Genomic DNA, 69,862 nt, shown 5'->3' on the forward strand with positions numbered 1-69,862 from the left:
GAGGAGGAAACCTGTGCAATAGTTATGACAGGGATTTAAAAAGGTGGAGTTCATTTCACTTGTTTACAAACATGTTTAAAAATAGATTATTAGAAAAATATATAAATCAAGAATGAAAAGAGCAAAAATAATAATACTGAAACTCTTGGTTGTTTTGCTTTGATTATTTTAATGAAATTTAATTTAATCGATTTACTTATCTAAGGTGGAAAGGTTTTTTATTTTGTTTTGTTTGTTTGCTTTGTTTTACTCTTTGCTTCGAGCCCTGTGTACATGAGCTGCATGCTAGAAGATCTTTTGTTAAAGCGTAATAAGCACATGATTCAGCCAATACCTTTTGATCAGCTTTGTCTCGTGCTTTCTCGCTTTGTGGTAGATCTTTATTCTGTATTCACTGAGATGCTAATCAATAAATCAATATTCAACTCAACATGGTGACGGAGACAAGGGATCACAGGAAGGCAAAAGAAATATCACTGAAACAAGACAGAGAGGGAGATGGTGAGGGTGGAAGAAATGATGAAACACGTGAAATCAAAGCAGGAACTAAAACTAACATAATGAATAAAGCAAAAAAACCAGGAATCCCAAAACATAACAAACTTCAAGAACAATAAAAGACAAACTCAAACACCAAGAACCCAAATCCTCGTTGGAAGTTGTTAAATCTGAAAGAATTATTTTGAAGCACAGATTGAACAGGTTGAGTCCATGCACGAATGTCAGCTACAACAATGGGAAAAATGTTGACACTGGTAGAAAACAAGCTACTGCATTAAGACTAACAGCCAAGCTAGATATAGTTCAAGCCTGTTACAGATGGTGCACTAATCAACAGACAGACAGAAAAAACTCACAGCTGCTGAGCTCTGCATCACTTTGAACACATGCTGCAACATGCAGCTACATCTTGAGGAAGATGAAGGTCAAGTTACATCAATGCACACAGCATATTGAGCATCAGACAGACAAAGCATGTGGGTTTGTTAGTTGGTTGAGACCAGAATCGGAGCTCAAAGAGTGAATAAAATTGCACTAACGCTCCTCCAAAATGGCCAGAAAGGCTTTGGCTACTATGCTAATTGCTAATTCGTTGCAATCTTCACCTTTTCACAGCTTTTACCTGAAAGCTGCTCATAAGAACAGCAATCGCTACATCAGAAATCATCAAAGCTACACACAGCTTCCTGAGGCTGTAGAGCTGTATAGAGCAGCACCTGCTATTAGACGAACTGTTCATAAAAACTTATAGACTAATGCAGTGTTGAATGGTGGCCATAGCATCGGCTATGTGGTGTAGGATAAGCTGCAGATTTAAAGCAGTAGTGTTTCTTTGTGAATTTAGTTGCATAGGCATGTTGCTAATTTCCAAATTGAGCATCAGAATGGTAAAAAAAAAAATGCTTTAAGTAAGATAAGTAAGAGCTACACCAGCAGAAGACCACATCAGGGCTACACCTGTCAGCTAAAAACAGGAAGCAATTCACACTGGCTTACCAAAACGTGACCATGGAAGATTGGAAAACCATTACCTGCTCGGATGAGTCTCAATTTCTGCTGCAGCATTTTGGTGTCAGCATCAGAATTTGGTGTAAACAGCATGAAAACATGGCGCCATCCTGCCTTGTGCCAGTGGCTCTGCTGCAGGTGGTGTACTGGTGTGGGGAATGTTTTCTTGCTGCAATTTTTTGCCCTTTAGTACCAACTAAGCATCATTTAAACACTACAGTCTACCTCAGGATCGCTCCTGACCTTGTCCACCCTGTATGACCATACTGTACTCATCCTCTGATGGCTGTTTCAAGCAGGATATGTCAGGAGCATGTCACAAAGCTCAAATCATCTCACGCTGGTTTCACAAACATGGCAATGAGTTCACTGCACTCAAATAACCTCCACTCTCAGCAGATCTCAATCCAATAGAGCACCTTTGTGATGTGGCGAAGCAGGATATTCACATTATGGATGTGCAGCTAACAAATGTCAGAAACTGGGTGATGCTGTCATGTATGGACCAAAATCTCTTTTCAGCCCCTTATTGAATCAGGGAGTCCAACCCGGTACTAGTAAGGTGTACCTACTGACGTGGCTGACTGAATTTTGTGCTTTCTTTATAGTAAATAAAAACATTTCCTTCAAATGTTGATACAAATCGATGCATCAAAATTGACCAAAATTCAGGAAATGAAATGTCTGATACTCACAGGTTCCTGGGAGAAGTCTTTCAGATCCCTCACATGTAAACACTTCTGGTCATGTGTCTCAAGTATGAAATCTGCCCGGTGTGCTTAACTCCTGTCCCAAAAGAAAACTCCAATTTTGCTCCATCTTTCACTCTCCTCACTGAGTCTTGAATGAAGAGCTTGTGTAAAGCTATTTTCCCCAAAAGGAAGTGAGCGCTCCTTAACTGTTGCTGAGAGATGAATCAGTTATGCCACATAAATAAATAAATAAATAAATAAATAAATAAATAAATAAATAAATAAATATGTGCAAAATTGTTTGCGTGGGTGTAGCTACTTGTGCCACTCATTAAAACACATAGAGGTGGAGACTGATTGATCAAATGGATACTAATAGCAGAATAATTTGTTGGTGTTAACAGCGTTTTTTCAAAGAGTTCTGGTGAGCTGAAGAATCCTGTATTGAAAATGAAAGAAAATTGAAGTCATAGGACATTCAGAGCAGAACCAGTTGAGTTTTACCCAGCGGGTGGGTCCAAACCCACATGTGGGGCTGATGCGCAATTGTGTGTTTGTCACAGATCAAGTCAAAGGATGGATTCTCGTCAGAAGCTGCACTGATCATGATTATAAACCCATCATAATACTGTGGCACTCACCCGCAGAGTCACACAAACAAACCATGAATACATCTAGCCCCGAAAATCAAATTGCACTGGGACAAGGCGACACGAATCATAAAGAGGACACAAAACACGATTATGATCTGGTTCAGGGAAATATAACCGTGTCAGTTGGAGTTGTGATTTGGTTTGGCGTCTTGTGCTCAGCCTGTAAAATAAAGACACATCCTGTCTTTTCCTACGCTCGCACCATTTTTCTTCCTTTGGGTTCATCGAGCTGACATTTCAAAGGCACACTGTGTCATACATGGCTTTGCCACATTTTACCATAAACGTGTGGGGTAAATGAAACAGAAGCTAACCAATCAGCACACCCATCCTTCACAGTTTGGGTCAGTTGGTTTTAGATTAGATGAAGTTTACTCACAGTCAACAGCTCATGAGTCAGACAGAGGGGTGGGAAAAAATCTGGCCTGCAGGATGTGTTCGGTTTAATACGAGGCTGCTGGAGGAAGCGGGGAGGAGCGAGCACAGGGCGTTTATAAGAGCAAGCACGGACCTCGCCTCAAGACCAGAGCACAAAGTGCAGAAACATAACCACGCGTGGACGGGTTGAATTCTGTTGGCTCCTGTATGCGTCCGAATCAGGGAGACTCTTCTTGACTATTTGCAGCCACTTCTATATTTTATTATTGTTGTTATTACTTTGGCATCCTTAGGTAGCCATGGAGACGCTGAAGTTTGTAGTAGTGATGCTGGTGGTCGTGCTGGTGCAGGTTTGCAGCGCGCTGGGGACTCCGCTCTCCGGGGAAGAAAACGACGGAGAAATGTGGACGGTGGAGGACTGGCAGGTACAACCCCCACCCCGACCCCTCAAAGAAAAGAAAAGGGAGAGGAAGAGAGACGCAGATTTGAGGGTTGCATCCCCATATTACGGAGCTTTGTAGAGAAAAAGATATTTTCTTATCAGAATCAAGTCTAAATTTGTTTAAGCTGTATAAATATTACAAAACAAACTTCTCTCTCTTTCTCTTCTTCTGCAGTTTCTTTGACTAACTTGCTTTTCAGCACCACAGACAGAGACCGAAAGTCCAACAGAGGCTGGAGGATCATCGCCTTATTTGTTAGAGCCAATCATCTAAAATCATCAGCAGCCGATATTAAAAAATAGTTCTGGTAATAGTTCTCTGTCGAATGTGCCTGCAGCTACAAATCCTCAGAGAAATGTGAACATGACAACCGAGCGTGTCCGCCAAACTGGTAATTAGATGGTAAATGGGCTCGTTCACGCTTTTCCACTCTAACCGAGCAATTCAGTGCTTCACACACACACACACACACACACACACACACACACACACACACACACACACACACACACACACACACACACACCTGGTCTATCTGACCTGGTCTATCTCCTCGTAAACATGCTAATTTCCTTTATTCATACATTTCACTTAAAGCCAAAAACTGAAGTACAGACAGTGAAGTGTGTTCAGTGACGTCAGACGCGTCACCGCTGGAATAGTTGAAAGCGAGGAGAACTCGTCCAGGGCAGAGACGTGTTCGTGCTGACTGCAAACTTTAGACTTTTGGAAATAAATTCACGCGTGATGCTGTGCTTTATATCTACGTGAGTGTGGCGAGCCTCAGTCTTCTGTTGTTGTGTGTGCAATTTTCTGGGACACATCTGCAGATCCGCTGAATCACATGCCTCCGAAATAAGAAAATCTGCGGTGGTTTATTTGCGATTTGACGCGTAGAAATGAAGGCCTAGCAGGCACAGATGGCGTGTTTATTACCATATTTAACAGCTGGAGTCTCAGCTAATGTCTCTGCTTCTGTGGCAAAGCATTTCAAAGCCATGTTCACGAGCAATTCTTACAGCTAAGATGTGTCATTCGGAAACATTTTAGAAGTCTGAGAAGTAGATGTGTTACAGGGTTATGAAGTCTCCACGACTACAAATAGTGTTTTGTGTGTTTGGTGTGGTATATCTATAGTATGTGGTGACCTTTAGTCCAGATGCTGGTGAAGAATTTTGTAACAGACTTTTATGAGACACAAAGAACGAGTGTATGCAGAGCTTAATACTCCCATTTCTGCTTACTTCCACAATCTGACTAGATCCTAGTATTTATATCAGCAATAACTTATTGTACTATATGTACGTGTGTGTGTGTGTGTGTGTGTGTGTGTGTGTGTGTGTGTGTGTGTGTGTGTGTGTGTGTGTGTGTGTGTAAGCAGGGTTACCCAGTGGAGAGAGGAATAACCATTCGTCTGGCAGATCTCATCAAGCGGTCCAAAGCGCAGCAGTTCCACGGTCTGATGGGAAGAAGCTCAGGTGAGCAAATAAACCAGCTCATAATTGTACTGCATGGTTTAGAGTTGATGATGTGCTCCACAGTCCTTTTTGCTTCCTGTAATACCCGAGACTTCTTTATCTCTTGCTTGTTTCAGGTGTATCCCACGCTGTGAGACTGGGCAGGAAAAGTGAGTAAGACAGATTAGAGTTCAACTTTTCTTTATTGTTTTATTTTGGTAGCGAGCCTAAAAATCTTTGTGTTCCTCTTTCTCTGTGTGTTGGTTTGTTTTTACAGGAAATAAAGGGGAGATGTTTGTTGGACTCATGGGCAGAAGGAGTTTAGGAGGAGGTAAATGTCCGGCTACAGCCACGTCTATTTGTATATAATGTTTGCTTTGCATAACTCTTTAGATAGAGAAGCGGCTCTGTTATCATGTTTGAATCTGCCATTTAAAAAGTGATTTTCAAGCTTGATTATAATCAAATCTAAATGTTCATTCTAATATTTGTTTTTGCTGTTTTCTTTCTGTTTTACAGACATGGAGGAAGAATTTAAATCGGACTCTTACTGAAGACAAAAAAAGAAAAGAAACCAAACTCCATTTCAGTTATAACGTCTTATTCAGCCATCCGTTGTTGACCAACAGGACACTGAGTATGATGCACTTTGACCGACACGGTCCAAACACCTGTTACAATGAGCTGAAATAAATGCTTTTAAAAATCGCTAACTTCACTCCCGTCGATCTGATGAACTGCACTGCTGTATGTTGTAGCTGATGATATCTTGCCACATTTAAACTTAATGCATATGTAAGTCTCGTGTCTTTTCAAAGGGTTCGCTCAGTTTGTGCCAGATTCATTAAAGATGATTTCATTAGCTAAGTGTGCTTTCTTTCTCTGTCATGCATTACTTGCAGAATATCATTCTCTCGTGTTCATGACCCCTACTGGTCCACTAATTCTTAATTTACGTTTTAATAATTAGAAATAAGCAAAAAAGATGTTTGGTGTTAATTGTTATTACCTATTGTTATTTAAACTCACTAAAATAAAAGTGGAATAGAAACCCTGAGTATACGAGGGCATTTTTAAGTGTATTTACAGGGAAACACACTAATATTCAGCTCTGCTTTAGGCTACATTTGCTTATCTAATAAGTAAATTAATTCATTAATTAATAAATATTTAGAATTTGCAACCGAAATAAACATTTGGTAACAGATGTTTTATTTAAAACACTGACAGGCACATTCTTTTCCCCTGCATCGGCCCTCTGTAAAGATATTACAATTAATAAATCACATGTTACATCTTTGCATCTAACTAACATGAAAGCGTGACCAGGAAAAAGAGCAGATCAAAGATCAAAGGTCTCCTATCATCTCCCTCATGTGTGGAATTAGCAAGTGTTACAACTCTGAGTCAGTTCTGCTCTTTAAACATTTTGAGGCACCACAGAGATCTGTTCTTGATCCAGTTATTTAATCTAATAATAATGACATTGTTATTCCAAACCAACACTTTATGTTCAACCTTCTTTTAAACTGATGATACAATAATATATGCTAGAAAGAGCCTGCAGGCCCTGATTTATCTTAATCCCCTCAATCTCTCTTTGGCAGCTCAAAATCAGCATAAATGCAGAAAGGATCTTAAAATAATCTTTTTGAAAACCTTTACATCCTGTGCAAATAAAATAAATGGATCTTATAAATATATTTTTTAATAGCGTGTGAAAAACGTACATTTGAGATTCATGTTCAACGAGGGGCTCAAACACTGCACCGTACAGAAATGTTGTCTTTCATTTTCCAGCTGCAGTATTATTGTGCAGTCAGTCTCCATAACTGTCCTGGCCTATGAAGAGATTCATGCAGCCCAAACAACACTCCATCACTTAAACCCCGTATGTCATCATGCTTCTTTGAGCTCTGAAGGAAAAGCTTGGATGGATTCCCTTAAACAATTAACAGCCCTCGTGTGGTATTCCTTTGTAAAGCCTCCAAACCACACATCTCTCATTTAAGTGTTGTAACAACAATTAACAATAAATTGACATTTTAATTTCAGATGCTCTCCAATGAAACCACCTGTTGGGTAGAACTGGTTTCAGCAGCACTATTCAAACGGAATAAACTCAAACCACAGACCTACATTCTCTTTGTAGCTCTTTAAGTTTTATGATCTGATGTTTGTTGGAATTTTGCAATTTTTTTTAAATTAAGTGTATTTTGTGCAGTTTTGTTATTTTTTTCTGCCAATTGTGTTCTTGTGGATGTGGGATATCTTGATTTTCAGTCTCCAGTGTGGACAAAACTCGATCTTCTTCAAAGCCGACATGACCGCAGTAGTGCCAGGATTTATTTAGTCAGATTAGACATGCAGTAGATACTTGCTATTGCTGAAATGCCCCTTTAAGCGATCAGTGGCATTGCATATTTAGTTATTTAAACAGGCACGACACATAGAAATATTCTTTTGTCTATAAGTTCCTTATTAGCTGAGCAAACTGACCGAGCCTAAACAATCCTTAAACCTTTAAGGATGCTGTTCGGGACACAGTCAACACATGAGGCGAAATCTGTTTGTTTCACCATTTGTCTTTATTGAAGAGGAAGGCAAAGAGGAGAAGCAGGTACAAAAGCACAACTGAGCTACACAGCAATGTCACGCTACTTTTGTGTCACTTCTTTGTGTGAGTAGTTTAAATAGGTAGCACTACAACAACAGCTTTCTGGTGACCTATGAAAGGCAAAGGAATGCATCTTTGTTTCTCCAGGGAGTCGTGATAGCATATGGGTGCGTTAGTAACCAGCAAAATGCTCTAAAACTGTCCATCTATAGCTGCCATTGGCACCAGGGGGAGGAATGAAGAGGTGATTGGAAAATAGACACAAGCACAACAACGTCATGACAGGTTTCTTGAAAACAAGGACCCTACACACACGGGTAAATTTGATTTTTTTTCTAAAGTTCAAAACACTCCAGTTATTTACAGATTTAATGGGCTGTATTCAGCATTATAATTAGGTCCATTTTCTGCTCAGGTAAGAAGGAAAAGAGTACACCCTTAATGATGGGATTTCTTCTTGTAAGACTCTTAAATATCAGCATAATGGAGGCCTGAAAAAAGGAACCCATCCTCTATAATATTTTCTCTGATACCAAAGCCTTTTGCTTACCAGTCATCTCAGCCAAAAAAGACCTCGAGAGCACAAGTATCCCAATCATGTATGGAACACTGTAGCCAGGAGTGTTTGAGGATGCTTTTTATTCATTGGAGATTCATTTAAAGGCAAAAAAAAAGAGAGGAGAAAATGGTAAGTAAGCGCACTTTGCTGTTAATGCACATGAGTTAAAAAAAACAACAACAACCTACCAACAAGTAAATTCAGGCTGCAGCACATTTGTGAGTGATTTATTGAGAGCTCATGCTAAAAGGATAAATGGAGTGTCTGTTAGCACTGTTGCCCTGTGCTGTACGACCCAATGACAGTGCATTTAACCACATTAACCACCGGATAACACAAATATGTATTAATATGTCAAATGCAGATAACCCGTACACAGAAACGATCAGTATATAAAACAGGACAAAAAGACATTGATTTTTTTAAACTAATGAACTTTAAAGGCAACAGTTGTTTCAACACAAGAAGAAATGTAACTTTAAGCCGCAGTCGGGAAAAGAAAATGGCTCAAGTGTGACACAAAAGCTACAGGAAAAAATATAAAAATAAAAAAGATAATGGTTGATTCAATGTGACATTGTTGGCAACACACCTCTAATTTCACAGCCAGCTGCTGTCTAAACTTATGCACAATGTTTCTGACTCTTACCAAGTGTTAGACGGCACGATTGAAACCACCCCCGTGTCTGTTTGGTAAAAAACAAACAAAAAACTACTAGTAGTATTTTTACAACTGCTAGCTTGTTTCGCTTTTAGTGCCTGCAGCCACTCAGTGTTTAAATATGTATTTCCTTCAGTTACCTAAACTGAGGATTGTTAGGATGTATGTGAATCCTCTGTTGGACCAAGCAGATGTTTAGTCTGAACAAAAAGGGAATTTCCTGTTTTAAAGTCGGTTATTTGCTCGAGCCAGAACGGCTATTTCCCAGTTTCCAGTCTAAGATAAGCGAACAGCTTCATATTTACCGAACAGACGCGAGAGAGATATCGATCACAGATCAATGTTCACAGATCCACATTTGATAATAACAGCCAGCTACTCCTTTACCAAAACATTAAATGCTGATTAAAATTCTTCAACATGTTGATCCAGATCAATAAATGTAGAGATTGTCAATAGAATTAAAATAATATTTTAATCAATCATATAGAACAAATTAAAAAAATTTAAAGTGCTGCCAACCATGCTTATTGAGCTTACACAACAAGGCTGCCCTTTTCTAACAGCTCACAGCATCAACTATGGTGGTAATAGGTAGTGACAATGTGCACAGTGACATGTTTTGACTCAATCACGTCACTTTTGATAACATGGAATAAATCTCTGAAATGTAAATGACTCATCGCCTTTGTTGGTGGGGAAATGCTCTGGATTGTTCTTCCTGTACTTCCCAGTTTGTAGACACATTCAAAAGCACGTACAATTTTTTTTTAGATTTTTTAAAATATTTGATTCACCAGGAAATCAGTTCCCTAGAAAGGAGAGATTCCTCTACGCTTGTTTACGCTCTATGTAGTTAATGTGGTTTTTTTAAGAATATAAATAGGCTATTTAAAAAAAAAAATCTATAAAAAACCCCAAAACACTTGCTGGGCAGTAACATCTACATTATTTTCACGTTAATACACACACAAAAACTAAAAAACAACAACAAAAAACCCCAAACACAACAAAACAAGAAGCTTAATGCGCCATTTTAGCTTTTTATACAGTGGTAAAACCTCAGAGGTAGAAAAAGTATGAAAATCATTGAGAACTTTAACAAAACCAAACAAAGCACACAAGAGCTCCCAAACTCTATAAACTGATAAAAAATGAAACTGCAGACACAACTGAGAGAAAAGTCTTAAAACATGAGTTACAAAAACAAACGGAAAACACACAAAAACACACATCGTGGGTAGGTTCCTCCTTGGTGACGGTACAAACGTGGCCCAGTGGCAGCTATAGCTTTTTGCTAACCAAGAGATGGATGAGACGGGGTTAAATGCTGGACACAATGTGAGGCTGTTGCATGAGAAGCTCTGTTACTGATCGGCTCTGGGTTCAAACAGCCACAAGGCCGTAAGGTAAAACACCTGACCTAAAACCATATTAGCTTTTCAATACTGCATCTAGTTGATAAAATGGATTAAGTTAAGTTAGATCAAATCACTTTTCACTACTTTTCACCTGTGTATGTGTCAAATATGTGAACACTAATTTACATAGTGTTGTTTGCTCACTGTGGTTTGATACTTTTGGACATTTTCTTTCTTTAGATTTCATCACTCGTCCCAGAGGAATGATCAACCTTATTTCTTCTTCAGTTTGTTTGAAAACTCTCCATTTAATCATGTGGATGGCAGTATTACATGCAAGCCCAGACATGGTCCTGTTTAATCACAACCAGCTGGTCTGTGTCTGCAAAAACACGTTTACACGAGTCAAAGTGTTGCCGACCTGCATTTTGTCTCAATGACAGACTGAAATGCACTGCAGATTTGATACCACATGCCACTGATTGGATTAGCAAGCGGGCCTGGTGCGCCGTGCTAATTAAGTGTCTGGGAGAAGGTGCGCTAACGATGCACGATTACCTTCACTTTGCAGAGAACAAATGAGGTCAAGAAGCTATCAGCGGCCATGCTACGTATACACACGTCAAAAGAACCTAAAGATGAATAGTGGCTGTGGTCAGTGTATAATAAAACCTGTCTGTTCTATTGTGTAAAATGTATAACTGCATTTGTGAAAATGTTAAAGAATTACATAAAACTCAAAGCCCATTTCATCAGAACAATCCAACATTCAATATTGTATTGATTAACATTCTCATGTTATCCCCCACTTTAAAAAATAATTTATAACAAAAGCTAATCAAAAGCTAATTAGCTAAACTCAACATCAATAGTTTATAGCTAGCTAGTTAGCTTATAAAATACTGTTTAATCAAGAAATATTCATCAGTTTTATTGAATATCTGTGTTATTTTTGCCATTTTTCCCAAAATGCCCATTTTCAGGAAAGTCTTAACCAGCTAACTTTAGTAGTGGTTTTTGCTAGCTTATAAAATACTATACAGGGGAGTGTAGCTATTTTGGCTGCCATGAGATAAGGGTCGTTCTACATCCTGAACAGGGAAATAAATATTTAAAATTGTGACTGAATATCGTTCCTATTTTTCACCATATTATTTTTTAAATGCCCACTTTTGGCCCAAACAAACCAGCTAACTTTAAGCAGCTGTTGTTGCTAGCTTTAGCATAGCGCATGTAATACGCAAAAAATGAAAAGACAGCGACAACCCCGGTGTTGCTTTGTCGTAAAAATGTCTACCCCTATCAAAAGAGTAATAAAACAAGATTTGAATCATTAATTAATTATTTAACTTGTCAGTATCCCGCCACAAATAAAGCAAATTTATATTTCCTTTTTATAAATGTGTTAAGTACTGTATTGGATGTTGTATGTTAGGACCTGTTCTGTAATCTGTCTTTATTTCACTGCTTATTGCTCGAGATACATCTAAATGTAGTTTTCCCGCTCACAGAAATTAAACATTGCTTTTCATTAGCCCTCTTCCTTTACATATTTTATTTATGTAGCTTTCCTTTCAAAAGGACGTCGTTCCTGATCGCTTGCTATTAAACACCTGGCAACTCAGGGTTTTTACTAACACACAGTTAAGTGTCTGAGAAGTCATTCCCAGACTCATATGGATTTTCCTTATTTTTCTAATTCAAATTTTAGGGAAATCTCCAAACAATTCTTTTAACAGGAATCCTACCTGTGGACTAACGTTGTGGTTACTTGAACCCAGAGTAGCAACTGTCCATGTCTGTGACTGCGCTGTAGCTGCTGAAAGCGTTTCGTACAATAGTGAGTGAGGGTTTAGACTCAGCGTCTGTGAGCATGCCCGTGTACAGAGGAGGATCTGTGCGTGACTGTGTGTTTTTGGAGTGTGTGTATTGGTAGCTCCTCTACGTCCCTTTGGGTGGGGTCCATTTTAAGGCTGTGGGGTCAATGGTCTTGCTGTTACCACGTTTGGTCTCCTTGGCCTTCCAGTCATCAATAAGGTCCTTTAAAGGAAGAAGGAAACACCCCGCAAAGGAACCCTGGTTATTAGAATCATAAACAACAACCAGCTGCTAATTGGGAGAGAGTGGCTAATCTACTAAACAGAGACAACGGCATGGCTGTGTTTCATACCTGTCTCTTTAAAACCAGGTGCTTCCCCTTCCAATATTTAAGCATCTGGAGGGACTGCAGTGTGCTGACTATATCCACCGGGTTCACTGCAGTTTCCTGGCTGATCTCTGTGAACATAAAAGTGAGAGAAACTGAGGATGAATCATCAGCAGCTTTCAAATCATTTCCCTGCATTCATTACACCCATAAAAAACATCTTTAAAAAATTCATATTTAAAAGTTTTTTTTCATTAAAATATTCCCTTCAGGTCTTCAGAAAGCTCAGATGTAACTTTACTATCTGTGGCACAGGGACACACAGAGCAGCAGAGTGGAGTGACTGAGAAGAGTCACTGTCATCACTCTGTGCGAGCTGGAGACATTTTCCTAGATTCAAAATAACAAGAAGACATTCTGAGTTCAAAAGAAAAAATACAAATAAAAGAGGACAAAAAGATGCTCAGAAGTGAAGGAACAGTGTTATCACTGAACCATTCACTGTTTAGTCACATTCTTCTTTATTCTGCGTGTCAAACAGATTGCACTGAAGGACGCTCGCGGTGAAGAAAAGTAACTCCTATCAAATACTGGCGTGTCAGTGCTTCCAACCTCCAATTAGATACACCTATGGTAGCTAGCATTTTCAAGATCCTATGTCACGTCCTTCTCAACTTTTTGCATTGACAACAGTTTCATAAAAACTTGACCTCTGACCCCTGACCTTGAGGATGAGGTCACTGAGATTCAAAGCCGTCTGAGATTTTTAGGGATACACCTAAGATATCGAACATCGTTCTCGAGTTACTGCATTCACAAACTTGGGTGTCTGTGAATATAAAACCCCACCAGCCTGTTACAGCAGAGGGGTAACAACGAAACACAATATTGGATATTGAAGTGAAATTATTGAAAACTTTAGAATACACAACGTGATGATTATAGTGCTGTTAAATGATGATGTCAATCCCATCAAATGCAAAGGATGCATAAGCACCATGAAACAATACAAGTGTAAGCAAGTAAACAGAGGTGTGAATAACTTCAAATATTCCAAAATCCTCCATATAAAGAAGGAAATACAAGCAGCATGTGAGCTGGACTGCAACATGAAGACAAGGAAAATGAATGTGTCGTGTGTTTGAGGCCGGTGTCACTCAAAGCACTGCTGTGCCTTAATGCCTTACACAGATGTGAGCGTGTGGCTGCACTGTTTGTTTTTAATCACAGAAGCAGAAATGAGCAGCGCAAACAAACGCGATGCACCATGGGAGCAGGGCGTTCCTCGCTTCCTCCGAGTCACCGCTTCTTTGGCAGAAAACCACAGGGGAAGCCTCGCGTGCGCCCGCCTTCATTTATCACCAGTACATTGACTCGATATGGCTGCAGTGCTCTCTGACCCATTCACAAAAGTGGCCACGCTTGAATGTGTGCACACACACACACACACACACACACACACACACACACACACACACACACACACACACACACACACACACACACACACACACACACACACACACACACACACACACACACACGGTCTCAGGAGCTGTTCTTGTGTCTTACACTGTATTTTATAAGCTTTTTGACCAGCAGCCATTGTTGTGGCCATTTTTGTTGAATGTTTATAAAATGCAATTTGTATTCATTTTTGTTTTCTCTTTAAAGGTGTAAGAATATTCTGACCTGGTTTTGTTATGTAAATTTGTAATTAATTTTATTGGAGAAGCTTTTGGAAAGTGATTGGTTTATTAGCTTATGGACCCTCCCATTAATCAAGAGATTAAGAGCACCCCGGATGGGTGTGGTAAAGGTTTTTCGTTTTTTGTTTGCCAAATGTCAGATGGGAAGACGGGAGGGTTAGAAAATGATTTTTTGAACACTTTTGAAGTTGTTAAAGCAAATTAAATTAGCTTTCGTTTAATTTTAAGTTTAAAGAAGTTATTTGGTTGATTTTTGTTTATAATTTTGCACGAAATAAACCACATATGATTTTTAAACAATGGAGTCAGAAGTGCGTTCTAAAACAAACCTCCCGTTGCCACCCACGGCCTTTTCTTGGACTTTTTTGGTGTTTGGAAAGTAAAAGGCCGCGACATTTAAGTCAAAAAATCATTTTGTCTCGCTTGGATGTCAACTTGGAAGATGGAAAAGCTTGCAAGATTGGACTTGGAAGACTGGATCTTCGCAGAATGGACTGAAAAAGAAATGACGCAAAGTTCGTGAGTAAATGCGAAACTTTGTTTGGATCAACCGAGATGCTAAGCTGCAACATGAAACATTTGTATTAAACAATTATCTTTTGGACCCTGTGAAACGAATTTTCTGGTTAAAATGGAGGAACAAGAAAGAGAGCTTTTTAATTTAATTAAAAAACGCAGAGCGAAGCTTGGCGTTCTGACAAGAAAACGAAATGACGTTAATGCTCTCATTGATGCTGGAGAATCAAAAGCCTCCATAGATGAACACATGAGAACATTTAATGATTATTTGGGAGAGTTTATGGACTTACAGACTTCAGTTCAAAAATTGCTGAACGATGATGAAAAGGAAACGGATCACAGCGATTGGTATGAACCTAAGCTGATCAGTTTTAAAGACTTTCTGCATGAAATTGACACTTGGATAAATGCAGACCCTGATCCACAAAAGGATGAATTTGCAGCCTCTAATGTTGAATCAAAGGTAGCATCTCATGACAGTGACATTGCGCCGCATGATAGTGTCTCACAAGTAGCGCAAGAAGCGAGCGACATGATTTCTGAACGAGTTGCTAAACCTGTCAGCAAGGGCTCTAGTAAAGCGCCCAGTAATGTTACTGCAGCCTTAAGTTTAAGGAGTAAAAGCTCGCGTGCGGCTTCAATGGCGCTGATGGAAGCTGAAGTGGAAAGAGCCGCTTTAAAAGCGGAGGTGGACGCACTGCAAGAAAAACATGCGCTCGAACTGGAAGAAGTTCAATTAAAAGCAAGAAAAGAAGCATTGGCTCTAAGAACTAAGTTGGTAAAGGCTGATGCAAAAAGGCAAATTCTCACCTCTGCTCAGGATCGGCAGAGCCTTGCATCCAGGGCTGAGGTTGAATCAGAAGGCGGGATTACAGCGCCTTCTGGAACATCTACTGAGTTCATACCTACTGCTACAGCTCAAAAGGCTCCAAGAACAAAGAAAGCCCCTTTAGTTCATTCTCCTTTGCCAATGCCCCTAGAGACACATGCACCTGCTAAGGTCAAACCAGAAGGGGAAAGCCCAAGGCCAATCTCTTCACAGGTTGATGTTCACAGCAGTGCCCTAATAGAGATTATGACAAAGCAAAATGAAATTACTCAGATGCTTGTAAACCAACAGAGGTTGTCACTGCTTCCAGCTATAGACATTCCTGTTTTTGGTGGTGATCCTTTGCGTTTTAGATCCTTTCTTAAGGCTTTTGAGCAAGGAATAGAAACTAAAACTGATAACATGCAGGATAGGCTTTATTATTTAGAACAGTTTACTACAGGACAGCCCAGAATTTTAGTGAGAAGTTGCATGCACATGAGTCCACAGACAGCTTATGTTGAGGCAAAAAGGCAGCTTGAGTGGAACTTTGGTAACAGAGCAAAGATAACATCTGCATTTATAGACAAGGCTCTTAACTGGTCAGTTTTAAAGTCTGATGATGCTTCAGCATTACGTGCTTACACATTCTTTCTAAGAAGCTGCTTCAACACAATGGATGAAGCTGGGTTTCTTGATGAGCTGGAAAATTCAACCAATATGAGGATTCTTGTTTCAAAGTTGCCTTTTAGACTTCGTGATAAATGGCGACTAATAATCGTTGGTATAACAGAAAAGTGCGATCGCAGAGCAGGGTTTAAAGATCTTCTTGATTTTCTTGAAAAGCAAACAAGAGCTGCATTAGATCCTGTTTTTGGAGAAAGTCAAAACACAAAAGAAAAGATGGCTTCAAAACCATCAAAGACACTGCTTAAAACTAAAAGCAGTAGCTTTGCTACTTCTGTAGCTGTAGTTTCAGAACAGATCAATGACAAACACAAACCGGAACGGATTCAGATAAGCCATGAAGTTAAAGGGTTAAATCAAACTCGATGCTTGTTTTGTGACCAAACTCATTTTTTGGACGTATGTGACTCATTCAAACTAAAAGCCAACAAAGAAAAGGTGACATTCCTTAAAAGTAAAGGTTTATGCTTTGGTTGCTTAAAGAGAGGCCACATGAGTAAAGCTTGTCCACATCGTTTGACGTGCCATACCTGTAACAAAAATCACCCTACTGTTCTTCACATAGACTCAAATGAACGGCAGTGGCAAGCAGCTAAAGCTGAATGTAAAGAATCATCAGTCTCAAATGCTCTTGTTTCTTTGAACTTTGGTAGCCATACTGGGGCCGGGTCTAATGAATGTGCCTTGTCAGTTGTTCCAGTAAAAGTGAAATTGGAAAATGGGACGAAGGTTGTGGAGACGTACGCCTTTCTTGATCCCGGCAGCTCTGCAACTTTTTGCACTGAGGCATTGATGATGCAGTTAAATGCATCTGGAAAAAAAGTGGAAATCATGTTAAAGACTATGGGTCAGGAAAGGCCAGTAAGTAGCTATAAACTTTTTGGTATGGAAGTAGCTGCTTTGAAACAGAATGAGTATTTGAGGTTGCCTGATGTGTACACTCAAAAGTTTATTCCTGTCACTAAAGAAAATATCCCTAAAGAAGAAAACTTAAGAAAATGGCCTTACTTAAAGGAGGTTAAGTTGACACCGATAAATGCTGGCATTGGGCTGCTTATTGGTGTAAATTCTCCCAAAGCGCTGGAACCTTGGAGAATCATTAACAGTGAGGGTAATGGACCCTATGCTGTGCTAACTCGTCTCGGTTGGGTTGTCAATGGGCCACTCAATCAGGGTAGTGAAAAGGATGAGCATGATGCTAGTTTTGTTCAGGTAAACCGCATTTCTATAAGTAGTTTAGAGGAAATGCTGGTTACGCAGTATAATCAAGATTTTGTGGAGAACCAGTGTAATGAGCGTGCAGAAATGTCTGTAGAAGATAAACAGTTCATGAACATAATGTCAGAGTCAGCTGTACTTAAGGATGGCCATTATTACTTGAAATTACCCTTTCGTAAACCTGAAGTAAGAATGCCAAACAACAAGCAGGTGGCTCAGCAGAGGGCGCAATATCTGCTAAAACGGTTTCAGAAGGATCAGTTATTCTTTGAAGAATACAAAGAATTCATGCACAATGTTAGTATGGAGGGACATTCAGAAATCATACCACAAGAACAGTTGAAGAATGAGGAAGGAAAGGTGTGGTATATACCTCATCATGGGGTCTACCACCCCCGCAAGAAAACACTGCGTGTTGTGTATGATTGTGCTTCAACATTTTCTGGAACATCACTGAACAAAGAGCTATTACAAGGCCCAGATCTGACTAGCACTTTATTAGGTGTGCTGATTCGCTTTCGGCAGGGTCCAATAGCACTTATGACAGACATTAAAGGGATGTTTCATCAGGTCAGAGTAGCTGAGGAACACGTAAACTTTTTACGTTTTCTCTGGTGGCCCGATGGTGACATCACAAAACAGCTGGTGGAACATAGAATGCTAGTCCACATTTTTGGTGCAGTATCCTCCCCCAGCTGTGCCACCTATGCACTACTAAAGACTGCTGATGACAACCAACATCTGTACCCAGAGGAGGTTATACAATCAATCAGGCATAGTTTTTATGTAGATGACTGTCTTAAATCTGCTCAGTCTGTTGAGCAGGCCATCTCACTTTATCAGCAGCTTACTGAAGTGTGTGCCAAGGGGGGATTTAAGCTCAATAAGTGGGTATGTAGTGATCGCTCTGTCCTCTGTCAGATCCCGGAGGAAAATAGAGCCACAGGTGTAAAGATGCTGGACCTTAGTCGGGATCAGCTACCCACAGAAAGAGCTCTCGGTGTGCAATGGGATATTGAACGTGATGTTTTCACATTCAGTATTGTGAACAAGAACAAACCACTTACAAGACGTGGTATTCTGTCCAATGTCAGCTCCATTTACGACCCTTTGGGTTTCTTAGCTCCAGTCATTCTGCCTGCAAAACAAATTCTGCAACATCTATGTAAACTGAGGTTTGGCTGGGATGAGACAATACCAGCAGAAATGGCACAAACTTGGCAAAAATGGGTTGAGGATTTAGTTCTTCTTAACAAGTTTAGTATTAGTAGATGTGTCACACCCAAAGGATTTGGGGAGATAAAAAATGCACAGCTGCATCACTTTTGTGATGCCAGTGAAACTGGGTATGGTGCTGTATCATATCTTAGGCTATCTAATAGCAAGCAGGAAGTGTGTGTTTCCTTTACTATTGGTAAAGCAAGGGTGGTGCCGTTAAAACAAGTCACCATCCCACGTCTTGAGCTGGCTGCTGCAGTTTTAGCTGTGCGCTTGGACAAAATGCTATCAGTTGAACTCAATCTTAATCTGAGTGAGTCAGTCTTTTGGTCTGACAGCACAACTGTGCTACAGTACATTGCAAACACAACCACACGGTTCAAAACGTATGTAGCTAATAGAGTTTCCAAAATTCATGCTTTGACAAAAGTTGAGCAGTGGAGATACATCAGTTCAAAGCTGAATCCAGCTGATGCAGCCTCTCGAGGAATGACAGTTGGCTGTTTCCTGAAATCGTCCACCTGGATCAGTGGTCCAGAATTTCTCAGTAAACCTGTTGGTCACTGGCCTGTAGGCATGAATTGTGTATCTGTCCATTTGGAAGCTGACCCAGAAATAAAAGGGGAGGGCCTGATGTGTGCAGCTGTGCTGAAAGAAGATGTGTGTCCCACTACTAAGCTGCTGTTGTACTTCTCCAGCTGGGCAAAATTAAAAAGGTGTGTGGCATGGATCCTGAAAGTAAAAGAAAGACTTAAACTGCAAACAAGGAAAAGACAGAAGTTGCTGGGCACGCACTGTGGAAGTCAAATATGTGTTAAGCAAGATGATAAATGGAACACTCTGCTCAAAACTGAGGATTTGTCCAAGGCTGAGGAAGCTATAGTGAGCTTTGTGCAGAGAAAACGTTTTGCTGATGAAATGACTGCCCTAAACTCTGGCACTGTAAGGAAGTCAAGTCATCTGTATAAGCTTGATCCTGTAGTTGCTAATGGTGTCTTGAGAGTGGGTGGAAGACTGAGCAAAGCGGATTTACCTGAGGAAACAAAACATCCTGCAATTTTGCCAAAAGAAAGCCATGTTTCAAAGCTTATTCTTCAACATATTCACGAAAAGATTGGTCACAGAGGAAGAAATCACATGCTTTCAACCCTTCGCCGTCAATACTGGATCCCTCATGCTAATTCAGCAGCTAGAAAAATAATCAAAGATTGCATAGTGTGTCAAAAACAACGGCAAAAGCCAGGTGAGCAGAAAATGTCTGATCTTCCTATTGACAGAATCTCAGCTGATCTTCCACCATTTACTTATGTTGGTGTTGATTATTTTGGACCAATAGAAGTAAAGAGAGGCAGGGGTCTTGTTAAGAGATATGGAGTTCTCTTCACATGCCTAACCTGTCGTGCAGTCCACCTTGAGGTGGCACATACTCTTGATACAGGCTCCTGTATTAATGCCATCAGGAGATTCATCTGCCGCAGAGGACAGGTCAAAGAAATCCGGTCAGACAATGGAACCAACTTTGTCAGCTCAAATCGTGAGTTAAAACAAGCTATGTTAGAGCTAAACCAAAGTAAAATCCAAAAAGGTTTAGCACAGGATGGCATAAAGTGGACCTTTAACCCGCCCTATGGGGCCCATCATGGTGGAGTATGGGAGCGCTTGGTGCAAGAAATAAAGAGAATATTATGCTCTATCACAAACCAGCAAGTACTAGATGATGAAACCTTGCATACAGTTTTTTGTGAAGTGGAGGCTATACTGAATGACCGCCCAATCACACCTTCATCTGATGATCCTAATGATGTAGAAGCTCTTACTCCAAATCACTTGCTCCAGTTAAAAGGCAAACCTGTGCTGCCACCAGGTTTATTTAAAAAAGAGGATCTGTATCTGCGAAGACGATGGAAACAAGCCCAGTATATTGCGGATCTATTCTGGAAAAGGTGGGTGAAAGAATACCTTCCTATGTTGCAGGAACGACAGAAATGGAACAAGATTCATAGGAACTTTTGCATTGGTGATGTTGTGCTTGTTGTTGATGGAGCTGCACCAAGAAATTCTTGGCCCATTGGCTGCATCACTGAAACCATGGCCGATGCACACGGAGTAGTTCGCCGTGTTAGAGTTAAGACACGAACAAATGAGCTGGAGAGGCCAATCAACAAAATATGTCTCCTGGTGGAGGCCATCTAGAGGAAACAATGAATGTTTGCCTCCAACTGAGCCAAGTTCTGGAACCTCTGGCTCTACATTTACACTGACACTCACTTTGCTCTACACTCCATTATGCAACATACACCTTTTTTGAATACACACAAAGCAAACACATGAACATCAGAGACTTGAAGTCATAGAACATTGACCTTTCCTTTTTGTTTGTTTTTTAAGAAGACCTATACGGATGGACTACTGAAGAAAATTATTGGTATTGCATTTTGTGATGGCCACTTAGAAAGAATTAATTCATGTTACACAAGAATTAGGGGCCGGAATGTTGTGGCCATTTTTGTTGAATGTTTATAAAATGCAATTTGTATTCATTTTTGTTTTCTCTTTAAAGGTGTAAGAATATTCTGACCTGGTTTTGTTATGTAAATTTGTAATTAATTTTATTGGAGAAGCTTTTGGAAAGTGATTGGTTTATTAGCTTATGGACCCTCCCATTAATCAAGAGATTAAGAGCACCCCGGATGGGTGTGGTAAAGGTTTTTCGTTTTTTGTTTGCCAAATGTCAGATGGGAAGACGGGAGGGTTAGAAAATGATTTTTTGAACACTTTTGAAGTTGTTAAAGCAAATTAAATTAGCTTTCGTTTAATTTTAAGTTTAAAGAAGTTATTTGGTTGATTTTTGTTTATAATTTTGCACGAAATAAACCACATATGATTTTTAAACAATGGAGTCAGAAGTGCGTTCTAAAACAAACCTCCCGTTGCCACCCACGGCCTTTTCTTGGACTTTTTTGGTGTTTGGAAAGTAAAAGGCCGCGACAGCCATAGTCAAACAGAATCAACTAGAAGTCAGATATTTGTCTTTCTCCATCCAGCATTTTGAACTTTCTGACCTTTGATGGAAATCTCCTTGCCCTGAAAGTTGTTCAGGTAGCGCAGCAGCACCTCCTTCCAGTAACTTCGGTAGCTGATTAGTCCCAGGTCCGACAGGGGCCGCTCAGGTGAGCCCACCTTCTCCTCTACTTTGGACAACAGGTAACCTGGCAGGACAAACCGAGAGAGCAGTGCTTTGGATGGCTACACTTAGGAGCGACCTGAAGCTCCTACACCTGCTGTTACTGTGTAGCGCTGTGCAGAATCTCTGGCCAGTGTGTGAGCTCGTTTACATTTAAGTGGGTACTCACTGAAGTCTATGAGCATCTTGCCGTAACCCTGCCTCATGTACTGCGGCATGGTGAGGATGCAGGATACGTTGTAGTTCAGGAAGGAGTTTTTCTCCTATGGGAGGAGAATGAACGCATGAAGGTAACAGGCTGAATCAAAGCTCATAGCAGGACTATGGAGGCTGCAGCAGTATGAAAATGCATTATCTCTGATCTGATTGCTTTGGCCCAACATCACAGAGCAGCTGACATTACAACCTGTGTGAAACTTCATCAGAAACACGGTTTTAAATTCAGCTCGCACTTCGTAGTAAAGACATTTGTGATTTGTTGTAGTCATTCTCTGCAAACTCTGTTAACACTCCCTATTTTCAAGAAGAGTTCAGTCATGTAAAATACTCTGGAGTTACCTTGGAGAAGTATCCGACAAGGTGGCACCCTGTGTTGTCAGCTTCAGTCATAACATAGAAAAGGAACGGTTCCACATCATAATACAGAGTCTTGTGGTCCAGGAAGAGTTTCGCCAGCAGACACAGATTCTGACAGTAAATCTGCAGAAAGCACAACGTGAAGAAGTCGCACAGCAAAAGTGTGTGAAGTTTTAGCCAGTCAAACAATCCTGCACTGACTTTCGTGACTTCACGTTACCCATCAGGTATAAATACATTAAGAGTCTTCCACACCTCAGCCACACAGCCTGCCTTCCTCCACAGGGAGGAAATACTTGTTAAGGCCTTTCTGTCACACCGGATGTGTAAATGTGCAAATGTTTGGTGTGTTAAAAAAATCTATCGCAGCCGTTCACCTCGACTGCGCTTTTTTGCAGGTAATTATTTGGATGGATTCATTGGATGAACCCAGAATCTCAGTTTCTTCCTTTGAATCATCAGGATTCGCTCATTAGACATTTTCTGTGTTACGAATTCTAAATTCTCACAGTGCACTCGGTGTGTAACGGCCTTTAGATTTGAAATATTAAGATCTTGTTAACAAATTTAGCCTAAAGTTCAAGTACATTAAATCGAAATGTAACTGCCATTATCACTGCCTGCAGACTTGCTGTGAGGGTTAGATAGAATATTTGGCAGAGCAAGTTTAGAGGTCAGTATTTGGTGGGAAAATCCTCCCACTGAGACTCTCTCACCTTATTCTTCTTTCCATCCACCTCAAAGACAGAGATGTTCCCCTTCCTGTAAATCTCGTCACCTGGAGGGTGTTTCCACACACACTTGGCCTTAACAAAAAAGACAAATGTGAAGAAATCGAGACAAAAAGTAACTTTTGTTCAGATCTTCAACTGGTGCAAAATTCTAAAAATACACTAAAAATAATAAATAAAAAATAATTTAAAAAAGTATTTTTTCAGTGTTTGCCAATTGTTTTTTTAATTTTATCTTTTGTGTTTATTTCAGTTGTAGCTGCTCTGTCCCCCCCCATATTCAGGCTTTAATATTTAATCACTAACACTGCCCTGCTGTGGCTGTGCAGTTCATCTGTCTGACAGTCAGGCTCCAAACACCTGACTTCAGCCAAGCACCCAGTTTGGAAAAATGTTCTCGTCAGCCTTGTCACTTAAATACAGAAAAAGTCTGAACGTCTCAGAAAGGCCAAAGTTACACACTTTATCTAAACGGTGTAGGAATAATATTATAGAGCACCTGAGGCACTGAGACAGTCTAAGACAATAGCCCAGGCTCACTTTGATACCTCTGTGTCACTGACTGGCACCTTATACTTTCTAATCAATCAGATACTTTGACTGAGATAAACTGAAGCTCAACACTTTGAGGAATCATTTGCATATTTCCCCCGTTTACTGATTACAGAATTAAAGCATAAAAACAACTTTAAGTATGACAGGAGAAGCCAAACTGCAGTGCACAAAAACAGCGGGACCTACAGCACCGTGCCAAATCTCAGACCACCTCATGTCTTTGTAATTTGCAGGAAAATTGGAAATGGGTGCAGGAATTTAAAGCAGTATCTGCCAACATACACGTGTACAGTATGCAAGACAAAATCAGAGTTTGTGCAGTTTTTACAAACTTGGCATTTTATTACTCGACTTTTCTTCACGTAGTCTTCAGCAATAGTTCTCCAGGCTTCTTAAAGGACATGCAAAAGTCCTCTTTAGATGTCGGCTGCCTTTTGTTCTGTTCTCTTGCTTCAGTAACACTGAAGTCCAGCCTCTGGACAGGACCAGCCCACGAGTGATCAGGTATGTTTTTACTGCTTTGGCAGTGTGTTTAAGAACATCTAAAGCTGTTGGCTGAGAAATGAAGACCTGGACTGAAAAGCAATGAAAAAGCAAAGACTGAACAATATTCTGAAAGCCCGGAGAATTACTGCTTAAAACCAGTTTTTAAAAAATGAGCCAATGTTTGTGATAACAAAGTCAGTGTATGAGCCAACAGCTCAGCCTGCTTCAAACACTAGCAGTGTTGAATGCGTAGTCCTAACATGGTCCATCTCAGTCATGCTGTTCTGCCTTTCAGCACAGAAGCCCCACCCACCTGCTGTTGAAACCTTGTGTTTGTGAGTGATAGCCAATCAGTGGAGAGTTGGGGGAGAAGTTATCAAGCTACTGTAGGCGACTCCAACAATGCTAATCTGGTAGGAGTCTGCTGCGATCTATCTTATCTTAATGTAATGATGATAATAATAATAACAATGATGATAATGATGATAGTGGTGAGCCTCACCATGTGCCTGCGTAGAATGGTCTGACTCTTCATGTACTTGAGGCAGAACTCGCACATGTAAAGCCTCCCCAGGCGGGCGTACTCCTCTGGGTATGGAGAGTGGTACCAGGTGTCCAGCTCGTAACGTCCAAACACAATGGTCTTTATCATGTTGCTGCCCTCCGACACCTGGCCAGCCAGACGGAGCTTCTCCTGCACAACCAGGACAGGAAGGGACAGGAAGACAAGGTACAGAGAGGACAAGAAGACAGGGCAGGCGTGCAGAGAAAGAGAGAAAAACAAATCTCAATTATTTGTCGAAGAGGATCGGGCGAATCAAAGGTCACTCTCAGGGAAACCTCAGTGGAGGAAAAACAAAAGAAAACGATGCAGGAAGAAAATTTAAAGGAAGAACTAAAAAGAAAAGAATTCGAATAAAAAAGGTATGAAGCAAATTCTTTAGAAAATACTTGAGTGTAAATGTTGTTCATGAGGAAGTGAATCAACAAACAAGCTACTGTTAATATAATATAAAAATCATAGTCAGCAAGAAAAATGATCAGATAACTGTTAAAGTTGCAAGCAAAGAGTAAAAACACGCATATGTGATGTCAATTCTACCTTAGATGCTTTCAAGATGACTTTGTTTTGAAATTGAAAAGCTAGTCATTCATTTACCTCTGTAAAGAAATGTATCGCCAGAGCAACGCAGTTAAAAGACCAAAATACTTCCAAAATCCTATGTGATAGTTCAAGTATGTCTGTTTGAGAATAACGATGCTTGAATGGGCCACAAAGTGACAGAACAGAAGGGGAAAAACCCAACACGGAATGACAGGAAGTGATTTCCCAAACTACCAAAAATATCTCAGACGCCTCCTGCAGCTGCAGGGGAGGGTCTGCAGACTGCAACAGAGAAGAAGAGCGATAAGGCCAAAAATAAAGGGAAGAAGACAAAGTGCAAGGGGGGAGATGAAGATGAGTTTTCTCTCTTACAAGGTCGTCCGAGGCACGTGCCTGCGCTTTCCTGAACAGCTCGAGGTCATAGTCACTGGTGATGTTCTCCAGCAGAGGCTCGCGGCTCGTTCCGTGGCTCTGACGGTGGTCCTGGTGGTGAGCGGGGACCAGAGAAGACGGTACAATCAAATGATATGTGATATATTACACACACTGACTCTTATCTAATCCACTTACCATGTACTTTTCCTTCTGCTCCTTATTGAGGCCAGTGTTCCTCTTCCTCCTCAGCTCTGTCACCTTCTCTTTGTAGCGCAGCTGACGCTCTGTAGGGGCCTGAGAGGACACAAAACACACTTATATATACACTCACACAAAGGTGATGCTCATAATAAACATGCCCCAACTTTTAAATAATAAACTCACAGAATGTCTATGAGTCAAAAGCTCAGAAGTCATCGATATAAAAAAGAATATTGTCCTCATAAATAAACACTGATTTGTGTGTAATTATGTCTTCTGACAAACTGATGCTTTCTCATGAACTTAAAATGAATCCCTTAAAAATACGCAGGAGCAGTGGTCGTGTTCATGGTCGACCACCATGTTGGCCCGCCCTTTTGAATGCAGCCAAAAACATAATCACACTTTCCCTCCGATAAACAGTTTGCTTATGGTATGAGAGTTTATTCACTGACATAATAACGAGATAATAAAATGTTATTTCCACAGACTAAAATGAGCTAACAGCAGCTAACAGAGGCAAAAACAACAGTGCTTACTGACAAAAATGTTTAGGATATCAACACCACCAGCTCATCGACTTGCTTTCATAAGGTTTACAGCCATGGACACCCGGCACACTGACTCGTGAAGCAAACAGCATTTAACATGTGGAGTAAAATGAACGGTGGGCAGGTCTTTGTCCTGCAGAGACCACCGTAGCTAGAACTATATACTAAAACTGGGAGGCGTAAGAAAACAGAATTCAGTTGACTGCAATCTGCAACCTCCTGACATCTGCTGGTGAGATTTTACACACTGTAACTTTAAAGGGCGAGAAGCTTAACTGCTTCTTTCAGATAATGAACTAAGTGGCTGCACCAAGGTGCAGCGTGAGACAAATAAGTGCTATTTGGAAATGTTAATCACGCACAGTTCCACTAGTAGACTCCATGAATATAATAAAAGGATTTAAATAACATAATAAGACCCTAAAATGGACACTTGATCGCTTTCTGAACACAAAACTTTCTAAAAATCTCATTTTTTTCTCATCTGCACTGACGTCCCACAGGATGTATAACCGACCTGGCATTATGCTGGCTGCATGTAACCGCGTTTGGCTGATCAGCCTTCAGCCAGGAGAAATAACGACATATTGTTAACCATGTGATCTAATATGCAAACAGTAGTTTAGCCCTTTAAAAACCCATTCATTGGGTCATATCTCAAGTTCAGTCTAAAGTACCAGATAAATGATTATAAGTCATTCATTACATTAAATAAGTGTAATTAATCTGATGTGTAGTAACTAACTTCAAAAACAGCTCCTCAATATAAATGATCATTCAACACTTCACATATCATCCAAGCACAATCAATAATTATATTATAATTATCTAAAATTATAATTTTACAAATGTGTTCCAGAAACCAAACAGTTTTCACAGAGCAGAGACAAATACAAATAACCGGGAAGGTAAAACAAACGTATGTGCTTAAAGTATAAATCCTTAACCAAGTGTCTTTATTAATGCAGCGGTCATAAACATAACCAGGGAAATGTCATTTGGCCTTCCGTGCGTCCACAGAGAGGAGGTAACCAAGTGTAAGCGTAATCATTCGTTAGTGCATGTGACCTGGGTTTACTCAGGATCAGAGGGAAGCCAGTGCAGAGAATAAACAAGCGTAACAGATCAGTCACATTGCTGCTACTCTTACAGATACAGTCAGGCAGCGAGGGGTCCTACCAGTTACCAGCAGCAGCTCTTCATCACTTTGCCTCTGACCCTGCTATTCTGACAAATCGCAGCATGATGGGAGGTGTTGCTGCTTTAAGAGTGATGTTGTGCTGTCTTGTGGGTGGGTGAGGGGGGATTCCCTCCCATACACACAGACAGCATTGTGTAACAATCCACTGCATCTAAATTCTTAGGCTGAGTTCAGCTGACAAAGGGAATTACTTAACAGAAGCATGTGCACGAACTGGTGGACTTGTTTACGTTTTATTTGTTTACTTGCGTGCGTGCCGTCCACGCGTTACCTGGTTTCTCGTGGAGTGTCTGTTCTCGTCCTGACGGTGCGACAGCGTCCTTTCCTCGGCCTGTTTGTCGCGTGTTGATGCCTTGCCCTGACAAAACATCAACACCGTCTGCCACCAAAATCTCACAACTGACCCCGCAGCAGGAACATCACAGCACGTAGCATCATAGTTTCACACTCACTTCTTATCCTGAATTCCCCGTTGATGTATCGTCATGTTTATTTGTGTTTGTGTGTGCGTGTACCTTGCATTCATCGGCAGAAAGGTTGTGGTAGAGAGGGCATCCTGATATGGAGAAATGTCTCTCGTGCCTCCCTGTGAGATGACCTGAGAGAGACCGAAGGAAGAAGTGGAAGGGGTGGAATGGGAAGAGGATGAGGAGATGCTCTGAAGAGGAAGCGATGCTGTGAAGTATGTGTCAGTCTGTCACTCACCCAGAGAGTTGCAGCCAGGTGTGGGACACTTCATGTTGAAGTTGTAGCTCTCGTGGAAACGCCGTCGTTTGGGCCGGTGGGAAAGGTCGTGGGCGGCGGCCTCTTTGAGCGACAGCTCTTTGGCTAACCTCTCGTCTTCCTCTTGTGAAACTACAATGTCGTTGCTAGAAGACACGAGGTCATTGCTCGGGCTGGAAACTTCAATGTCCGACTCTGATGACGGGGCGTTGCCTGTTGGTGTGCGAGGAGGGGTCTCGTCACGATCCGCCCCTTGTTTGATGTCTACTGAATCAAATGTGACAACGAAGACATGTCAAATGTCAAACAGACATTCTTACAAAAGTCCCATCATTTTTGCGTGCCACCAACTTTCAACTGTCTTATATCTCATGGGAGGCCTCTGTTAACTTTTGTCACCACATACACAGCTAGCTAACACCCTGCGACGACGAAGAAAAATCTAATATCAAGGAACATATTAGTGCACCAGTGTCTGAGCTCACAGACCCCAGCGGCTCAATTGAAGCAGGCACATCAACACTTTTCTTTTTCTGTTTTTCACTCATGTAGGGCGAGTCAACATGTCAGTCCAACTCTGTGTCTACAGAGCGGACGCAGTAGAAGTAGCATGAAAGCACCAGCAGCAGCTCAAGTGATTTCTGTCCAGTGAGACGGCGAGACGGTGCTTAGACAAAGGGTTAAATGATATGCTAGCTACATGTTGGAAACACTCAGAACTTAACACACAGTCACTACAGTAAATGGTAAATGGCCTGTATTTGTATAGCACTTTTACTAGTCCCAAAGCGCTTTGCACATCCAGTCATCCACCCATTCACACACACATCCACACACTGGTGATGGCAGCTACATTGTAGCCACAGCCACCCTGGGGCGCACTGACAGAGGCGAGGCTGCCGGACACTGGCGCCACCGGGCCCTCTGACCACCACCAGTAGGCAACGGGTGAAGTGTCTTGCCCAAGGACACAACGACCGAGACTGTCCAAGCTCGAACCGGCAACCTTCCGATTACAAGGCGACCTCCCAACTCTTGAGCCACGATTCTGTTTTCATGGATGCCTGGATGTTAAACTTAATTGTTACACCTGGTAAAGCAGCAACGCTGATCATTTTATTAAAGATGAAAGAATTTAGACAGTTTTTTACTCTCAGTGATGACGCAGAGTTTGTTTGTGGGACCTGAACAGACGGAGTTTAGGACCCAGACAACCAGTCACAGCAGATGGCCCCGCCCCTCCCTGAGCCTGGTTCTGTCGGAGGTTTCTTCCTGTTAAAAGGGAGTTTTTCCTTCCCACTGTCACCAAAGTGCTTGCTCATAGGGGGTCATATGATTGTTGAGCTTTTCTCTGTATGTATGAAGCGCCTTGAGGCGACTTTTGTTGTGATTTGGCGCTATATAAATAAAATTGAATTGAATTGAATAGATTACTCCACGAGGCTCCAGACTACGATAGCTGTAATTCTCCGACAATCCATCAAGCGGTGCAGCTTCATACCTTACCAAAGTCGTACTAAAACATTTTTGACAGATGTTTGAGTGCCGTGTAGCACATGAAATTGGTTCATGGTCAGTAAGCACAATCAGAATTCATATATGAGGCGCACTGTCGATTTTTGGAGAAAATTAAAGGCTTTTAAGTGCACCGGAAAATACAATATACAGAAGAAACGAATGCATCACGATATATATAGTTAAAGCACAGGCTTCAAATTATACGGCGATATGGATTTTAGGCCATATCACCCAGCCCTAATTTCAGCATACTTTATTAATCCCTAAGGAAATTATGTGTTATAATTTACAATCATAGCATTATACAATCAAAATTTAAGCTCATGTATCAAATAGCTTTTAATTTTTTATGCTTCACTGGTTTTTCTTCATCACAGTGAATCAGAATTTGTCATTTCAAACAGATACAAAAAATGTCCAGCCCTCCTGCAATGTCCCATATTTGAGCAAATATTAATAAAAACTTCAAGTTGCAAAAAACAATTTGTGATGATTTCTGTATAGTTCAGTTTTCTATGTAGCTCAGTTACACAATACTGTAAGATAAAGCATGTGGGATACGTTTTAACATAAAACTCCCTGATTTCATTCAACTTTCATGTTGGATTGAGCAAATACAACAAATTGTACCAGTAGAACAACGTGCTGGAGTTTCTAGATGGTGCTCTGATTATAACACAGAAAAAAAACGAGTTAAATATGTCTATATTTTTTCATTTTTAAGACCTGGGTCACTAAATCATCCATTTTAAGAACATTTTCTGCTCCACCACCACTGATTTGCACGTTTGAATGTGCAGTATATAACAATTGATAAATGAAGCTAAAACGAACAGCCTAATAACCTTCTGCAAACCAAACCTTTCTACAGGTACAATAAAGTAACCCGAACCTGCAGATGATCATATCCTGCATCCGCTGAAGTTAGATAACAGTTCCTGGTGTCTATGAAGTAATTCATTCATCTCAGTGACAAAACACAAGCCCAGGATATCTACTGATAGCAGGAACACACCGTGATCACAGACAAGCCTCGTGACATCAGCTGAATGGCATCACGATGTCAGATGGACTCCGCTGCACATTCATGTTCGTCTTTCTTTTCTTTTGCCCTCTTGCTTTTCTAACACTCTCGTTCTCCACCTGTCCTGTTTCTTTCTCTCCCTGAACCCCTCCTTCCCGTTTTTTCCTCACTGCAAATTCATCCTCTAACTAAAGTGGAGCTTGGCAATGACCAAGCTCAACTTTTAATAAGAAAAAATGTTTAGAGCATGTTTAGAGCATTTGACAGTTCTGAATTCTAGTACTGTACCAATCTTACCGTGAGCCTCTGTGTCAGAGCCGGACGACCTGCTCTGCCGTAGTGGGTATTTTTTGGCTGTGGTGTTTGCCGCCCCCTGCTGGCTGCGTGTGACCCTGCGCCCAGAGGAGAAGACTGATGCTGCAACAGCTGTCGGCGCTGACTCTACGGCTGAGTCCAGAGCTTCATCAGAACCCACAGTTACAGGAGAGCTGCAGTTATCTACAGAAGAGAGGGGAAGTCAGTCAAACGTGTTTTATTTACTGCAGTAAAATAACTTAAGAGGCCTTTCAGGGGATTACTCAACCAACTCATTAATCAACAGAAGAGTAATCACCAGTTACTTTATAATGTACTTTTCAAGCATTAAAATGAAAGGTTCTGCCAAACCATGAAAAAATTATCAGCATATGAAATCTGCTGCTGTTGGAGCCCTGAGTGGACTCTGCTCCTCTTCCAAGAAGGAACTTGACTGAAATGCCCGATTTCGTTAACTGTGCAAGTAGTTTGTCAGTAACTGAATCCAAACGAAAAAGTTAAAAGAAAAGAAAAGATGCAAACGGCCTCAGTGGCTATGAAGAGACTGATCCCATCACAAAACAGAAGCAGTGAACCTTTGAATCCACTTTGTTTTTGCAGATAAATAGCCTCTTTGCTGTTTCTGTCTGTCTGTCTGTGTGTGTGTGTGTGTGTGTGTGTGTGTGTGTGTGTGTGTGTGTGTGTGTGTGTGTGTGTGTGTGTGTGTGTGTGTGTTTCCTTGACAAAAAGCAGAGGAAACAGTGTCAGTCTCTGTTTTAAATCTCCTCTGATAGCCAGAGCAAAACGAGGTCACCCAGGGGTGTGTGTGTGTGTGTGTGTGTGTGTGTGTGTGTGTGTGTGTGTGTGTGTGTGTGTGTGTGTGTGTGTGTGTGTGTGTGTGTGTGTGTGTGTGTGTGTGTGTGTGTGTGTGTGTGTGAGAGAGAGAGATGAGGGAGATCAGTCTGTCTAAAGCCATTCATCCTCTATGGCTGCCCATATACAATAGCTATGTCTAAACCAGTGTAGTGAGGAGGCTGGACTCTGAATGAATGCATCTTTAATTTATATTACTTATAGAGACAGAATTACACAGCATGTAGGCATGCTTGGATTCTTATGCTTCCAGAACACCCAAAAGCTACACAGTAACCTAAACAATGTGAAAAGGATAGATGTACACCTTTATGTCAACAAGTTATGTTTTTTCCATTTCATGCAATTTTTATTTTGGTCAGTTTTTTTGTGCAAACCTTTGGCTCAAAATTTGACTGAAGTGATCTCTCTTCTAATTTGTATTTCTGTCCAAATGTGAATGTTTACCTTGTGAACTTCGGCTGAGTCGCAGAGACGCGCGAGTCAGGCGTGTGCTGCTGCGTCTGTGCACAATCTCAGCAGCTTCAGCATGCTCGACATCAGCGGAGAAGTCCGAGTCCTCCGTCCCGTCCGAGCTGCTGCCAGCGGTCCTCTGGGAAAGCAGCAGTTAGAAGTTAGAAGCAATCTGTTAGAAGCAACAACTATGGACGACCAACACAACCGCGTGTGACAAAGTTACTTTTTTTCCCTCTTTACCAGAGGATAATCCAACAAAGATCCCATTCTGGGGGGAGGAGCGTCACCCCCTTCAAATCTCCTCCGGCACTTCACCCCCTCTTCCCACCAAGGACTTGTAAATACTTCAGATAAGCCTAATACCAGTATCACCACGGGAGGTCCGGACAGCTAATCTATTGTACCAAGCACAACCTATAACAACTGGGTTTGTTTAGAAGTCCAGCACCTAACGATTCAGGATAATTTGTTCAAATCAGCACACCTCCAGGTTAGCTAATAAGCATAATGAATGTAATGTTGTTTTATTCTGACGATTCACACTAGACTAATTAAGCAGTGAGGGCTGTCAATCACTGCACAAACTGATCCCTGTCATCTCGGTCTAGCCTAAAAAACAAAACAAACACAAAAAGTATGAAAACAGGATCAAACAATGTGCACATTTCTCTGTTTAATTCATTACAAACATTATTATTGTCACAGTATTTATTTAGTTACTTTTCTAATCTGTCCTTACTTATGTTAAATGAAATGTAGAAACAGTGACTACTTTGTTACATTCACTTCCCATTCTTTTGCTAACTATTTATGAAAACAAATGAACAGTTACAGACTTTGATAAAAATGGAGAGGTAGATCCAGGCCAATGTGGTTATCCTGCTTTATGGACGTTAGCGTAACAGCAATAAAATAATAGTAATAACATGTTATTAGGCTAACTAATTGTCTTTTAATATTAATGTAAATTTATAACAATGTAAGTTACTTTTTAAAATCCACACAGCCAAAAAGAAACCCAAAGATCAAACACAACATCAGTACAGCACGGGCTATTACCGCAAACTATGTTTGACAACTTCATAACAAGATGCTGCGCGCACAATTTACATACGACCAATTAAATTAAAAAGGAGGCGGGCGTTAGAGAATGCGAACCAATGAACGCGACGCTTGTCAGGCGTCCGTCCAATCACAGCTGTTGTTTTGGTGCGGGCGCCCGTTCCTCCTCGCACCCCAAGAACTGCCTATTGCTTTTTCATCAGTAAGCTAAAGCTGCTGCTGTTACCTACGTTAAAGTGTGCTCGGGATTCCCACTGTACTAAGCAGCCGTTACAAATTTGAACAAAGTTACCAGCATGTTTAAAACTCTTATTTGGGTACTAGAAAGAAGCGACGGTTCAAAAACAACAACATATTCTTGCAACTCAGCAATATGAGCCTGAGCTAGCTTAGCCATATAGCAACCGCAGATCGACAGCTCACTTATGCGATTCTATAAGCACTGATATTCTATGAATGCTACAAGCCGTTCACTTTGTCTTGTAGGAACGTTTTTTAGCTTGCAGCCCCCTTAAGTTTGTTTCCCACACAGTTTGTTTGCTTTTACCTCTATGTCGGCTAACATTAGCTATGACGTTATGTTGTTGTTTATCTGCATTAACGGTTGAGTCTGCCTCACCTTTCTCCGGGGCATTTTTCAAAGATCTGCCGTAACGCCTCTGGCGGATTATTATCCCGTGCTGTGGCAATTTATGGCAGCCTTTTGAAACTGTAACAACGAAAAAATAACCACCAGCTGACATGAGCCAACCCAGCTGAAAAAAAGCGCATAAAATTCTCCGCACTTCCTAGTGAGGACAGCGCAAACTCGCTCTTTTTGGGCGGTACAGTGACAAAATGACTCCGGGGAGAAACATACACCGTCAAATCACGTTACTATGGTGCATTAAGATTTTTGCAGCCATATTTGAATGCGCTCAATTGGGTATTTGGGATTGCTTTAAACTGTACAGCATCGTAAAAAGTAATAGTCATAATAAAAGCAATAAATAAATAAATGTAAAACAATTAGCCGTTTAAAGTAATGGCTGCGCTAGTCACAACTAATAACGTTCTTATAGACGTGGACCACTAAACGCACCAAAACACGTTGCGTCTTTAAACCAAATTTGTATTGTTGCTATGAATCTTTTAACTGGAGGAAGTCTTCAAAACGGCAGACAACACAATTACACATGTACTTAAAAAAGTGATTTAAGTTTAAAATTTAACACCATAACCTCCTAAGATGTGATGAGTCATTTTTAAAGCGAATTGCCCCTTATTTATTATCGTTGATTTTCATTTTTTAATCATTCAAAATCACTTTTTGTTTTAAAATTAAATTATTATTATTTTATTTAGCTACATGACAGACTGGACATGTGACCGAATGTTTCCGTGTGTGTGTGTGTGTGTGTGTGTGTGTGTGTGTGTGTTTTAAACTTTACGTACGTTGGTAAATAGACTTCGGTGAACAGGGTTTACACAGGGGTTAAATCTAAACTTTAAAATTTACATGTTTTTCAAGTATCTTTATAACTCTTTGATATTGTAACCAATCCGGTCCTTTTTGTCCACTTAAAATATGTTTACAGAACTATTGTGATATTGTTTGTAATATTTGCTGTCCTCTTGGGCAGATTAACCTTAAAAAAACATTTTTAATGCCAACAAGATTTTCTTAACTGGATAAATAAAGGATATATAAAAGTCACTGCCAAAAACTGATTGCAGCTTCTGCCTTGTTACAATAATGTTGTTTGTGGCTCAAGATGACTTGATATCAGTCATGGCGGATACATTTGACATATGTTTCACATATTATAGACCAACAAGTTATATATCAGTTTTGGCAAATACCAAAAATCAGTTTTTGGCAGACGATCATTTTTTGGTACAAACACCGGAAATTAGGCTTTATTTTGAAATTATGTCACACGTTTTATTACAATAATTTGTATGAGTTTGAAAAAACTAAAACTAAAAACTGGATTGATTGTGCTTTACGAAGTTAAAAAAGGTTATTTTCATTTTCTCAGTGTCCATACATCCTAGTACGGTCTATCTGTGTTCTGGTGAACTTAGCGCACACAATAGCGGAAGTCGGGAGGAGTGAATCCTCTCGCTCTCACGTATCGACCTGCGCGTTTCTGGCAGCTCAGGGAAGCTAGCACGTTTCTTTCAGAGTCGGAGTGACGCTCGAGTTCCCCTTCTGCCAGCTTTCTCTCTTCGTATTCTTCCTAACTCCATCCAAGAACGACCACGCACAGCGACGGCGAGATTTGCTCCCACAGTGGTTTCTTCTTATTATGGCTGTTAGCAGCACCAAGACAGTGTACGAGATTTTCCAAAGCATGGAGTACGGGCCAGCAGCAACTTCTAGCACTGCTACTGCACAGGTAACGTTCAGATTCATATTCAGAGACTGCTTTGAAACGAAACTTACTCACAGCACGCTGTGCTGCGGAGTTAGCGGATACCTATATATAAGTTATTGGACTCGTGAAGTTGCTTAACCGTTAGCCCAGTGTACCTCACAAGACAAACATGTGACAGAACTAGACACATAATTACATTATAATGTGTCGAGGGATTACTGTTCATGTAGGTTGTTTTTTATGTCCGTATCCCACCGTAGTCCGTGAAAAACATTGTAGGGGTTTCCTCTTTTTACCTGAACTTGAAAAGAGTTTAACAGGAGCTTCTGCCAAATACCAAATGTAGAAGATGGGATCTCTCAATAAAGGTTTACCCCTCGTTCATGGTGCCAGGCCTGCTAAAACGAAGTAAAATCAGCTGGCTACTCCCATCTTCTGTGTACAGTCTATGATTGCTAATCTGCAAACAGCTGTGTAAAAACAGCTGTGTAAAGGTTTTTGTGGCTGTCAGGACATTGAAGGTTTACAAAGAGTGCTAAATTACTGGAGAAGCACTCAAACCACTAGCATGCTGTCATTTGACAGCCCACATCATGTAGCGCATGAGAGACCATAGTACCAGCACCACGGCTCAGTTAATACACACTGCTAAAAATTGCCGTTGGTGCTTTGCAGAGAGTTGAGCTCTGTACTTTGGTCTTCAGTCTGTAAATAGCTGACACTCTTCACTTTGCCTACCCGCCTTTATCAGTCACTGCCATGTATATTGGTCTCTTCAACCAGTAAAAAGGTTTTTTGGTTTTGGGTGCTGCTCATCTGCAGGCCATAATTTCACGAGTGTGCTAATGACGATGTTAACATGTTGTGGATTTAAAATGTTGAGAGCACGATAGACTGTAGTTTTCTTTTCTTATTTTCAAAATAATGCACATCTCTTATATGCAAATGCTTAGATTTGCAAAAACATTAGAAGGGCCTCCTTTACCTGTAAGACTCCAGATAACAGCTTGTCTGAGATGTTCGGCATCCTCATCCTCTGTACTCATACAGGCACGGTTTGATAAAAGGGAAGCAAGACTTTTTTATTTTAATTCAAGGATTTTCATAAATCTGCAGTAACCTTTTAACAAAACTGAATCTGTGTGGGAGTGTTGGTCTCTCTGTTCTGGAGCTGATCCTTCCCCTGTTCCCTCTCTTCTTCATCAGGCCTGGCTGGAGCATCGTTCCCGTTCTCTGGGTCTCTTCATTGACGGTAAATTTGTCTGTTCAGCAGACGGGCGGAGCTGCTCCCTGGCTGATTCTAAAGGTGAGAGCAGCCCAAGCACACAGTTACACAGAAGTTAAAACCTCTTCATTACAAGTCAGTGTTTCAGACTTTTTACAAACATCCTAATGATAATGATGGTCTCAGTGTTTTGCCTGCCTGCTCTCCAGGAAGTATTGTATGCAGCACAGCATGCGCTGAAGAAGCTGATATTTCCCAGTGTGCCTCCTCTGCTGTTAACGGTTTCAAGTCCTGGAGCAGCCTGAGCTGCAACCAAAGGGCCAAAGTGCTCCTCAGGTCCAACAAACACACCTTCACACACCTCGCTGCTTTGTTTTTGAGCCACCAGTTTAACATAAAGATGAATTTCTGTCCTCTAACAGGTTGGTGAGTGTGCTCGGGCAGCACGGCCAGTGTCTCTCAGAGTTGTGTGAGCTCTGTGAGGCCTCCTGCGCCACTGCCGCCCTGGTCAGGCTGCTGCAGTTCTACAGCAGCTGGGCGCAGCTCAGAGACACACTCCTCACTGACTGGACACCTCTGGGTAAGTGAATTCAGCTATCTTTACAAAATGCTCTCAGTCTTTTTATTGTGGTGTTTCCTAATTTTTCTTATTTTTTATCTTCCAGGTGTGGTGGCAGTGGTGACCTCGAAAGACTGTCCTCTCTATTCTCTTCTGCTCAAAGTCCTGCCAGCACTGGCTATGGGTAAAACACACACTGATGTTTGTAGCTGAACCCTAATCTGACTCTAACATCAAATCTGAACATTTCAAAATCGTCTTAATACCTGAGTTTAAAAGTGAAATACTGAAATGTCTCAGTTTAAACATTTGGGATGAAATACTATTTTATAAGAGCTTCATTTGGTTCTTATTTACTTTTCCTGCAGTGTCCCAACTTTTTCAGAATTGGTTTTTGTGGTCCGCTGTTAGATCTTAATTACTATCAAATGTATCCAGATCTTTGATATGGGAAAAACATCAAAGCACTTCTCTCATCAACCACCAAAGAGCCCTGCAGCCTGTGGTTATATTCATCGATTCATGCTTTAGTTGATTAATAAATTATATGGTTTATTAAATACCAGAAAATTCATCCAAAGGCCAAAGATGTGTAGCTTAAGATTAGTCATGAGAGAGAAGCCAGTTATCTCTTTTTGTAATTTGTTATCATCTTAATCGTTTAGGTTTTCTATCTTTATTTGTGGTGTCAGAGGAGCTGTGAGGTATAAATGAATGCTTCTTCCTTCTAGGCAACTCTGTGGTGGTTGTCCCCGGTCAGAGCACGGCCCCCCCAGTACTACTACTAGCTCAGCTTTTTACAGGAGCAGGACTTCCTGCTGGGGCTCTTAATGTGCTAACAGGAAGTGACATAACACTGGGTGTCAAAGTGGCCCAGAACCACGGCATCAGTTACGTCAACTACTGCGGCAACAAGGAGGTGTGTTTGTGTGCCATGTTTGCATGTCTTTGTGGGGACCAGAAATGGGAATGTTACTATACTGGGACCAACAGCCCTTATGGCAGGGGTACGGAGCTGCAGGTGTCCTGCAGGTTTCAGATGTGTCCTTGAGCCAACACAGCTGATTTAAATGGATAAATGACCTCCTCAACATGTCCTGAAGTTCTCCAGAGGCCTGATAATGAACTCATCATGTGATTCAGGTGTGCTGACCCAGGGTGAGATCTAAAACCTGCAGGACACCGGCCCTCGAGGCCTGGAGTTGGACACCCCTGCCTTATGGGGACAAAATGCCTGCCCCTTCGAGTTTGAGGGCATTTTTGAGACTCTTAATGTGGTTTTGGTGTCAGGGTTACTGTTAGGCTTAGGCGAGGTTTGGATTAGGCATTGCTTTTTGATGATTAGGGTTAGGGAAAGCATTGTCAATTAGACGTCCCCACTAAGATATGAAAACACGACTGTGTGTGTTTTTGTGAGAGTGAGTGAAATGGAGTCCAAATGGTTGAGCTGTGTGTAAGAAAATGTTTCCCTGCTCTTCGAGGACGGAGTGATGCTGTGTAAGGCCACAGCAGGGATGGGAGTTCCTGTGGCGGTGTCACCGTGCGTAGGCTCCACCTGTCCCTTCATCATCTTTGAGTCGGCAGACATTAACAGTGCCGTGGATGAGGTGATGGAGGCCGCCTTCAGGAAGAAGAAAGAGGTACGCTCATAGAGCGACGAGGTAACTCCTATTCCAGCGACGCATCCCTGAGCCTGTTTGACGGGACTCCCCTCTGCCTGCAGGTCTTCTGGGTGTTGTGTGTGCAGGAGAGTGTGGTGGACAGTGTTGTTGCCCATCTCCGGTTGCGAATGGCCAAGATGAAATGTGTGACCCTGCCCAGTGAGGCAGACAGGGAACGGGTGGATGCTGCTGTGCAGGAGGCTCAGCAGCTGGGAGCCACGGTTAGTAAGAAGACTTTGAGACATCAGGGTTTAAAAATGTTAATGCCAGGAAAAGTTTCAACGAACTTGAAGGTTCCCTTAGACTCGTCTGCTGATGGTGTGCACCACTTTGTCTTCATTTCCTCTGAGTTTACTGCCCATAACTAGCAGTTTTAAATGATCTCTCCTCAGTTGGTTCAGTCCTGTGCTGATCCCACGTCAGGTGCCCAGTATCCTTCCACTGTGCTCTGTGGGGTGGCCCCCTCCTCACCATGTGTGCTCAACCCCTGTCCCGGACCACTGCTGCCCCTCATGACCTTCAGAAGCAACACAGAAGCCGTGACTCTTGGTAAGAAGCTTCATGTGAAAACGTCTCCTATAAGACACCAACGTGAATAAGGTTTGAGGGTTTTTTAAAGGGTTGCATTTGCATCGTAATCAGAGACCTGGGCCTGTGTCGAACAAGGAGTAACATTTTCTGCCCTGTGCAGGGAACCACAGTCCTCACGGTCAGGCAGCATCCATCTGGACCGAAGACCTCACCCTCGCTCTGGAGACAGCTCAGAGGTGCATCTGCATTCTCTGCTCTCTGTCCTTCTGTTCTGCTGTCTGTTTCCTCTTTCTCCTTCTCTTCGTTTCTTTGTTGACTTTTCTTTTTACTTTCATATACAGTCGTTTCGTCACAACCACCTGTGCTCGGTGTAAAGCGAATACGTTGACTTTCATGGTCTGCTTCACATCTCGTGACTGTCCATTTAGTACTAACATTCATATTTATTTCCTTTAAAATGAATATTTCTTCTTCGTGTCCTCCCAGGTTGTCAGTTGGCTCTGTGTGGGTGAATTCCCACTCCATCTGTGACCCCTGTCTGCCCGTCTCCGGTCACAAAGACAGCGGGACCTGCACCGATGGAGGACAGGAGGTTTGTTGTTTTGACAGGCCGACAGAGCCTGGATCAGTAACACTGCTTGCACATGCTGCTGTAGTTCAATGTTTGAATTCAACGTCCCCTGGGTGTCGTCTCACCGTCCTTAGTTTAGTGTTTTCTGTTAGGCTCATATAGCCCCGCAGCACTAATAACCTCGGTCTTTAGATATGAGGTTCTTATTGGTCTCCAGCTCCTGCAGTGCAAAACATCCCTACTAAACACGCCCACATAAATCACTCGATAGTTATATCCCCTCTTTATCCTGTCAGGGTCTGTACCAGTTTCTACGCCCCTCCTCTTCCTCCCCCCCTCTTCCTCGCTCCTCTCCCGTCTCCATGGACTACACGCAGTTCGGAACAGAAACGTCCCCACCTATCATTCCTGCTGAGTCGGACCCTGCCAGGTATGTTTGTGAAGCATTATAGCTGGTAAATGTTGCAGGAAAAATGTGTTGCACAGCACTAATCGCATCATTACATTTTCTTTCGTTTTTCTAGAGCCCCTCAGTCCCACCTGCAGTTTGTTGCTGGTAAAGCATGTAAGTCAGTGTCTGGCTGCAGTGTGGCTGTGCAGCCACCAGGTGGTAGTGGTGGTCTGTTGGCCTACTGCCCAGACGGGGGCCGGAAGGACGTTCGCAATGCTGTGGAGGCTGCTGTCAAAGTCCAGCCAGGGTGAGAGCGCAAACTACGTGTACGTGTTCACAAACACGTACAGGTCATTCAAAAAAACCACAAACACAACTGAGGTTTGTGTACTCGCACAACAGATGCTGTTGAGAGTTTATGAAACTGCACAGATTTTCCAAGATGTAGTCACTATATTAGTGGAAAAGCCATCAAGTAATGACGTAGGTACAAATCATCCCTGTAGTATTTCTGGATGGTTTCACAGGTTCTTTCAAGTCTTTTCTTAAAGTGGAGACGGGGTTCAGCTCCCAGACCCACACCTGCACCTGCTTCCACAGAAGGGCTGAAAGCTGATTGTGCATTGAGACACTGCCGGTCTGAGAGCAGAGTGCTTTGTTGGTATACTACGGTAATATGAGGATTTTAAGATGTGATTATTTAAGACCTTGAAGGATTTAAAATGAAGTTCTGCGTCTACGACAGAGCCGCTAAAGAAATGTTAATATTTTTAACTTGGAGTCAGACGAGGCTGTTCGACGAGTAGAGTCACAAAGTAGAAATCTGGAGAGTGAACTGAGCAGTGTAGATCCACTTTAATGTTGTTTGTTACATTTTACTCCATATACACAACATGTAGATGAGTCCTCTGAGCCTTCCATGTAGAACATTGTGTTCTTAATCTGCTCTTATCAGCTGGTTACTGTAGGGCCGGGCTGTGTGCGTTTGCCATCAGTCAATGTACAACTTGACTGTGGGAACAGATAAGAAGACAAAGTGCAGAGTCATGAACTCGACACAAACTGCTTACAGAGTTCACTGAAATCTGACAAACACAAGCTGTGAAGCAGGACGTGTGGCCATTACTCATCGGCAGTCTTTAACAGTTGATAGATTTTATCCACGTAATGAAGCTTAACCTGACGGACACATAAATCCCAACAAATGGCATCAGGCTTTTGTTTTATTTATATTATTATTGTTGTATTTCTTTGAATGCCTTTGTCTCTCACAGCTGGATGAAAAAGAGCCCGTCTGCACGTGCCCAGTCACTCTACTCTCTGGCCAAGGGCCTTGAGGCGAAGAGGCGGGACATAGCTGCAGCAATCAACACACAGACCGGCCTGTCAGTGGACGAGGCTGAGAAGGAGGTGGAGCTCAGCATTACCAGGCTCAGCGTTTGGGCCGCTTACTGTGACAAAGTCCAGGGAGGAGCGCTGGTGAGACCTTTCATGTTACTCAAAGCTGCTAAAGATGCTGAAACATGATAGAAAAGTATCAGCTGAGGCTGTCTGATCGCTCGTTGTTTCCCTCTCCTTCAGCCCATGCCAAACTCTGGCTCCGCTCTCTCCATCCCTGAAGCCCTGGGAGTCATGGGGGTCGTCCTACCTGACTACAATCCCCTCCTCTCCATGGTAACCGTGCTTGGGGCAACTATTGCCACAGGCAATGCTGTTATTATGGTCCCCAGTCAAAAGTATCCACTGCCTGTCTTGGCATTCATTAAGGTAAGTGTATAAATGTGCTGCGTGGCAAGTGGCAGGGAACCTTTAGAAAGAAGTTGCATGTTTCAGTCGGAACACAAAGTCAAACACGGTGGAACAAAAGTAACACGAACTGAAGCAATACGTCTGTGTTATTCAGAGGCAGCTGACCTGAATATCGTCTTAACTTGGGGGTCAAACTAGTGATTGTACAAGTGAATAGAAAAGTCTACACAAAAAGAAAAGTCTGCCCAGGTTTGTATGAATGTCAGTACACTGTGTGGGTCAGAAGCAGAGCTGCTGTCATTCTAGAGGAAAGGCTCGCCACCCTGCAGCCATTTTAAACATGCGCGGGCACCTGTGTGAGCATGTCGATTAACTTTAAATTCAATCGTCAGCATGACATAATCATGCACGCGCAGAAACGCCAGTCAGACGTGATAAGAAGCGCCGTTAAGCAAAAATAGTAATAAAGGCTTTTGTCCATTTTGTGTCCACCGCCACGTTTGCTGGCGTTTCTCGTTTACTGCAGCAGTTTGCTCACATTGCTCAGGACGCTGCACTCTGTTTACACTCGAGGTGCACGTCCTGGGCAGGGAGTCAAAGAGACCAATTACATGAAGAGTCTCTCAGTATGTCATTCTGCGCTGTGATTACAGCCGTTCACCAGCTCTGTGAACAGTCCTCGTAGCCATTGATCACCGGTCACGACAACGAGCATACTAACAACCATGAAGCTGAGCTTGTGGCTCAGCTAACATGTGACTCTAAAGTGGCTGTTGGTGTGATGGTAAATAGTGATCTGTCTAAGTGTTAGCCTCTTAATAATAATTTGAGGACAGGCTGTGCAGGCATAAGGGATGTGAGCCGAGGATAAAGGAGTCTTCATGCGTTGAACACATGAAATGAATTGAACTGAAATAAATCATCACTGGATGAGTGTTACATGTCTGCACCTAGCTGTTTGAGGGTAATCCCTAAATCTGCACAGCTCTGTGCGGCTGACCTTGTCAGGTCACGTCTAACATGCGTGCACGTGTTTTGCTTTACGTGTTGCAAAGAAGCTCTGAAGATGTTTTTAATCAGGTCAAACCTTGGAAAGAACAGCTGTTTACTCAAATGGAAATAATGTGCAAAGGTTTTAGAAAAGTCTGCTTATAGTGTCATGATTGTTTTAGTTATGTGCAGTTCCAGATCCTTTCAGTGTTGCATCTATTCTGAGTTCCCCCAGAACATGTTTGGTTGGCCTGCTATTGTAAGACATGGTGCCTAAATGTTTTTGTACAGCCTAAGCAAAAAAAAGAAAGAAAAAGACGTAGGTGAGTGGACTGTTGGTTAGATAATGCTTCCTAATGGAGAGTTTGAAAGTCTTAAATTGTACCTTAATGTTGCGGGCCTGTTTCTAGCCTAGTCAGTTTTTCTAAGTTGGTCAGCATTAAAAGTGCTTGGTCAGCGCAGCTTAAGCTGCAGTCGATCACGAGGCTGTCAGTGTGAACTTGTGTGCAGATCTGTTTTCATTTAAGATGAAAACTTGACTGCAGAGTTGAAGCAAGTCTTCGGTTTCCTCAGCTTGACCTGCATTAAAAAGCACCGTGAATCATAAAAACCGGTTGTTATCTTTATTGCACCTTTTCCTTCTCCTCTTTCTCAGGTGCTCCAGTCCTCGGACTTGCCAGCAGGTCTGGTAAACGTTATTACAGGAAGTCGAGACCAGCTGACTGTGGCTCTGGCTAATCACAGTGTCATCAAGGCCATCTGGTACTGGGGCAGTGCTGAGGTGAGGCTAACTCTTTTAGCTAACTCATTTTGCATTAAACTGAGCTCCTGAGTGTAGGATTGACTTCCTTCTCCCAAATTAGGCCTGCCTCATATAATCGCCTACACTCACTTCACTGTTTCTGATTTCCTGCTGCAGGGCTGCCAGTACCTCCAGTACACCTGCACTAGTCCACTAAAAACCCTGCGCCTGTGTGAGGACCAGGAAGGGAAAGATGGGGAGCTAGACTGGACTCGGTGCCGTCCGTCATTCCTGGAAGAAATGTGGAGAAGCGCTGTGCAGTGGAAGAGTGTGTGGATTCCTACAGCTTAAAACAGAACGGCAGGAAGAAGGAACAGAGTTACAGTTTGGATCATGGAGCGTTTGACTGTGACCTGAAAAAGCAGAAATCATCACAGGCCAGACGGCGACAGAAGGGGAGGAGGGCTTTTAAAAGCAAAGAAACATTAGATGTTAAATTACATTTTGAGATTATATTAGGAATGGCTGACACAAAGCACTTAATAGAGAGACGAGGGATTCAATGCAGCTCACACGTTAACAGTGTTGCTGACTTATGAGCTGATTTTTGTTGCCAACATGGTTTAAAAATGATCCTAAAATGGAAAATGTGGCGATTCACTGTGATTAAGACGAAAGGTTTTTCCCTTTTACGTCCCTGTGACGGTCAATGCAGAGACCCTAAAAACATTTCACTGTTTTCATTAAATGTATGTCGGTTTACTGAAGATTATCGAGCAGAGCAGTAGCTGCCCGTCAGAAGAATCGATTCATTGTTGAGTTTGTCATTTTGGTTTTTAAATAAATATAAAAAACAATGCTAGCCAAAGTAACATCCATTAGAACTACTGCAACGTTTTGCTTGATTAGTCAAAACAATAAACCTGAAGGTTTATTAACGACAGCTGCTCTTTAGTAATTCCTTTATTTTAGTCATAACAGGCTATCATGATAATAACCCTGCTGATTTTCTACCTCTGTTATGCGTTTTTTAATTAACCCTCACATGTCTGATCAGGTATCACAAGTTATTTCAAAGTAGGTCATGTTCACATTTCTTTCCACGTTAACGAATAATCCACGTGAACCGTGACAAACCTCAGGAGAACTTTGGCTCAGATTATTGCGCCTGTGTTGCAGGGTCAGTGCATATTAAATAGATAAAGTTGTGTTATGGGCTTGAGCGTGTTCTGTGGGGGCCATTCCACTTCCTGCTCAGAAGTTAAGACAGACAGAAATGAGGTGTAATTCAGAAAAGGTCACAGCAGGGGGCGCTCACAAGGTAGTTCTCAGTGATCAGGAGTGAATACAGATAAACGTGAACAATATATATATTTTTTATTTTGTTTTTGACAATACAGCAACACTTATGTACTAAAGTTTTTCTGAGAGAAAAGCTAAAAAAATACTTCCAATCTGGTGACGTATGCTGAGAGGTCCTCGGAAAAACCCTTTGTGGCTCCTGTTTCTAAACAGCAACTAAAACACACATTAGATGTGCGGTTTAACTACAACAGAACCTTACACGTATAGGAAGCAGCGGGTATCAGAGGCTTCAACACAGCTAGCCGTTGTTTGTGTTCGCTGGCTTGACAAAACCTAAAAGCCCAGTTGGAGATAACAGGAACCTCGACGCTGGTTCTCAGCTTCCTCCTGTCGTAGCTGCAAATCCAGCTACGTGCATAAGATTAGGCAGCAGATTTGAATGAAGTATAAAAACATTTGTTCATTTTTTTGCAGTTTGCACTTCTGTAACTTTACAGCTGGCCTTCATTCAGTCAGTTTAATAAAGTCTGGCTTAACAATCATGCAGGTACTTAAAACACGCTGTAAAGAACGGATCCAGAGAAAATGTTTTCCTTCAGGATCTTTCTAAACCAAAGCACCGGGCTGTGTTCAGCATAAGTTACCATGGTGATTTAGTAGAAAGAGAGCAACTTTTGTGACACAGGAAACTCTTTAAGCTCAACATCGCTGACTGAGGATTTAATCGAGCTTCGCAGTGCACCACTCGGGCGGCTCCTGCACACTTCATGCCTGTAAATGTTCTGTGGAGCTATGATGTATTTCTTTACTTACTGGTTTACTACAAATCAAATGTGCAGAGCCCTTCGACTTAAAATCTAATGATATTTTCCAAAGAAAAGTGTCCACCCAAAATGTAAAATTTTGGACTGCATCTCTGTCGTCCACTGTTCATTCAGAACGGTCTTGTGAGTGCCCCGTATAAAAAACCTGAACTCCACAGAGTGTTTGTTGCTTTATTCTCAAGCTGCCAGAAGCAGCTACAGTTTGTGTGATTTGCCCCGGTGTCAGAATAACAAGCATTTAGCTGAAGTTTGCAGTCCTGGAGCTTCTAAAGAATTATGGTCTGCATCTTGGTGCTAATTATGCTGTTCGCATCTGAGCAATCAAATCACACCAAAGGGAGTCCAGTTTAACTGCACTGAAAAGAGTTCTCCATTGAAATATCTCAGCTGGGGGGAACTATGCATACTCTGCAACTAGAAGCCGCGTCAGCCTTACAGATCTGTCAGTGACTCAGCAAAACAAACAAAAAGCAGCAGTACATGGATCCAACTTCCTGTGTCATGTGTCTTTTGCTGTACATTAATACTGTAATTTGTAGCCATGAAAGGTCAAATCTGACTCTGTCGTGCAAAAACATTCCAAGTGACATTTCATTTGTTTCCAAATTCACATTGTGAAATAAAACAAACAAATGTCAAGTGTGTCTGTTTAAAAACGAATATTTAAAGAAAACGATTATCTGGAAATGTATATTTATTGTTTTATTTCTTTTCCCATTACTCACAAATACATTAGCTTTTCTAGCTTCTAATGTTTAAGCTATGTTTCTACAGCTGTCTGTGCTGTTGCAGAATTCTTCTGTAGATTCTTTGAAAGCTGTTTTTCTCTGCTACACGTATTGCATCAACACTTCTTAAATGAATAAATCCGGACTACTGATTTGATCAGCGTCTCAAATTATTTTATGCATGGAATAGGTTAAAGAAATATAAATGTGCTTCCTGCATTATCTATTTTTTATAAGAAAACAGCAGCGCCGCCACTGCACACTGTAAACCTACTGGCTCATATGTTTGATTGTGGCACTGTGACTGTGATCCTGGTTCTGCTGGAGGTCTCTTCCTGTTAAAAGGGAGTTCTTTCTTTCCACTGTATCCAAGTGCTTCTGATTGTTAGAGTTTTCTCTCTTATTGTAGCGTTTTTCCTTTGTAAAAGTGCCTCGAGGCAACCGTTGTGAGTTGGTGATATACACTCGGCCCCCTTTTGTCTCCAGAACATCTCTACTTCTTCAGATTCAACAAGGTGCAGGAAACAAGCCTCAGACACTTTGGCCCATGTGACACGATGGGTTTGTCAGCTGCACGTCCATGATGCTAGTCTCCCATTCCTCCACATCCTAAAGGTGCTCGACTGGATTGATATTGAGTGCAGTGAACTCACTGTCATGCTCAGGAAACCAGTTTGCGATGACCTGAGCTTTGTGAAATAGTTTATCCTGCTGGATGCATGCATCAAAAACTTTAGCTTCAGTTTCCTGTTATTAGCTGACAGGAGTGACACCTGGTGTGGTCTGCTGCTGCTGTAGCTCAAGGGTTGACATGCTGGGTGTTCGGAGATATTATTCTGCAAGTGATTATTTGAATTACTGTTGCTTTACTGTCAACTTCAAGCAGTTTGACTTTTCTCATCTGACCTCTGACACCAACATGGCATTTTAACCCAGAGAACTGCAGCTCACTGTATATCTTCTTTCCTTTAAATAAACCTTGGTTGGAAACATCCCAGCAGGTCAGCAGCTTCAGGAATACTCGGACCAGCCAGTCTGACACCAACAGCCGTGCCACATTCAGAGTAAATCACATTTTCTGATCCTCGGTTTGAACATCAGCGAACCATCTTCACCACGTCTACATGCCTACATGAGTTGAACAAATGTGCCTAACAAACATGAGAAAGTATGAATACAGTTCTTTTCGTTAATTACTACTAGTTCACACAGATAACTGGTCAAAAACAGTTTCGGTAACTCAAGTACACTTTTGGTTCCTTCGTTCACACTTTCTGTTCCTTGTTCGTTTTTCCAAACCGGTCCCATCCAGCAGAGCACTGAGGTAAACGTACAATGAGATGCGATCACGAGGTGTCCTCCCTCTCACGGCCCTGTGACAACAAAAGCAGAACAGAGAAAAAGGAAGACGGGTGCTGGCGGCTGCAGAATGCTGACTCACAGCGATGACATCGCACAACACTCAGCTGAACCTGATGGTACAACCCGGACTCATCGTCTTACACGAGAGTGCACAAAATAAAGATGGCAAAGCTGCTGTCTGAACTGCTCTGTCATCTTTGTTAAGCATGAGAGTGGAAAACAAAGCAAGTGTAGCCACTTGATGACGAGTGCTTATGTGTTGTTGCAGGTGTTGGTGAAGTACAGTCAACACAGGACAGCTTACAGTGCTTTTTAGTACGATGATAAGTGAGCAGTGACTGTGGATCTGTCTTTAGCTCGTCCTTCCTTCCTTTCAGCTCTGTGGTTCCTCCATTTTCACAGAACACTAACTTATGTGATTGTTGTCTCTATACTGTGAAAGCCTTTTATTAACAATCATTTTTACTGCAGGATGAAATTTAGTTATAAGACTTGAGTGACATAAAAGCCATGTGAACACAAAGCTATCTATTGGGCTGGCATTAAATACAACATGTATTTGATTTTTTTCATTTTATGGAACTTTTTATGTCTACTTCCTTATTTCTTAATATGACACAGGAACTGGTGTCTTTACTCAGGTCATTATTTATTTAACAGTTTTATAACTTTTCAGATTGCAGTTTTCTTACCCTTGCTCCGTACCAAAAACTACAAATTTCTCCACTGATTCTGAATACTCTGACAAAATTAACACCTTTATGTTTTTCTGAATCCATTTTCCTTTATCTTGAAATATATGTAGAGGTGTTTTAAGTTTTTTTTCTGAGGTCATGGAAAATGTCTCTTATTAGTACATGGTCCTGATTGGACAGCGCCGCTACTGACAAATCTTATAGAATATGATGATTGCTGTGCCCATTGGCAAATAAAACAGTTAAAACAGCTCCAACTTAAACGTCTACAGGTATAAATGCATCATATGTAACACCTGTAGCTCTGACGCTCTGGAAAAACAAGTGTTGCTTCTCTGACTGAGGAATGTGTTATGTAATGATGTCTCTAGCTCTTGCAACTATGCTAAAAATGTAATGTGGCTTTATTTTGAACATGTTAAAATTACACAACAGCAACTACAAAAAAAGCACAAACAAACAAAAGGAAACATAAGGAAAAAATAACAACAACATTTTCAAAACGAAGTAAGAAGAAGGAAACGCTTATTTAATCCCACGCATGTTTCCACAAGTCATAACTAATAATCATCAGTGTGATTAATGGCCTGTCCTACAATAAATCCGTCCTTAGAATTTGTTACATGCATTTGCTTTTATAATTCCAACATCGTGGCAGGAGAGTTATTTACAGATGTGCAAACACATATATACTGTGTAGATAGCGAGTAACAAAACTATCTCCTTCTTGTACCTTGAAAAAAACCCATAATTTTGTACCACTATTTAAAATGTGTCAAACTAATAAGATGTAACCTTTGCAATATCATTGATGTGTTTGAGAGAGGTATTGTTTACTGTCGTACATTACGTGTCAGCTAAAATCACACACTACAGCAAATCATAAGGAGAACTAAACCTGTTCTGAGACATATTTTAGAGACAAGCGGTGTCGGCCTACGTGACTGCCACTGTGTGTGAAATGACACGTTCAGCCAAAAGGCTTACATATGTTCTCCTTAGTGTGCAGGAAGGTATCAATTACTCTAAGACAAGCAGACATGGTGGAAGTTATTCACTGGGAAAGAAAGAGTAGATCAGTAGGCTTTCTCTGTCATTTCAACTGCTTAAAAGCAAGTCTAGTGATGTTCTTTCATTCATTTTATTATTAGAAAATGAAGCTGAAAGGGTGCAGCAAAGAAAATGCAGGCTCCGTCCTCGTGCTGGGAACACGTGATTACCAGCACACCTGTTCAGACTGGCAGGTCTCTCGGGCACAGTGGAAAAGTACTGCTCACACCGCTGTAGGTGTTGTCTTGTAGTGCTTGACTTGATGTAAAGACAAAGTCAAGTTAAAGATAAACGTACAGAAGAGATATTTATGATTACATGAAGATGAATATTAAAGCTTACTGTATGTGTTTTGGGCTTTCTATTAAAAACATATCATGAGTGGATTTACTTCTACATGCACTTTACATAGAAAGGATTGAGTATGTGACGTTGTGTTACACTTATACCTCAGCTGCAGTGAGACTATTCAAGGACAAGTTTCATCTAACACGATACTTTTACATAAACAGACTAATACAAAAATGTGTATACATGTCTTAGTTTTCGTTTTGTGTTACCCAGCAGTAGTAATGTTTCCGCCTGGGAGGTTCTACTATTGCTGGTAATGTCTGCCAACAGTGCTGTGGTGTTGAGCAATGCAATGCAATAAGAAACTCTTTGGTTGTAAACACCATTATCAGCAGTTTTTGGATGTCACGTGTTAGATTTATGGCGTAACTCTGCCTCAGTTTATGCTGCTTTTATGTAACCATTAACTACAATAATATGCAAAAGTGTTCTTCTTTTGTACTTGTTGGTTAGAACAAATGCCCGTCTAAACAGGTTGTTTTTGGAATTTTTCACTGATTCAACAAAAGAAGTGAAAACACAGTATGTGTTTTATTGACAGGCTGCAAGTAACAAAGCGCCTAAAGATGCAATTTAAAAAGTTTTCTGTTATATATCGACACAATTGGGTCAACCTTTGGGTTTTGTGCCTTTTTGGCTTGAATGTTTCAAAGATCAGTCTTAAGTCCCTTTATTAAACAAGCAAAAAACATTTGTTTAAAAAACTTGTCCAGATAAAAACTTCAAACGCCCTTCAGAACTGGGAATTATTGAGGTCTGGCTACTTGAAAAAGAAATATCAGCTTTGGCTCAAGACTTTTGCACAGCATTGTACGTATTAAACAAAGAAGCGATTTTACGCGTTTTGAGATTTATCGTTAAATATCTTATATATGTTGCTTATTTCCTGTTGAACTACGGAAAATGCTTTGTCATTGCACGTGACTATCTCCCAGCAGGTCACATTAAACATTAAAGTGGATGATGAGATTTCTACGAATCAGGAGGAGAAAAAAATGCAACTTCATCCTGTGAGTCACAGCTGGTACAGACACCCCGGCTCAGTGATTGGTGGAAACATACGTCACATCTGTCACGAGCTCCTCCGTGGAGTATAAATACAGGGACCCGCGAGTGTCCCTGTATTCACCAGGGGAGAAATCTTTGAGGAGTTTTTGCTTCAACAGTGTTTGAACGGAACTTCTTGACTTCGTCCCGCTTTGTATTTCAGCTACTCTGCACTTCGGAAGAAAAATCCTTTTCTACTTGAACACTACACATAAAGTCGACGTGAAGCTTTATTTTTGCACCGTTTTTGTTAATAAAAAGCACAAGAAACGCCAGCCGAAATGGAGTCCCAAGTGCGCCAGAACTACCACCGCGACTGCGAGGCCGCCATCAACCGGATGGTGAACATGGAGCTGTTTGCGTCTTACACCTACACTTCTATGGTGAGAACACGTCATGTGATGCTGATGTCTGTAATAACCTTAGTCTCAAGCTATATTAGCTTAATGCTAGACAAAGAGAACGGAGTAGAGTCGTTAAATGTAAAGTCCGGTATGTTGTTGCTAATTTCAGTAATGCATGATTTCAGTCGCAGCTCGTTTGTTGGTTGTTTATCACAGTTGGGCAGGTTGCCAGATGCGGAGTGTATTTTCACCCCAAACACATCACCGAAAAACCCAAATGCTGCGTCGTGCTTCGTTTGGCTTTTCTTTAGTCTCTATTTCAGCAGTTACCTCGGTCTAAACCGGCTGAACTGTCCATCATGAATCATGTCTGTCTCCATAACTGTTTGTCACGATGCTGTATTTGCAGAAGAATTGGTGCTGTGTACTAATAACCTGTGTCTGATTTGTCAGGCCTTCTACTTTGACCGTGATGATGTGGCCCTGCCAGGCTTCTCCCACTTCTTCAAGGAGAACAGCCATGAGGAGAGGGAGCACGCTGACAAGCTGCTGTCCTTCCAGAACAAGAGAGGAGGTCGTGTCTTACTCCAGGATATCAAGGTGTGTACAAACTGAACCAGTCCTGCTGTGACATACCTGACTGTGTCTCTAACACAGAAACTGGGATTAATGAGCAGTGTTATGACACTTGTTCTCTTGTTGTTAGCGTTAGTGTGTAATGTGTATACAGAGCTTAAAACAAGTGTTCAGTCTCTAACAGAATTGTTTGTTGTGCAGAAACCAGAGCGTGATGAGTGGGGCAGCGGGCTGGAGGCCATGCAGTGTGCTCTGCAGCTGGAGAAGAATGTCAACCAGGCTCTGCTGGACCTGCACAAGCTGGCTTCTCAGCATAATGACCCTCATGTAAGTGGGAGTTGGAGGGAAGAGTTTGGGGTTAAAGACTGAACTAGTTGATGCTGTGTATGTTTGACAAATCATCAAATGTTAACTGTAGTTTGTTTTCCCAGCTGTGTGACTTCCTGGAGAGCCACTACCTGGATGAGCAGGTGAAGTCCATCAAGAAGCTGGGTGACCACATCACTAACCTCACCCGCATGGATGCCCACAACAACAAGATGGCAGAGTACCTGTTTGACAAGCACACTCTGGGTGACAAGAGCTAAATGCTGAGACGTAGAAGTGAGCCTGGAGTCAGCATGTTAACAACACAGGCTTTGAAGTAAACTCACTTCTGCTCCAGCTGATTTCTTTCCTGATTTCCTCACTTTAAAGCTGGCATCAGTTCTTGTATGTTGTGGTGTTTGTGTGAAATGTCACATGGAGCGATGGATGTTATCAGGGTATGGCTCTGCTTCTAAGCTGTCTGACATTTGGAAATGTTTCTGATCTGTTCATCTGAATAAACCTTTTGAGCTGGATCTTTGGTCTGTCTGCATCTGTGACTCATTTTATTATAGTTTAGATCAACTGCTCTGTCAGATGTATGCCTATTCAACAGACAATGCATTTAAGTATAGTGTTTCAGTTCAAATGGCTTCAGAAGGAGTTTGGTGTCAGATAGGCTGGTCCAACTATTTCAGAAACTCTTACAGGATTTCTCTACCCTGCCAGGAAGTGTAAGAGGAAAAATCCTGTGAGGTTGTTGAACCAAAATGCCTCTTTCATAACACCCAGATTGCTTCAGGTTCTTATGGAAGCCTGTTTCCGCCACTAAAAAAAAAAAAGCTAGTATCCATAACTCGAAATTAGTTATTTTCTCGAAATTTCGAGAAATATAACTCGAAATTTCGAGTTAGCTCTGCCAATCAAAAATATACGTGAATGAGGTCGCTTTCTTGTTACCCGGAAGCATATGGCGCAGGACCGCGCACTCAAACGGATCCCAACAAATTAAAGTATGTTTGCTGATAGTAACACCATGTGATTCGGCTAATAACACAGGGATTTCATCATTTGTGAAGCCAGGCTGAAAACACTCAGCAATCTGTGCATTCACGACTGGATGTAATACCGGTAGCTTAGCTGTAGCATTTGTAGCTGAGGGCTTCAGCTTCCGGGTAACAAGGAAATGACGTCATTCACGTAGATTACTGATTGGCAGCACTAACTCGAAATTTTGAGTTATGGATCCTTTTCTTTTTTTTTTTTTTTTTTTTTTTTTTTTTAGTGGCGGAAACGGGCTTCCATAGGTTCTTGAGTCCCTTGTGGGAAATTATAATTTAATTGTAGCTTCAACATTTACAAGAACCACACATGTGAAACGATGTTAATTACTAATAAAGTTAAAGACAAAAGGCACATATTCCATACAGCCATTATTTCAGAGTCTTGATGACATTAAAGCTTAACTCTTAACTTTTTCAGATTTAATGACTAGAAAACTGAGGTGAATGTTTTTGGTTTTTGACCTCCAACGTGTATTTAGATACCTTGGCCCAGTATAATAAGCCAACTGTCACAAACCTGGGGCTGAAAGTGGACTCTGAACGTGACAGATTAAGGCAGTTGTAAAATCAAGCTTCTTGCAGCTCAGGCAGCTGTCACAGCAGCACTTTGAGACAGTGATCCACGTCTATGTTAGCACTCAGCTGGATTACTGTAATGCACTTTATATAGGGATCAGTGATTCATACATTACTCGTTTGCAGAGGGTGCAAAATGCTGCAGCTCGTCTTTTATCTGGCACTTGAAAGTTTGAATACATTTGCCCTATTTTAGCTTCACTTCACTGGCTGCCCATTCATTTTAGGATTCATTTAAAAATTCTTTTATTTGCTTTTAAAGCCCTCCATGGCCTAGCCCCATCTTATCTCTCTTAGCTGCTACAGCCTTATACACTCACCTGCTCTCTCAAGTCAGCTGATCAGCTGCTCCTGAATGTACCCAGGACTGAGCATAAACCTCGAGGAGATCGTGCTTTTCCTGTAGCAGATCCAAAACTGTGAACGATCTGCCTTTAGAGATAAGACTCGTGATGGCAGCTACGTTGTAGCCACAGCTGCCCTGGGGCGCACTGACAGAGGCAAGGCTGCCGGACACTGGCGCCACCGGGCCCTCTGACCACCACCAGTAGGCAAACATGGGTATCTTGCCCAAGGATATTTGGCATGCAGCCAGGAGGCAGCCTGGGATCAAACCACCGACCTTCTGGTTAGTGGCTGACCTGCTCTGCCACCTGAGCTACAGCCACCCCAGAAAGTGCTTTATAAATAAAGATGGATTGGATTGGACATCTTATAGTTTTTAGGTCAGTGTTGACAGGAAACTGACTCTGGATCTGTCTTTAGCTCGTCTTTCTTATCTTGACCTCTGTGATGTCCTTTCACAGAATACTAAGCTATGAGATTGTTGTCTATACTGTGATAACGTTTTACTAACATTCACAAATCCTCATGCAGGATGATAACATGTAGTTATAAGACCTAAGTGAAAAAAAGCTGTCTCATATGGAAACAGAGGTTTCTGCTGGGTTGGCAGTGTTGGAACATACAATGGAAAAAAAAGCAGAAACAGAAAAACCCATCATGAAAACAAGGCAATAATTTTGAGTACATTAATGGTTTATTTATAATTAATCACTGAGGAAATGTGCGGAAAGTTCATACCCAGCACAAATGTTTGCATCAGGTCAAATGAAATTTGACCTGATGCGAACATTTTACAAATTTACTTATGAATTAAATTACATTGAAAACTGACATGTAATTAAGTTTACTGTTAGTGTACTTATGTATCTTTTCCAAACATGGAAGCACGTGTACTTAATTTTTTTATTTAATTTATAGTACTTTATACTTCTACTTAAGTACATTATAGTACTGTATTTAGTTAACTCTTTTACTATTTTCTTACCCCTGCTGTCTAATGAAAACCACATTTTTCTACTTGTGATGATTTAAAATTTTCTGATGAAATTACTTGATTTGTGTTTTTCTTTATAGAATGAACATTTCCCTTTTCTTAAAACATATAAAGATTTTTAAAGTTTTTTTCTGAGCTCATGGAAAACGCCTCTTATGGTTATCCGATCCTGACTGGACAGTAGTGCTACAAACTGGATGAATATGATGACTATGATGTATCGCTGTTGGTCAAACTGCCCGTTATTAAATAAAATAGTTAAAAACACTTTTAAAAGAAGGTCCACTTAAGACATAAAATGCAACATACACATAATGCAGCAGTAATAATATCTCAGAAACATCACATCATACTTATAGCTCTGACACTTTCAGTTCATTCTGTGATATTTTTAGTACAACTGATTTCTATGGAAAACAAGTGCTGCTTCCTTGATTGAGGAATGTGTTACATAGTGATATTATCTGGTTTCAAACTCTTGCAGCTATGCTAAAAAATTGTTGGAATACCTTTGGTGTGTTTTAGAACGAACCTGTTCTGAGACATATTTTAAAGATGAGCCTTGTTGGTCTGCATGACTCCCTTTACTTAGACTTGGTTCCTCCTGCGCCAGATGGCGCATTGGGCGGCAAGGGATCATCAACGAGCTCGATTTGCAGCCACATCTTCAGCCTCGTCCCATGAAAGATCGACCACTTTCAGGTCCTCAATGAATGACCGTCTCCACGTCTGTTTTGTCGTCCGCAGACATGAAGACGGTCATTCATTGTGGACCTGAAAGCATGACTCCCACTGTGTGTGAAATGCCATGTTAAGCCAAAAGGCTTACATACTAATGCGCATAAAGATAATAAATAGTCTAAGATGAGTATGCCTTCTTGAGTGAGATGGTGATTGGCTGGTACAGAAACAAGAGGAAAAAAGAACTCAAATAAGAAGTTCTTGGGTTCCTGGTACAGATCAACTAAAGTAAGTAAATCCAGGGGTAGGGCAGCACGGTGTCACGATGGCTGCCTCAAAGCAACAAGGTCCTGAGTTCAATTCTGACATCAGGCCAGGGTCTTTCTGTGTGGAGTTTGCATGTTCTCCGTGTGTTTGCGTGGGTTCTGTCCGGGTACTCCGGCTTCCTCCCACAGTCCAAAGACATGTAGTTAGCGGGGATAGGTTCGTTCGAAACTCTAAATTGAATGCGAGTGTGAATGGTTGTCTGTGTCTATGTGTTAGCCCTGCGACAGAGTAGCGACCTGTCCAGGGTGTAGCCTGCCTCTTGGGACACCTGGGATAGGCTCTGAAAAAGCCCGTCCTAGGCAACCATGAAAAAGGATAAGCAGAAGAGAATGGATGAATTAAGTATGTGAGACTGCAGCACACTGAATAATCTTCAAATGTGTGTTACATACCTCTGCTGCGATGATATTCTTGAAGGTTTCATTGAAAAAGCTACTTTTACATAAATAGGCTGATATAAAAGTATATAAAAATACATTTCTTAGGTTGTTTTCACTCAGCAGTAGTAATACTTTAGCCTGAGAAATTCCTGTCAACAGCACTGTGGTGTTGAGCAATGCAATAAAAAACACTTTGGTTGTAAGCACCATTATCAGCAGTTTTTGGATGTCATGTGTTACATCAGCTGAATCAGCTTCAGTTTGTGCAGGTTTTATGTACTAGGCCAGCGTTAACTCAAATAATCTAACTTTTATACAGCACAGTAAAGTCCTGAATATGCCGTCCTGAAGCACCTGTCCTTTATATTTTGCCACAAAAAAGGACGTTCAAAGATGTACTGGAACATCTGCATACATACATGAAAATCTAGTTTTCACATTTTTACCGAGCTTTAAAGTCAATACTTTGGTATGAAAACCTTTATCCTACATATTCTATATACCACAGGCTGAACTCTCGTAGATAGCATTCTTGTCATTTCTCTATGCAGTTTTTAGGAATAGTTCTCCAGGCTTCTTCTTAAAGAACGTGCAAAGCTCTTCTTTGTTGGCCTCTTTTTGTTCTGTACTCTTACACTGCTTCAGTAATGTTAAGGTCGAGCTTTGGGGAGGTCAGTCCATGGCTAAGAGGGATCATAATTCTATCACTTTGGCAAGCTCTCCAAAACCACTGGGTGAGGGACTCAGGGTCTCAGTTCCCTAGATGTTCACTGGTGTTGGTGTGGTGGGTCTGCCCCTGTGGAAATTCACCACCAGCTCCTGGTTTTCCCATGTTGAACTGGAGATGGTTCTGCTGGCACTAGTCCACAAACTCCTGAGTCCACTGTCTTTATTCTGAGTCATCCTCACTTTTAATAAGGCCAACTATGGCAGAGTCATCAGGAAACTCTTGCAGATGACAGTCTAGGTTGGTAACTGTCTGCAGTGTAGAGAGTGAACGGGAATAGTGCTAGCACAGTTCTTTATAGGGCCCTGTACTGAAGACCAGCCTGTCAGAAACACAGCCTTGCATCCTCACATACTGTGGGTAGCCAGTGCGATAGTCCAATATCTATTGGGACAGGTAGTAGTCCACCCCTGACTGCTTGTCCCTCACAAGTCCAGGTTGGATGGGGTTAGCACTGGAGAAACTAGAGAAAGAACATTAGCCTAACTGTGCTTCCAGGCTTCTTCAGGTAGCACGATCTCGGTGCAGGAGGTAGATGATGACATCATCCACCCCAATGCTAGACTGATAGGCTTTTGCAGTTGATTCAATGGAGACCTAACCGGGGCTGAAGATGCTTCAGTACTAGCCTGTCGAGGGTCTTCTTCAGATGTGAGGTCAGTGCTACTAGCTTGTAGTTGCTGAGGTCTTTTGGACGTGTGATCTGTGGTAATGGTACCACACAGGTACTGAGTAAGAGCCGCTTAAATAGGCAGCCTAGTAACGTGGTACCGGAAGATAGATGTTGATGGGGGAGAAAATGTCTGTTTATGTCTGTTAATCTGTTATCTTCAGGACTGGTGGTAGATTCAACTAAAGAAATTGAAATAAATTATGTCCTTTGTTATACACAGCTAGTAACAAAGTGCCAAAAGCTATAATTTAAAATAGGTTCTTTGCTAAGTTCTCTGTTAGGAGTAGACACGACTGATTCATCACTTGAGTTTTGTTCCTTTTTTTTTTATGCATGAATCATTGCAGGAATGAAAATGAGTAAAAAAGCCACCAATCTCCATATTAAAACTTAGAGCTTAAAAGCCCTTGAAAAGGCTAGGAAAGTACTGCTATTTAAAAATTAGCGGACGGTCTGGCACATTGGAAGCAAGGTTTGGAATAAACGTTTTAAACAGTATTTTTAAACAGTATTAAACAAATACATTCATACCATGTGCGTGTGCATATCGGCTCTCATGTCCATCAGGACGTCTACATGTTTTTTGAGAAAATCTTTATATATCTTATATATGTTGCTTGTTACCTGTTGAACTACGGAAAATGCTTTGTCATTGCACGTGACTATCTCCCAGCAGGTCACATTAAACATTAAAGTGGATGATGAGTTTTCTACGAATCAGGAGGAGAAAAAAATGCAACTTCATCCTGTGAGTCACAGCTGGTACAGACGCCCCGGCTCAGTGATTGGTGGAAACATACGTCACATCTTGCACGAGCACTTCCGGTGGAGTATAAATACAGGGACCCGCGAGTGTGCCGTTTCACACCAGGGGAGAAATCTTTGAGGAGTTTTTGCTTCAACAGTGTTTGAACGGAACTTCTTGACTTCGTCCCGCTTTGTATTTCAGCTACTCTGCACTTCGGAAGAAAAATCCTTTTCTACTTGAACACTACACATAAAGTCGACGTGAAGCTTTATTTTTGCACCGTTTTTGTTAATAAAAAGCACAAGAAACGCCAGCCGAAATGGAGTCCCAAGTGCGCCAGAACTACCACCGCGACTGCGAGGCCGCCATCAACCGGATGGTGAACATGGAGCTGTTTGCGTCTTACACCTACACTTCTATGGTGAGAACACGTCATGTGATGCTGATGTCTGTAATAACCTTAGTCTCAAGCTATATTAGCTTAATGCTAGACAAAGAGAACGGAGTAGAGTCGTTAAATGTAAAGTCCGGTATGTTGTTGCTAATTTCAGTAATGCATGATTTCAGTCGCAGCTCGTTTGTTGGTTGTTTATCACAGTTGGGCAGGTTGCCAGATGCGGAGTGTATTTTCACCCCAAACACATCACCGAAAAACCCAAATGCTGCGTCGTGCTTCGTTTGGCTTTTCTTTAGTCTCGAGTTCAGCAGTTACCTCGGTCTAAACCAGCTGAACTGTCCATCATGAATCATGTCTGTCTCCATAACTGTTTGTCACGATGCTGTATTTGCAGAAGAATTGGTGCTGTGTACTAATAACCTGTGTCTGATTTGTCAGGCCTTCTACTTTGACCGTGATGATGTGGCCCTGCCAGGCTTCTCCCACTTCTTCAAGGAGAACAGCCATGAGGAGAGGGAGCACGCTGACAAGCTGCTGTCCTTCCAGAACAAGAGAGGAGGTCGCGTCTTACTCCAGGACATCAAGGTGTGTACAAACTGAACCAGTCCTGCTGTGACATACCTGACTGTGTCTCTAACACAGAAACTGGGATTAATGAGCAGTGTTATGACACTTGTTCTCTTGTTGTTAGCGTTAGTGTGTAATGTGTACACAGAGCTTAAAACAAGTGTTCAGTCTCTAACAGAATTGTTTGTTGTGCAGAAACCAGAGCGTGATGAGTGGGGCAGCGGGCTGGAGGCCATGCAGTGTGCTCTGCAGCTGGAGAAGAATGTCAACCAGGCTCTGCTGGACCTGCACAAGCTGGCTTCTCAGCATAATGACCCTCATGTAAGTGGGAGTTGGAGGGAAGAGTTTGGGGTTAAAGACTGAACTAGTTGATGCTGTGTATGTTTGACAAATCATCAAATGTTAACTGTAGTTTGTTTTCCCAGCTGTGTGACTTCCTGGAGAGCCACTACCTGGATGAGCAGGTGAAGTCCATCAAGAAGCTGGGTGACCACATCACTAACCTCACCCGCATGGATGCCCACAACAACAAGATGGCAGAGTACCTGTTTGACAAGCACACTCTGGGTGACAAGAGCTAAATGCTGAGACGTAGAAGTGAGCCTGGAGTCAGCATGTTAACAACACAGGCTTTGAAGTAAACTCACTTCTGCTCCAGCTGATTTCTTTCCTGATTTCCTCACTTTAAAGCTGGCATCAGTTCTTGTATGTTGTGGTGTTTGTGTGAAATGTCACATGGAGCGATGGATGTTATCAGGGTATGGCTCTGCTTCTAAACTGTCTGACATTTGGAAATGTTTCTGATCTGTTCATCTGAATAAACCTTTTGAGCTGGATCTTTGGTCTGTCTGCATCTGTGACTCATTTTATTATAGTTTAGATCAACTGCTCTGTCAGATGTATGCCTATTCAACAGACAATGCATTTAAGTATAGTGTTTCAGTTCAAATGGCTTCAGAAGGAGTTTGGTGTCAGATAGGCTGGTCCAACTATTTCAGAAACTCTTACAGGATTTCTCTACCCTGCCAGGAAGTGTAAGAGGAAAAATCCTGTGAGGTTGTTGAACCAAAATGCCTCTTTCATAACACCCAGATTGCTTCAGGTTCTTATGGAAGCCTGTTTCCGCCACTAAAAAAAAAAAAAAGCTAGTATCCATAACTCGAAATTAGTTATTTTCTCGAAATTTCGAGAAATAACTCGAAATTTCAAGTTAGCTCTGCCAATCAAAAATATACGTGAATGAGGTCGCTTTCTTGTTACCCGGAAGCATATGGCGCAGGACCGCGCACTCAAACGGATCCCAACAAATTAAAGTATGTTTGCTGATAGTAACACCATGTGATTCGGCTAATAACACAGGGATTTCATCATTTGTGAAGCCAGGCTGAAAACACTCAGCAATCTGTGCATTCACGACTGGATGTAATACCGGTAGCTTAGCTGTAGCATTTGTAGCTGAGGGCTTCAGCTTCCGGGTAACAAGGAAATGACGTCATTCACGTAGATTACTGATTGGCAGCACTAACTCGAAATTTCGAGTTGCTTTTCTCAAAATTTTGAGTTAATATGTCGAAATTTCGAGAAAATAACTCGAAATTTTGAGTTATGGATCCTTTTTTTTTTTTTTTTTTTTTTTTTTTTTTTTTAGTGGCGGAAACGGGCTTCCATAGGTTCTTGAGTCCCTTGTGGGAAATTATAATTTAATTGTAGCTTCAACATTTACAAGAACCACACATGTGAAACGATGTTAATTACTAATAAAGTTAAAGACAAAAGGCACATATTCCATACAGCCATTATTTCAGAGTCTTGATGACATTAAAGCTTAACTCTTAACTTTTTCAGATTTAATGACTAGAAAACTGAGGTGAATGTTTTTGGTTTTTGACCTCCAACGTGTATTTAGATACCTTGGCCCAGTATAATAAGCCAACTGTCACAAACCTGGGGCTGAAAGTGGACTCTGAACGTGACAGATTAAGGCAGTTGTAAAATCAAGCTTCTTGCAGCTCAGGCAGCTGTCACAGCAGCACTTTGAGACAGTGATCCACGTCTATGTTAGCACTCAGCTGGATTACTGTAATGCACTTTATATAGGGATCAGTGATTCATACATTACTCGTTTGCAGAGGGTGCAAAATGCTGCAGCTCGTCTTTTATCTGGCACTTGAAAGTTTGAATACATTTGCCCTATTTTAGCTTCACTTCACTGGCTGCCCATTCATTTTAGGATTCATTTAAAAATTCTTTTATTTGCTTTTAAAGCCCTCCATGGCCTAGCCCCATCTTATCTCTCTTAGCTGCTACAGCCTTATACACTCACCTGCTCTCTCAAGTCAGCTGATCAGCTGCTCCTGAATGTACCCAGGACTGAGCATAAACCTCGAGGAGATCGTGCTTTTCCTGTAGCAGATCCAAAACTGTGAACGATCTGCCTTTAGAGATAAGACTCGTGATGGCAGCTACGTTGTAGCCACAGCTGCCCTGGGGCGCACTGACAGAGGCGAGGCTGCCGGACACTGGCGCCACCGGGCCCTCTGACCACCACCAGTAGGCAAACATGGGTATCTTGCCCAAGGATATTTGGCATGCAGCCAGGAGGCAGCCTGGGATCAAACCACCGACCTTCTGGTTAGTGGCTGACCTGCTCTGCCACCTGAGCTACAGCCACCCCAGAAAGTGCTTTATAAATAAAGATGGATTGGATTGGACATCTTATAGTTTTTAGGTCAGTGTTGACAGGAAACTGACTCTGGATCTGTCTTTAGCTCGTCTTTCTTATCTTGACCTCTGTGATGTCCTTTCACAGAATACTAAGCTATGAGATTGTTGTCTATACTGTGATAACGTTTTACTAACATTCACAAATCCTCATGCAGGATGATAACATGTAGTTATAAGACCTAAGTGAAAAAAAGCTGTCTCATATGGAAACAGAGGTTTCTGCTGGGTTGGCAGTGTTGGAACATACAATGGAAAAAAAAGCAGAAACAGAAAAACCCATCATGAAAACAAGGCAATAATTTTGAGTACATTAATGGTTTATTTATAATTAATCACTGAGGAAATGTGCGGAAAGTTCATACCCAGCACAAATGTTCGCATCAGGTCAAATGAAATTTGACCTGATGCGAACATTTTACAAATTTACTTATGAATTAAATTACATTGAAAACTGACATGTAATTAAGTTTACTGTTAGTGTACTTATGTATCTTTTCCAAACATGGAAGCACATGTACTTTATTTTTTTATTTAATTTATAGTACTTTATACTTCTACTTAAGTACATTATAGTACTGTATTTAGTTAACTCTTTTTTTTTTTTGACACTGTAATTTTTATTGATAGTTTTGTCACAGTTTAAACATAGACATGTTTTGCATTACAGGAGAAATAACCATGCAAGCACACAGTCAAAACAAAACAGAACTAAAGCGAACAAAAGGTGTGGGTGCCAATTCTAATCAACTACCGTATGCATGCCTGCCTTTGCTCAGCAGCATACATACTCCAGCTTATATATGTACTTTTATACAGGCATGCATCAATAGATATACAGAGTCATAGACCTTAAATGTTTTGTTCGTTCATTAATTTTCCTTGGTGCCATACAATGTCCACTTCTCCCACTTAGCAACGAAAATATCTTCCTTTAATCTGAGAATGTAAGTCATTTTTTCCATTGCATAGATTTCTCCAACAATATTTAACCAGTCTTTTGATGAAGGCGGATCCAGTTTGTACCAGTTTCTTGTTATAGCTTTCTTTGCAGCTATCAATAGGATTTTTGTCAAATACAAGTCGTCGTACAGAACATACTCTCTAATATTCCCAAGATATACAGTTTTAAAATTGTGTGGTAATTGGTAGCCCAAGATATTGCCTATTACAAGACTCACGTTCTTCCAAAAATTATGCAGTTTCAGGCACTCCCAAAACACGTGCGTATGATGTGCTTCCATGTTACCACATCTTCTCCAGCATGGCAAACTGTCTTGAGTCTGTTTACTTTTGATTTTTGGTGTAATAAAGAATCGAGTAAGGTGTTTCCACCCAAATTCTCTCCAGCATCTTGAGTTAGTCGTTGTGTTCTGGGTTTCACACATATCTAATCATTCCTCAGTTGAGATATCAGTTTTTATTTCCTGCTCCCATTTCTTTTTTATGTATTCAGTTGATGTTGCCGTGTTCTCTCTTAGATTTTTATATAGTACAGAAATCTCCTTGAATTGGAGGCCCCTGTATGATTTAATTATACAATTCAGGATGCCATAAGACGTACGCGAACTTCGTATTTCCTTTGAAAAGTAGTCTCTGAGTTGCAGGTACCGGTAAAAATTGGTTTTCTCTAAACTATACCGATCTTTTAAATCTTGAAAACTCATCAAATGGCCATCTTTCATTACTGTACAAATCGCTGTTATTCCTTTTTGTTCCCACTTCCTGAATCCTGGGTCGTGAGCACTTAGTATATCACCAACAACATAGGCAGCCCAGTTTAACATCTTAACCTCCCTTTCCAACTTACTTTGTTTAACTAGGCCAAACCATATCTCTAGAGTGTGGGATGTTATAGGATCAAGGAAATGCTGTAAGGTTTTCTTAAGTTGCTCATTTCCAAGAAAAGTCTGGACTGGGACATCCCGTACTTTTATTTCAATATCTTTCCATTTAGCATTAAAGTTCTGATCACACCACTTTATCGCCGGTCTGGTTTGGGCCGCATGATAGTAATCTTTTAGATTAGGGAGTCCCACACCACCTTGCTTCCTAGATAGTTGTAATGTTGTGTATTTTATTCTAGGCCTTTTACCATTCCATACAAATCTAGAGATGAGCCTATCCCAGTCCTTGAATTTTTCCACTGGGATCTTAACTGGCAGAGATTGGAAAAGGTACAATAACCGTGGGAGGACACTCATTTTTATTGTTGTGATTCTTGCACTAAAGTCCAGTGTAAGAGTTGACCATCGGTTTAGATCGTGTTTAATCTGAGTGGTCAGCCTATCATAATTTGTTTTAAAAAGGTCACTCAATTGTTTAGTCACGGTTACACCCAAGTATTTCATTTGTTTTGCAGTCCAGTTCAGTCTAAACTTATTTTTAACCTCTTCAGATGGCAAATAGTTGAAAGCCAGTATCTGAGTTTTGGTCACTTTAATTTTGTACCCCGAATGTTCAGCAAAGATATTAATTACATTAAACATTGGAATTAAAGTTTGGTTTGGATTTTCTAGGTAGAGTATGATATCATCTGCAAATAAGCTGATGATGTGGTCTTCCCCTTTAATACTTATTCCTCTCACCTCCTCACTTTGTCGGATGGCCTGTGCCAGGGGTTCAATATATAGAGTGAAGAGAAGAGGTGAGAGGCAACAACCCTGACGGGTACCCCTCTCGAGAGAGATTTGCTCCGTTAGGCTGCCATTGATTCTAATTCGAGCTGTAGGAGATTGGTAAATAGATTTGATACACATCACAGCACCGTCATTAAAACCAAACCTTTCAAGCACGGCATATAGGAAGTTCCAATCTACACTGTCGAAAGCCTTCTCTGCATCCAGGCTTACTAGGGCCGCACTGCCCTTTTTTGTTTGTATCGAGTTAACTATTTGGAGGGTCCTTCTTATACTATCTTGAGTTCTACGTCCTGAGATAAAGCCAGTTTGGTCTTCATTAATTAAGTCTGTCATAATTGCTCCATATCGCTTAGCGATTATAGATGTGTATATTTTGTAGTCCACATTAAGAACCGATATGGGTCTGTAGTTGTTACAATATTCGGTGTCTTTTCCCTCTTTAGGGATTACTGAGATAATCGCCTCTCTCCATGAGGGAGGTGTTACACCCTCCGCAAGGGTATGATTGAATGATGATTGAAGCATTGGTATCAACTCCTCCTTAAAGTTCTTGTACCACTCTGAGGGGAACCCATCGGCCCCCGGTGATTTATTAGCTTTCAGACTGGAAATTGCTCTAGATATTTCTTCATGACTGATGGGGGCAGTCAGTTTGCTGTTTTGCTGCGTACCAATACGTGGTAAGTCTAGGAAGTTAAGAAAAGCAGTTTTCTCATCTTTATTTGAGGAACATGGTTGTTTATACAAGTTTTCGTAATATTTCTTAAATGTTTCTTCTATTGCTTCCTGGGTATACTGCAAGTTATTTGTAGATAGGTCTCTAATCTTGTGAATCGTATTAACAGCTTGCTGCTGTCTAAGACGCCGTGCTATCAGTCTAGCTTCCTTTGGGCCATTCTCATAATAATCCTGTTTCAAAAATCTAAGTTTTTTTCCACTTCTTCAGTCAATATATTGTCAATTTCCTTTTTTAGTGTTTTAATTCTGTCTTGGAGCTGAACATTCCGAGTTGTTCGGTATAATATTTCTGTGTTTTTCAATTCCTCCACCTGGCTTAGGTACAGGGCCTTCCTCATTTGGTGTTGTTTTGAAGTTATAGCAATAAGCTTCCCTCTGAGCACAGCTTTGAATGCATCCCAAAACACCGTTGGGCTAATTTCTTCAGTGGAGTTTTCCTCTATGTATTGCTTTATATCTTTCTTGATTTGGTCTTTCGTTTCTTTATTATTCAGACAGCTCAGATTTAACCTCCAACAGGTATTTCTACGCCTACTATTTAGATTTAGCTTTAAATGAATGGCACAGTGATCAGCAATATCTGCCACTCCAATTGTGCATTCAGTTACTCTGTGTAGATCCCATCTGTTCATTAAGACATAGTCAATTCTTGAGTAAGTGTTGTGAGTCTTTGAGTAGTGTGTATACTCCTTATCCAGTGGGTGGTGTTCCCTCCATACATCTACCATTCCATGCTCCTTCATAAATGTATTAACCATTCTCGCCAGGCTGTTTTTGCTTCTATTTGTGCTTGTTGTATCAATTCTATGGTCGAATACCACATTAAAGTCTCCTGCACACAGCACAGTCCCTTCAGATTCTGACATGACTGTAGTAAGTAGAGTCTTCACATTTTGTTGGTTGCTCTCAGGGGGAATATAGAGATTGATTAGTGTCACCGCCTCCCCTTCTAGTTTACCTCTTACAATAATGTATCTCCCCTCACTGTCCCCAATTTCTTTAGAACATTCAAAATTAACTGAATTTTTAATAAGTATTGCTACCCCCCTTTTACGACTTTTCTTGCAAGTACTATAGTAAGAATTTCTGTACCCAAATTTCTTCAATTTATCATGCTCTTCCTGCGACAAATGTGTTTCCTGAAGATATATTACATTGGCATTAAGCTTTCTCATTTTGAGTATCACTTTGCTTCTTTTAATTGGGTTATTCATCCCATTGACATTCATTGACACCAGCGTTATATTCCTCATCTTTTCACTGTTAAGTTTTGCTTTATTTTTGGCTTATCACTATCATAGCATCCCACACTAACTCTAAGAACTTGGAACAAGATAACAAGAAACTTAAGAGAAACTGAAAATACGTATTTCTTACCCACAGCGTCCCTGTGGTTCGTGGGGTATATCCCTTTCAGATTAGGGGCCCCCGTGAGATCCAACATAGGTTCCTTAAGAAAAAAGAAAAAAAAAAGAAAAGAAAACCTACCACTTTCCGGTCTACCTTGCCTTGAAAAGTAACAGAGTAATGAACCTTTAGTTTCAGAGTTCTACTGTTCAGTCATTTCCACCGGATTCAAATGTTTGTATCCTCACTTATAAGTTCTCGGTGTTAGATCGCTGCCATCCCAATGCATTTTGCAGTCGCTCCTCCAGCATCGTGCTTTCCCCGCTCCGCTGCGGCACCTCCACCTGTATTCCTCTCCTCCTTAGCTCCTCCGCCGCCGCCCGGCCACTGTCATATGTCCTGGCGCCGCTCTCCCAGTGGATCCTGATTCTGGTCAGAGGCGTCTGGAAGCGAATTCCTCTCTCTTTTAAGGCTTTCTTAATTCCAGCATATTCCTTCCTCTTTTGAACCACGTCGGCAGCGTAGTCATGATCAAAGAAAAGCTGCTTATCCTGATGTACAACCTTTTTCTTCCACGCTGCCTTCAGCACCATCTCCTTGGTTGAGAACTGAAGAAAATTAACCACCACCGATCGCGGAGGTTTTTCTGGTCCGGGTTTTGGCACCAGAGCTCTGTGCGCCCGCTGAATATTTAGAGCAGAATCCGGCGGGAGCGAAAGCTCAGCTCTCAACAAGTCCTCCACACACTGCAGCACAGAGTTTCCTTCAGAGCCCTCTTTTAGGCCGAAAATGCGAATGTTGTTCCGTCGGCTACGGCCTTCCAAGTCAGCCAGTTTCGTCTGAATATTCCGTTGTTGCTGAAGCGACTGGATTAGAGCGTCTTTTGCGGCCAAATTCCACCTTTCCATCTCTTCCAGTCTTTTCTCAGCTTCTTCGAGTCTGGTCTCATGGCTAGCTAGCTCGTTCGCAGTTTCTGCCAGCTTTGTATTAATGTCTTTCTTGAAGCTGTCGAATTCGTCCTTCATTTCTTGTGTGATGTCTTTCTTAAACGTGGCAAACTCGGTTTTAAACTCTGCTTTAAGTGAGTGAATTTCCTTAATGATGTCCTGGAAGTCTGCGTGAGGGTGGCTAGCTACATCTCCTTCCATCTGCTCGCCTTGCACGCTGTTCTCGGACATGTCTGCGTTGCCCCCTCTTACCAGCTCCACTTGTTTCACAAAATCCTTAATGTTTCCTTGTCTTTTTGACCTTCTTCCACCTTCCATGGCATTTATTACACGGTTTAGCGGTGGAAATATTCGAATTCTGGTTCTCTTTCGAGTTTTGACCGGGAGCTGCAGGTTTATGCTGCCATCTTCCTTACGTCCCCCTAGTTAACTCTTTTACTATTTTCTTACCGTTGATCATTGTTGCTCCCATAGATACATTTCAGTTTACCAGTCATGAGGCTCCAAATTATACCAGCAGTGGGGTTTGAACCCACGAGAGCATGCGCTCATTGGAGCTTAAGTCCAACGCCTTAACCACTCGGCCATCCTGGTGCATACGTCCCCCTAGTGGTCCCCCTAGTTAACTCTTTTACTATTTTCTTACCCCTGCTGTCTAATGAAAACCACATTTTTCTACTTGTGATGATTTAAAATTTTCTGATGAAATTACTTGATTTGTGTTTTTCTTTATAGAATGAACATTTCCCTTTTCTTAAAACATATAAAGATTTTTAAAGTTTTTTTCTGAGCTCATGGAAAACGCCTCTTATGGTTATCCGATCCTGACTGGACAGTATTGCTACAAACTGGATGAATATGATGACTATGATGTATCGCTGTTGGTCAAACTGCCCGTTATTAAATAAAATAGTTAAAAACACTTTTAAAAGAAGGTCCACTTAAGACATAAAATGCAACATACACATAATGCAGCAGTAATAATATCTCAGAAACATCACATCATACTTATAGCTCTGACACTTTCAGTTCATTCTGTGATATTTTTAGTACAACTGATTTCTATGGAAA

General features: G+C 41.4%; 5 protein-coding genes and 1 non-coding gene across 9 annotated transcripts; 4 read left to right on the forward strand and 2 right to left on the reverse strand.

The window, feature by feature from the left end:
• The first annotated feature begins 3,373 nt into the window (after nt 1-3,373).
• On the forward strand, nt 3,374-5,994 carry LOC145428625 (uncharacterized). Of its 2 annotated transcripts, none has more exons than XM_080301070.1 (5): nt 3,374-3,657; nt 5,054-5,153; nt 5,270-5,302; nt 5,410-5,463; nt 5,652-5,994. In XM_080301070.1, the coding sequence occupies exons 1-5, from the start codon at nt 3,532-3,534 to the stop codon at nt 5,684-5,686; spliced, it is 348 nt and encodes a 115-aa protein (XP_080157196.1). In that variant the 5' UTR covers nt 3,374-3,531; the 3' UTR covers nt 5,687-5,994. The 2 variants fall into 2 exon arrangements, with proteins under 2 accessions (XP_080157196.1, XP_080157197.1); XM_080301071.1 differs by having other exon boundaries at nt 5,057-5,153.
• A 5,856-nt stretch (nt 5,995-11,850) lies between these two features.
• On the reverse strand, nt 11,851-34,389 carry LOC113021469 (histone acetyltransferase KAT7-like). Of its 3 annotated transcripts, none has more exons than XM_026166187.2 (15): nt 34,170-34,389; nt 32,480-32,624; nt 31,163-31,363; nt 28,306-28,587; nt 28,116-28,198; nt 27,872-27,958; nt 25,843-25,941; nt 25,645-25,755; nt 24,670-24,861; nt 23,112-23,201; nt 22,378-22,518; nt 21,989-22,082; nt 21,698-21,844; nt 12,501-12,607; nt 11,851-12,370 (listed from the first exon to the last, which is right to left on the reverse strand). In XM_026166187.2, exons 1-15 carry the CDS (start codon nt 34,182-34,184, stop codon nt 12,272-12,274), a joined length of 1,893 nt encoding a protein of 630 aa, XP_026021972.1. In that variant the 5' UTR covers nt 34,185-34,389; the 3' UTR covers nt 11,851-12,271. The 3 variants fall into 3 exon arrangements, with proteins under 3 accessions (XP_026021972.1, XP_026021973.1, XP_026021971.1); XM_026166188.2 differs by having other exon boundaries at nt 25,666-25,755; nt 28,306-28,590; nt 34,170-34,360; XM_026166186.2 differs by having other exon boundaries at nt 28,306-28,590; nt 34,170-34,360.
• Nucleotides 34,390-35,656: 1,267 nt separating this feature from the next.
• Nucleotides 35,657-45,272, forward strand: aldh16a1 (aldehyde dehydrogenase 16 family, member A1). The gene is made up of 17 exons (XM_080300529.1): nt 35,657-35,931; nt 37,117-37,216; nt 37,345-37,471; nt 37,558-37,715; nt 37,801-37,878; nt 38,426-38,613; nt 39,176-39,334; nt 39,418-39,576; nt 39,748-39,904; nt 40,047-40,122; nt 40,373-40,478; nt 40,754-40,887; nt 40,982-41,155; nt 42,123-42,327; nt 42,430-42,615; nt 44,243-44,368; nt 44,507-45,272. The coding sequence occupies exons 1-17, from the start codon at nt 35,842-35,844 to the stop codon at nt 44,678-44,680; spliced, it is 2,397 nt and encodes a 798-aa protein (XP_080156655.1). The 5' UTR covers nt 35,657-35,841; the 3' UTR covers nt 44,681-45,272.
• A 6,446-nt stretch (nt 45,273-51,718) lies between these two features.
• Nucleotides 51,719-53,453, forward strand: fthl27 (ferritin, heavy polypeptide-like 27). Its single transcript, XM_026166189.2, has 4 exons — nt 51,719-52,074; nt 52,489-52,635; nt 52,813-52,938; nt 53,043-53,453. The coding sequence occupies exons 1-4, from the start codon at nt 51,973-51,975 to the stop codon at nt 53,196-53,198; spliced, it is 531 nt and encodes a 176-aa protein (XP_026021974.1). The 5' UTR covers nt 51,719-51,972; the 3' UTR covers nt 53,199-53,453.
• Nucleotides 53,454-59,335: 5,882 nt separating this feature from the next.
• LOC113021471 (ferritin, middle subunit-like) lies at nt 59,336-61,232 on the forward strand. The gene is made up of 4 exons (XM_026166191.2): nt 59,336-59,853; nt 60,268-60,414; nt 60,592-60,717; nt 60,822-61,232. Exons 1-4 carry the CDS (start codon nt 59,752-59,754, stop codon nt 60,975-60,977), a joined length of 531 nt encoding a protein of 176 aa, XP_026021976.1. The 5' UTR covers nt 59,336-59,751; the 3' UTR covers nt 60,978-61,232.
• Nucleotides 61,233-69,302: 8,070 nt separating this feature from the next.
• On the reverse strand, nt 69,303-69,385 carry trnal-uaa (transfer RNA leucine (anticodon UAA)). The gene has a single exon. It is a non-coding gene; the product is annotated as a tRNA-Leu (tRNA).
• Nucleotides 69,386-69,862: the final 477 nt, after the last annotated feature.

This window comes from Astatotilapia calliptera, chromosome 4 (assembly GCF_964374335.1).
Source record: "Astatotilapia calliptera chromosome 4, fAstCal68.1, whole genome shotgun sequence".
Classification (NCBI taxonomy): Eukaryota; Metazoa; Chordata; class Actinopteri; order Cichliformes; family Cichlidae; genus Astatotilapia; species Astatotilapia calliptera.

What these genes read in the sequence shown, in the direction of transcription:
- aldh16a1 (XM_080300529.1), top strand. Translation starts at nt 35,842, where the DNA reads ATGGCTGTTAGCAGCACCAAGACAGTGTACGAGATTTTCCAAAGCATG. An exon ending in CTCAGCAGCTGGGAGCCACG is followed by an intron (nt 39,577 to 39,747) that starts GTTAGTAAGAAG and finishes ATCTCTCCTCAG; the next exon opens with TTGGTTCAGTCCTGTGCTGA. An exon ending in CTGTCTTGGCATTCATTAAG is followed by an intron (nt 42,616 to 44,242) that starts GTAAGTGTATAA and finishes CCTCTTTCTCAG; the next exon opens with GTGCTCCAGTCCTCGGACTT.
- LOC145428625 (XM_080301070.1), top strand. Translation starts at nt 3,532, where the DNA reads ATGGAGACGCTGAAGTTTGTAGTAGTGATGCTGGTGGTCGTGCTGGTG. An exon ending in GGACGGTGGAGGACTGGCAG is followed by an intron (nt 3,658 to 5,053) that starts GTACAACCCCCA and finishes TGTGTGTGTAAG; the next exon opens with CAGGGTTACCCAGTGGAGAG. An exon ending in TCTGATGGGAAGAAGCTCAG is followed by an intron (nt 5,154 to 5,269) that starts GTGAGCAAATAA and finishes TGCTTGTTTCAG; the next exon opens with GTGTATCCCACGCTGTGAGA.
- LOC113021469 (XM_026166186.2), bottom strand. An exon ending in GACACTCCACGAGAAACCAG is followed by an intron (nt 25,942 to 27,871) that starts GTAACGCGTGGA and finishes GTGTCCTCTCAG; the next exon opens with GCCCCTACAGAGCGTCAGCT. An exon ending in CAAGATGCTCATAGACTTCA is followed by an intron (nt 21,845 to 21,988) that starts GTGAGTACCCAC and finishes TTGTCCTGCCAG; the next exon opens with GTTACCTGTTGTCCAAAGTA.
- LOC113021471 (XM_026166191.2), top strand. Translation starts at nt 59,752, where the DNA reads ATGGAGTCCCAAGTGCGCCAGAACTACCACCGCGACTGCGAGGCCGCC. An exon ending in CTTACACCTACACTTCTATG is followed by an intron (nt 59,854 to 60,267) that starts GTGAGAACACGT and finishes CTGATTTGTCAG; the next exon opens with GCCTTCTACTTTGACCGTGA. An exon ending in CTCAGCATAATGACCCTCAT is followed by an intron (nt 60,718 to 60,821) that starts GTAAGTGGGAGT and finishes TTGTTTTCCCAG; the next exon opens with CTGTGTGACTTCCTGGAGAG.
- fthl27 (XM_026166189.2), top strand. Translation starts at nt 51,973, where the DNA reads ATGGAGTCCCAAGTGCGCCAGAACTACCACCGCGACTGCGAGGCCGCC. An exon ending in TCTTACTCCAGGATATCAAG is followed by an intron (nt 52,636 to 52,812) that starts GTGTGTACAAAC and finishes TTTGTTGTGCAG; the next exon opens with AAACCAGAGCGTGATGAGTG. An exon ending in CTCAGCATAATGACCCTCAT is followed by an intron (nt 52,939 to 53,042) that starts GTAAGTGGGAGT and finishes TTGTTTTCCCAG; the next exon opens with CTGTGTGACTTCCTGGAGAG.